Source organism: Trifolium pratense, linkage group LG5, assembly GCF_020283565.1.
Source record: "Trifolium pratense cultivar HEN17-A07 linkage group LG5, ARS_RC_1.1, whole genome shotgun sequence".
NCBI classification, from domain to species: domain Eukaryota; kingdom Viridiplantae; phylum Streptophyta; class Magnoliopsida; order Fabales; family Fabaceae; genus Trifolium; species Trifolium pratense.
In genome coordinates, this window is record NC_060063.1 from 11,019,537 (window position 1) to 11,091,625 (window position 72,089).

Consider the following 72,089-nt stretch of genomic DNA (forward strand, 5'->3'; position numbering starts at 1 on the left):
ACTGTTCCATTATAGCTCAATTTTATCAGTGTGATTTTATTTGCTCATAACTTAATAGTGCGGTTTTGGAAATTCTTAAAATGTTTCTCTCATGTTCCATTGTAACTTATGTGTGGGTTTTTTAATTTAGGTATACAACCCAAAAGGATATTTCTCGTGCTCGTCTTTGGTTCTTTGAAGGGAAAAGAAAAATTATGCTTTACACAGAGAGATCTCATTTTTACCACAGATATAAGGTTGTGTATGCTGTACAGTGAATTTTTTTTTCCTCCCTCTCTTTGCAATAGTTAATTTCTTTAGTATTAGTGGTTTGTTTAGGTAATTTTGAAATTATTCTTATACACTCTTACTTTCCTCTCTTACCCAACAATTATATTTTGAAGCAGAATTGACAACCTTAGTTTATTTATTCATGGCAGATTCGCGGGGTTAAGAATTTAATCATGTATTCTCTCCCAGAGAGGAAGGAGCTTTACCCAGAGGTAACCAAGCTTGTAAATAAAGAAAATTTAGTTCATGGCTTGCAAGTTTTGAAATTGTTTATGTAGCCTATGAATGAAGAAAATTTAGTTCATGGCTTCTTTTATTTGTTATGAATTTGCATTAAATTTTATTATCATGGCTTCTATTCCATTTGCAGATTGTTAATGCGCTTGATGCTTCTGAGTCTGAAAACACGCCATGCACTGTCCTTTTTTCGCGCCTCGACAAATTTCGGGTAATGCCTCACCCTCTTTGATGTCTGTTCAATATTATGCTACTTGATGGAATCTTTATATTAATAGTTGAATAGAAAGGTGATTGATGCTAGAGAGGGATTTAAAAATGGACAGTTCGAGATTTAGTTATTTGGTATCTTGTCCTTGTTTATTTACTTACACCTACATTGTTGACAAGAATGCCTTACATTGTTGGATAGTACTTTTAATTTTTGGATATTATCTTGAAATTTTATTAATCTTGTTCTTTTAATTTTCTTCCCTCAATATTTTTTTACCGTATTAATATTATACCTTTTTCATTTTGGGACTACATTTTAGCTGGAAAGAATAGTTGGAACAACTCCGGCGAAAACAATGGTGACTTCGGAGAAACCGGTTTTTGTTTTTTGCGAATAGAATTCTGCTATATGTTGTAGCATATATTTATATTCTTCTGAAACCAAGATGCTTAAGAAGAGGAAGTCAATATGATTTTTTTTCTGAGGATATGCTTGAAGAATGATATGATACCGACTCTTGCTGATGGAGTTGTTCCTTATCCCATTTGGTTTATTCACTTATGTAATGATAGAATCTTGAATATGTATAACAATTGCCAGGGTCAACTCTCAATACATTATTTTTGTGACGAGATACATTCGGAGTTTAGTATACAAGCCGGGTGTTGGATCTCACATTAATAGAATACATGCATTAGCTTGGTATTAACTATTTATTTCCAGAAATTTGTTATTGAAATGAATGAAATATGAAATCAATTGATTTGGTCTTTGCTTCTAATTGATCTGTAATGTATGAAGCAAACACACTTGTATTAGTATTTACTTTTTGCACTGGTGGCTTTAGAACACAAATCCTCGAATTGGTAGCTTTAGTATTTACTTGACTAGGGGACGGTAAAAGGTAGTAGGGAAATACTCTCTTGAAGGAGCGGAGATGACGCTTCTTGACAGAGCGGAAGCACTAGCGGCAGCTAGGGTTTGGTGCGACTGCTAGGGTTTGGAGCAGACCACAAACATTTCCTTTGAAGAAAGCCAATTTTAATTTTTGTTAAACAAAAAATTACCTAGTTTTGCACTAAATGTGATGATACCATTTTTTGGTCCTAATTCTCATAATGTAGTTTAAAAATTTCACAAATGAAAAAACAAACAGTTTAAAACGTACATTACTTATTCTTTGATGTCAAATTGAAATAGAAACTCTATAATAGTGAACCTATGTTGATTTCACACCTTCAAAATGTAAAAAATGGAACCTTTTTTGTTACTTTAGTGGTGGAGTGTGGGAGAAGAAGTGAAAGTACAATTTTTGCAAGCTGACTTGAAAGTGTGATAAGTCAAAAGTTAGGTTACGAATGCACCGTGTTTACAAGTTAACTTCCGAGACCCAAAACAATTAAAAAAAACAATTATGGAGCATTTCAAAAGATGACTTACAAAACAAAGGTATTTCGAAACGTAACTTTGAAACTGCTCTGAGGGGTAATTTCAAAATATTAAGAGGGTCGAGAGCAAGCCATTGGGTTTGATTTGGCGGTGAGGGATTTAGATAGCATGCATGAGGTCATAGCTTTGATCTTCATTGGCTCCATTGTAAACCAAATAAATAAGAGGGTCTAGAGCAATATAGGAAGCCTAAAGAGCTAAGCCTCATTAATATGACTTGTCGGAATCTAACATCTAATACTCCCTTCTTTCGTTTTATAAGTAACAATATACTTTTTAGATTATTGAAATAATTGATGTATCAAGTCTATATTATAAATCAAATACCTCAATTATTCAATAAATCTAAAAAATAATCGGAGGGAGTAATTCTTTTCGAATTGCATATCTTTTTAGTCACAAAAAATAAAATAAAATCTATCACTATTTTAAGCCTATAACTTGTACTTTTCCTTATCAAATCACGTTACAACGACTGACATCCATCATAATTGAAATTTGGATAAACCTTAACAATTGAACACTTGTTTTTAGTTTTCTTGTTGAAACCAAAATTGAAATTCATCACCCAACATGTCTTTCAAGTTTTGGCTCTGTAAAAATAAAAAAACAATTGAGGAAGGTCTAAGAATTAGGCTTCAGCATCGGTCGGTTTCGGTCGGGTTCGGGCTGAAAATCACTAAATCAATAAAAACCGCAACCATTTAATTTGGACCCAATTCCGACCGTCTATATCTTCGGTTTGTTCGGGTTCGGGTCATACGGGTGGCGGGTTGAATGGGTCGATTATTACGGGTTATATCGAAACTTTGTTAACATCTAAAACTCATTCATTCTCCAAAAATTTCTAATTTTCGAATAGTTTAATACCTCGTACACAATGTAACAAAAGATAGACGAAGTAAATTAAAAATAAAGAGGGTTAGATGCAGTTACTTTCTTTCAATATGTAGATCTAAAGACAATAAAATATCAAGTAGAAGAGACGTAGAAATTAAAATAGATCTAGAATATATATATATTAGAATATTTTTCCCACCTTCTTCATCACCATATTATTAATTATAAGCTTTGTAAAATATAACATTTTTATCTTATATCAAAGATGGATAAAAATAACAAAGAGAAGAGTATATGAGATTGAGAGGGAGAGAAGGAAAAAAATTAATTTGCATCTAATGGTTGTTCGGTCGGTTTCGGTTATGGAGACTAAGAATTTTAGAGACCCGCACCCGTCCGTATGCAACCGTTCATGCCCGGTTTTTCGCAATTTGTTGACCCGAGACCTGACCCGCACCCGACCGAATGCTTCAATATGTTGTCGGTTATATCTGTTGGTGTTTTGATTGGCTACATTTTGCAAAAGCCAACCAGCCAGATGCTGAACTGAGATGCTGTAGCATTATAGTACAGCATACTGAAGCTCTGTTTTCGTGCAGAATTTTTATTTCAAATCTGAGTCAAGATTTGCTTCAATTATATATTCAGGCACGTGCGTCTAGGCAAGACGAGACTTACTCAGCAAGTTTTATTGAAGTCGGTCAAAGGAAAGTGATTTAAAACAAAAATATAATTATATTATATTTTTGGCGTTTTTTTTTTGTTTGGTACAACATGAAACAAACAAATTATATTTTTGAAATTAATTTAGGGTTGGGCCGCAATTCTCACAGCTGTACAAGTCTGAAGACCTAACTTGGACATCAAGACAATTGAAGACTATAAATATGTGAAGCCTCAAGCCTTTACAACTCATGTATTCTAAACCGTGTTCTTTACAAAGTGTGAGTTTTTAGGGTTTAGAGTTTGTGTCTTTTGTCAGCCTTTCTTGTGTCAATCTGATGCAAGTTTAGGACTGTGTTTGTGTTGTTTATTGTAAGCTACTCCTAAGCTTTGAAGCACGGAGTTAGTGTGTGTGATTCACTCATAAGCTTTTAAGCAAGAGTGTGGTCTAGTTTCTAGGAGAGTGTCTCCATCCTGATTATTATTATTGACAGCAACATGGTATGTGTTGTTAGAGGGAATTTGGGACGGGGTCTCATTATCTAAGAGGTTCTTAGGTAGGATTGCACGGGTAGTGTCTAGGTGATAAGTCAAGTACCGGGTGTTGGTCGAGGGCTTTGAACTAGAGCTATTATAGTGGATTCATTCCTGGATTGGTATCCCCCAGAGTAGGTGACGTTGCACTGAACTGGGTTAACAATTTCCTGTCTTATTTATTGTTCTGCAATTTATTTATTTATTTACTGTGTTCTGCGACTGTCTTGCTGCAACGTGTGCTATAGCATCTTGTGCAGCATTGTGTTCACTGCGTGCCAGATTACAATTGGCATCAGAGCAGGCACCCTTTCTGGTTATAGGGTGAGCTCCAGGCCTTTCTGGTTATAGGGTGAGCTCCAGGGAAAATGTCTGGCAACATTGAAAAGGAAGGAGGGCTTGTAAGCAGACCACCGCTTCTAGTTGGTGTCTCCAACTATGATTATTGGAAATCACGCATGATTGCTTTCCTAAAATCTATGGATAGCAAAACTTGGAAGGCTGTTCTGAAAGGATGGGACCCCCCTGTGGTCATTGACAAGGATGGAAAGCCAACACTTGAACTAAAAGCTGAGGAGGACTGGTCTAAAGAAGAGGATGAGCTTGCTTTGGGAAACTCAAAAGCATTATATGCATTATACAATGGGGTAGATAAACACATCTTCAAACTAATCAAAAAATGTGTCTCAGCAAAGGAAGCTTGGAAGATTCTTGAAACTGTTCATGAAGGTACTCCTCAGGTAAAAATGTCTAAATTACAGATTCTTACTACTCAGTTTGAAAATTTACGTATGAAGGAGGAGGAAACAATTCAAGATTTTCATATGACTATTCTAGACTATGATAATCAATTTGATGCTTTGGGGGAGAAAATTCCCGAAGAAAAGTTAGTAAGAAAAATGCTTAGATCACTTCCAAAGAAATTTGATATGAAAGTCACAGCTATGGAAGAAGCCAAAAACATATCTCAGATGAAGCTGGATGAACTGGTTGGATCACTCCAAACTTATGAAAGTGTTGCAAATGGAAGAAGTGAAAAGAAAAATAAGAGCATTGCCTTCTCATCTAAAAATAATGAAGAAGAACTGGAGGATGAAGAAGAATCTAATGAGAGTATCTCTGAGGCCATGGTGTTATTGGGAAAACAATTCAACAAAGTTCTGAAACGAATGGATAAGAGACCCAGATCAAATTTCAAAAACAATGCTCCAGGTACTATGCGCAGCAATGAAAGTCAAGGAAAACCAAAAGGTGATGAAAAATCAAACTTAAACAGAAACATTCGATGTCACGAATGTGAAGGATATGGTCACATCAGACCTGAGTGCCCAACATATCAGAAGAGAGCAAAGAAAGGGCTAACTGTCAGTTGGTCTGAGGATGATGACTCAGAAGATGATACAGCATCTGTAACTGCTAAACATATCTCAGTCTTAACAGGTATTGTTACATCTGATACAGAATCTGATGATGGAGAGGTAACCTATGAAGAGCTTGCTGCATCTTACAAGGAACTGTGTCTTAAAAGTGAAGAAATCTGCAGGGTTATTGAGAAACAAAAGGTAACCATCAATGAGTTAAAAGCAGAAAAATCTGAGAATATCTCAAAAATGGAGGAACTTCAAAAGAAGGTAAACTTTCTGTCCTCTGATCTTGAGATCTGCAGGGTTATTGAGAAACAAAAGGTAACCATCAATGAGTTAAAAACAGAAAAATTTGAGAATATCTCAAAGATGGAGGAACTTCAAAAGAAGGTAAATTATCTATCCTCTGATCTTGAAGAAGCCAAGGAAGTCATTGAAAAATTAAATACTGACATTTGGCGGCTGAGAAAATTCTCTGACATGTTGTATAAAGATGATGAGCATCTTGACAAACTTCATAAGGCTGATGGACAACTGGAGGAAATCTTAGAGAAAAATGTTCGAAAGCCTAGAAATATTGGGCTTAGCTATGAGAATGTCAACAAATTCAAAAATTACAGTCCTGACCTCATGTACATGGAGCCTAAAGAAACTCAAAAGCAAAGGATGCCTTATCAGAAGCCGCAGCATCATCAGCAGCATCCCATGTCAAGAAATAGAAGAAAGCACCATGCTTGGAGATGTCATTACTGTGGTAGAAAAGGGCACATAAGGCCTTACTGCTACAAACTATATGGGTACCCTAACAGACATCCTCAGCACAAACCTGTTTCCACAACTGCTCCTACTCAACAAGAATGGAAACCTAAAGGTGAAAATGAGAAGAAAAGTGATACAACTCAACCTGAAGAAGAGATTACTGCTTTGATTGCTCACACATCACTTAGAGCTTCATCAAGGGAAGACTGGTACTTCGATAGTGGCTGTTCAAGACACATGACCGGAATAAGTAAATTTCTTGTCGGTATAAAGTCTTATTCAACCAGCTTTGTTACCTTTGGTGATGGTGCAAAAGGAGAAATTGTTGGGATAGGGGAGCTCAGAAGTAATAGCTTGCCTAAACTAAACAATGTGCTGTTAGTAAGAGGATTGACTGCAAATTTGATAAGTATTAGTCAACTATGCGACCAAGGAATGAAAGTAAACTTCACCAAATCTGAATGTCTGGTTACAAATAACGAAGGTGAGATTTTGATGAAAGGTGTCAGATCAAAAGACAACTGCTATCTATGGGTTCCCCAAGAAGAAGCAAATATGTCAACATGCTTAATCACTAAAGAAGATGAAGTAAAACTATGGCACCAAAAGCTTGGTCATCTTAATCTAAGAAGCATGAAGAAAGCAATATCTAAAGAAGCCATCAGAGGACTGCCAAATCTCAAAATTGAAGAAGGTAGCATATGTGGAGATTGTCAGATTGGAAAGCAAACCAAGATGCCACATCCAAAGCTGCAGCATCCTACCACTACCAGAGTTCTTGAACTTCTACACATGGACTTGATGGGTCCTATGCAAACTGAAAGCTTGGGAGGTAAAAGGGAGAAAAACAATGTGGTATTAAGGATCAGAAGTGATCATGGTAAGGAGTTTGAGAACTCCAGTTTCTCTGACTTATGTGCCTCTGAAGGCATCATACATGAATTCTCATCTCCCATTACACCACAACAAAATGGTGTAGTAGAAAGGAAAAATAGAACTATACAAGAGTCTGCAAGGGTAATGTTACATGCAAAGAAGCTTTCACATGGTTTTTGGGCAGAAGCTATGAATACTGCCTGCTATATTCATAATCGTGTCACCCTGAGATCTGGAACAACAACTACTCTATACGAATTATGGAAGGAGAGGAAACCTACTGTTAAGCACTTCCATGTGTTTGGAAGTAAATGTTATATCTTGTCTGATAGAGAACCAAGAACTAAAATGGATCCTAAAAGTGATGAAGGCATATTCTTGGGATACTCAACAAATAGCAGAGCCTACAGAGTATATAACTACATAACCAAAACCATGATGGAATCTATAAATGTAGTAATAGATGGTATTTCAAGTGAAGTTGTGAAAGATGATACAGAAGATGCTACAGCATCTATCCAAGGTAGTATAGATTCTGAAACTATTGAGGAATTCAAGAATGATACAGAGGTTACTACACCTGAACCAATCTTTGCTACTTCAAAGAAAGGGTCATCCATTCGTACTCAAAAGAATCATCCTACAGATCTGATTATTGGTAATCCTAATCATGGAATTACTACTAGAAGGACACTTGACTTAGTTCCTAATGCTTGTTTTGTTTCTAAGTTTGAACCCAGAAATGTGATGGAAGCCCTCACTGATGAGTTTTGGATAAATGCTATGCAAGAAGAGCTAAATCAGTTCAAGAAGAATGAAGTTTGGGACTTAGTTCCTAGACCAGAAAATACTAATGTGATTGGTACCAAGTGGATCTACAAGAACAAGTCTATGCTAGAGGGGTATTGTAATGCTGATTGGGCAGGTTGTGCAGATGATAGAAAAGGCACCTCAGGAGCTTGTTTCTTTTTAGGCAACAATCTTATATCCTGGTTCAGCAAGAAACAAAAGTGTGTATCTTTATCTACAACTGAAGCTGAGTACATAGCTGCAGGAAGTAGCTGCTCCCAGTTATTATGGACGAAACAAATGTTATTGGAGTACAATGTGGTACAGGATGCTATGGCATTGTACTGTGACAATCTTAGTGCCATCAATATTTCAAAGAATCTTATCCAACATAGCAGGACGAAACATATTGATATTAGGCACCACTTTATTAGAGACCTAGTTGAAGAAGGTATTGTGACTCTTGAGCATATTTCAACTGAAGAACAATTGGCTAATATTTTTACTAAGGCTCTAGATGCGGTCCAATTTGAAAAATTGCGAGGCAAACTTGGGATTTGCCTATCTGAAGAGTTATAGCAATTATTGCAAGTGTGGCGTGCAGTTTTCCCTTCAACTTATTTAGTAATGCACGCTGTTATGGGTAATGTTGAAACATCTGAAGATTTGGTAAGAATTATGTGTTTGTTGATGATAAGGATGTTTCTTGTGGTGAGAAAGTATTTGTCAGAGAAAGTTATGTGGTGTTCTCCCCTGCTGTGTTTAACATTTGTTGGTAATGATATTAGCGCTCCAACTGAGGTCAAAGATGACTCTGTGTTGGAACATGTCAAGAAGAGTGTTCCTGAGAAAGATGTTGCACATGATGCTACAACATCTGCAGCACGGGAAAATTTGGATAACATTGTTATACCCGAGTCTCCAGATGATGTTATTGTTCCTGACAAAGAAAAGGGTTCTGAAGCAACTACTACTGATAATGTTTTTGTTCATGATATCTATGTGATCCCTTATGTTGATGATAGTGGTAAAACTATGTTTGTTCCTTTGAATGTTGATGAATCTGCTGAGAAAGATTCAAATGTTATTTATGTGGACAATCTCAACCTTACTGAGAGGACTCCTGCTTCTAGTACTAGGAGGTTAAGGAGCAATGCTGGTAAAGGTGTAGCTGTTTCTAATGTTCCTGTCAAGATTGCCAAGGAAAAGAAAATCTATGTTCTTAAAAGACAGTGGAGTAAGATTACTAGGCCCTCTGAGCCAAAGAAGAAGCTTTTGAGGAGGAAGACTATTTCCTCTAGTGATTCAGAGTTTGAGGAAGACCAACATGCTACTGCATCGCCTACAGCATCCTCAAAGAAGTCTGTGAAGAAAAAGAGGATCCCTCAAGATGTATCCCCTGTACCCATTGACAACATTTCCTTTCATCGTTTTGAAAATGTTGACAGGTGGAAATTTGTGATAAAAAGAAGGCTTGCTGTGGAAAGGAATTTAAGTGAAGTTTTTTTTACAATGCCAAAAGCTTGTTGATTTGAAACTGTTCTGCATGACTGTTTGAAGGTACACATGCTGCAGACTGTGCTGCATCATCTGCCAATCAGTCATCTGATGTTTTGCCTAGGAAGCAAATAATTGTTGACCTCAAGGTGTTTTCCAATGTCCATCCTGGTGTTCTTAATGATATTGCAGGTGGTGATACTGAGGTAGAGGAGGAGGACTCTGACGCAAGTCCTTCTATGTGACCTGCTTATGCTTTATTTGCATGTCCTTTTGGATTTTAATTTTGTGGGCTACGCCCTGATGCTCTCTGGATTGTACCATGCATAAATCCATGTCTTTGGGTTCGATACTCCAGGTTTTCTATGCCCTGATGGTTTGTATATGCACTTTATGAGTTCCTATGCTCTGATTCTCTCTGCACTCTTTGTTCTCTATGATCTAATAACTCTGTGGAAATATGTATTTTGCTCCTACTGTGTGATACTGACTTTATTTGTCAGAATTTATGGCTAAAAAGGGGGAGTAATATGTTGTGCATGATGTGATGCATAATGCTATAGCATCTAGTATAGCATGTCTGTTTTATGTGATATGCATGTTTTGAGGGGGAGTGAATGTTTATGCATAAATTGAGGGGGAGTAGGTAGAATTTATTTTTCTACTACTTTTAATATGCATGCTTATATAGGAATTTATTTTTCCTATTCTCTGTGGCGTTGCTTAAATTTTAAGGAGTTTATTTCTCCGATCTTGAATCCACTATGTGAGAGTTTATTTCTTTCTGTCTGTACTTTGAGGCTAAGATGTGTTATGTTCCGCTGTTGCATGCCTCTGATGCTTACGTGCTAGCTATCTATTCATCTGATGAATTCTTTTACTTTCTTTCCTAGTTGTGTGCGTATGTTGACTCGAAGGAAAGTTCAAATAGCTTAGCATCGTTCTACTTTCTTTCCTAGTTGTGTGCTTATGTTGACTCGAAGGAAAGTTTAGACTGTATCTCTCTATGCACTGGCCTAAGGTTGTTTTAGCCAAAATTTGCCAAAGGGGGAGATTGTTGGTGTTTTGATTGGCTACATTTTGCAAAAGCCAACCAGCCAGATGCTGAACTGAGATGCTGTAGCATTATAGTACAGCATACTGAAGCTCTGTTTTCGTGCAGAATTTTTATTTCAAATCTGAGTCAAGATTTGCTTCAATTATATATTCAGGCACGTGCGTCTAGGCAAGACGAGACTTACTCAGCAAGTTTTATTGAAGTCGGTCAAAGGAAAGTGATTTAAAACAAAAATATAATTATATTATATTTTTGGCGTTTTTTTTTGTTTGGTACAACATGAAACAAACAAATTATATTTTTGAAATTAATTTAGGGTTGGGCCGCAATTCTCACAGCTGTACAAGTCTGAAGACCTAACTTGGACATCAAGACAATTGAAGACTATAAATATGTGAAGCCTCAAGCCTTTACAACTCATGTATTCTAAACCGTGTTCTTTACAAAGTGTGAGTTTTTAGGGTTTAGAGTTTGTGTCTTTTGTCAGCCTTTCTTGTGTCAATCTGATGCAAGTTTAGGACTGTGTTTGTGTTGTTTATTGTAAGCTACTCCTAAGCTTTGAAGCACGGAGTTAGTGTGTGTGATTCACTCATAAGCTTTTAAGCAAGAGTGTGGTCTAGTTTCTAGGAGAGTGTCTCCATCCTGATTATTATTATTGACAGCAACATGGTATGTGTTGTTAGAGGGAATTTGGGACGGGGTCTCATTATCTAAGAGGTTCTTAGGTAGGATTGCACGGGTAGTGTCTAGGTGATAAGTCAAGTACCGGGTGTTGGTCGAGGGCTTTGAACTAGAGCTATTATAGTGGATTCATTCCTGGATTGGTATCCCCCAGAGTAGGTGACGTTGCACTGAACTGGGTTAACAATTTCCTGTCTTATTTATTGTTCTGCAATTTATTTATTTATTTACTGTGTTCTGCGACTGTCTTGCTGCAACGTGTGCTATAGCATCTTGTGCAGCATTGTGTTCACTGCGTGCCAGATTACAATATCGGTTTCGAGTCGGGTCTCGGGTTCATGCTCACCCTTTCATAAGAATTACAAATAAAATATATAGTAAAACATAAAAAGACTACTTGACAAAAAAAAAAATAAATAAAAAGACAAGACTAGACTACCCTTAATCTATCTAGTTATAATAAAACTCGAAACAAAAAATAGAGTATTATCTAAGTGGTCGGACGACAACGTGACTACAAGTATACAGTCGTGTCGTGTAGTTTTAAAAAGATATCGAACTCAAATGACCAATAATTGACCTACCGTTATCTAATGCCACTGTGTAAATCTAAGGCTTAATGATTAAATTAAAGGGGATTTAAATTATAAAATATATTTTTTTTTATGATTTTTAAATTAATTTGGAATAAGTATTACTAGGATGTGCTTTTAGTTGCTTCAGAGGGTTCAATATTTAAATCGTGCTAGATAAAATATTTAGTTTTCGAAACTATATAGTTTTAAAAACACTAATCTCAGCTCTCGCAAATCTTGACTAGTATCATAAATTATAAAGGTGGTGCTTAACTCTCGTCCTCACACCCGCTAATAAAATATTTTTTGGAAAACAATATAATTTGATTAACTCTAATCCCAACTCTCGTTGCTAATTAGAGTTAATGTTCAGTTTTTACTATCTAGTAAAAGTCTCACGCTCTCGCTCTATTGATTTTTACTTTAATTAATTTTCACTCTCGTGACAAATTATAATCGTTAAAAAATAAAAACTGCTTTGAGAAAACTCGTTTAAAAACAGTCGCACGACTATAACTACCGAACCCCTATTAACTCCTAATTACACATCCTAGCAATATTAATTTAGCTAGACATAACTAAAACTAAAGACATAAAAATAAAATAAGCAAATAAATAAAAAGACATAATAAAAATAAAAATGAAAATTAAAAGCATAAAATAAAAGCAATAAAATAAAGACAAGAAATAAATAAGACAATAAAATAAGAATCTGAATTAAAAAGGCAAAAAGTACGGACACCGAAAAATAAAATAAAACTCTCAACTTAGAAAAGAAAACCTTGTGGTACTAAGCCTAGTTCTCAATTCTCCAAGTCAAGTGTTGTGTTTACAAGTGAAGAAAACTAGTCTATTTATACTAAAATATTGTTGGAACCAAAACATAGTTGGCCTATGTGGGACTTGATGCAAAATAGCGCCCGGCCGTGTGATCAAAAAATGAATGGATGGCCATGATTGGAAGGTGGCGGCCGCCACATAGGGCAGGCTGGCGTGCGCCACATAGGGCTGGCAGGCGAGCGGCATTTGGCCCAAGCTGGCTAGCTGCACGTGTTTGTTTTGTGGGCTGCACATGTGTGGCCCAATTGGCGGCACATGCGTGGCCTTTTGTCTATTTTTGCTGCTTTTTAGTCCGTTTTCGCTCCTTTCTTCAACTCGAATGATTTTTATCTGTTTATTTAAAATACGAGAAATAAGTAACAATTTATATAGTAAAACTTCGAAATCGAAATAAAAACATATAAAATATAATAGTAAATTAACTAAATAAATAGCATCTTTTTAGGTGTATCACTAAGCTTCATTTTAAAGATCACCCTTAATCTAGTTATGTGGCACTATTTTCACTATTTTCCTTTAGTGAAAGTAGGTTTCCATAGAGCTAATTAAACCCATCTCAATCATATTTAGCATCAAGCTGAAACTTATTATAAAGGCCAATCTCAGCTATCAAGTGTTCTACAAACAGAATCATTAAATAAACCCAACCATTCAATATAAGCATTCACAATAAGATGCATCACTAGACCAGAAAGCATGTAATCATGTATCAATGATTAATTGAGTTCCAAGAAACCAAGCCCTAAAACACTAAGGAAACAAACCACACATTAAGTAGGTAAGATCCAGTAAATTTTACACCCTGAAGAGTTTCCTTCTAAATAAATTATAAATTATTCTAAACATTTCCAACCAGTTATTTGAATGACATAATTACATTAGGTTTCATAGTGCATATGTATATATACTAATGTCTCCTGAAGCTATCAAGGCAGACATGAAATCAAAAGAACAAAAACAACAGTATATTCATTAGCAGGACCGAAGATCGGTGTCTCAGGTATTTCATGTGATCAGCAACAGAAGATATGTCCAAGCAATGGGGTTAGAATGCCACTGCAGCACTGCTAGTGATTCATGTGCTTCCTCCATAATCTCATCAAGAACTAGGTGTTTGATTATCTGCATGCAAAAATCAAGTATAGAATATGAAGCCATAAAACAAGTGCAGGATAGCAAATCATCATAATACAGGTACCAGGGGTTTGCTTCTCTTGCTCCATGCGGCATCCTGTTACGTAATTTTATTTTTTCTCTAGAAGACGCGGCTGATGTGTTTAGAGACATCTTTAGTCTTTACTAAGCAGTGCCTTATTTTACTAAATTTTTCTGATTGAGAAATGCTAACAAATGAGTGAAATTGATGCAGGTCTTAGTGCTACTACGTTAAAAACGGGACCCACGTGATTTATTTAGACCCACGTGAATTTAACTCACTTAAAGTGTCGGAACAAGTATGTTACTAGTGCTTTACTAGTCTGATTATATTAGTTTCTATTTTAAAACTCCTAACTGTAAGATTAATCGAATGGCTAGTATGAGAGGAAACCTAATTGTTGCATATGGACGTCTAAGGTTTTCCTTGTTGAGTATGTGGAAAGTGAGCAAGTTAGAAAACAGAGAACAGGTTTAAAATTAGTAAAAATTAACGTTTTATTTTCCTCCTCATTTTTGTTGCACCAGACGAGTGTGTGCAGTAGCCTTCATTGGAATTTCCTCCATATTTTCCACATATTCAACACAACAAATCCACACTCATTAAATCTTAGGGCATCCAGGTAGCAACAATTTGTATTAACCGTGTCATTGTAATGAAGTTTTAAAACAGAGTAGAAGAACACACCTCCAACTTGATTTTCCAAACGAGCCACAATGTGTTTTCCGTAAGTATATTTCTTCAAAGCATGAGCATGGACTCTTATGTGAGAGAGTAACATTGCTCGCTGATTATCAGAACAGATATCAATAACCTTCTGAATCACATAATTCGCATATTGGTCTTTCATCATTGTCTACAATGAAAATCAAAATACGATCAAGTAAGATAGAGTACAAATCCAAAATGACATGAACTATCCTGTTTTTTAAGCATTATTCAAACTACATTTAATGCTAAAGAAATTTCAACCCTAGTAAAGGTTTAAGATAAACTCAAACATTAAATATCAAAGAATCTAAGAGACCAACATATAATAATGTAAAAAATGGATGCTAGAGCATGTTTGGTTGCTTTCTAACAAGTATATCGATGTAAAATTAATGATATGATGTCAATGTAAAATTGATTTATAATGACATTCTTCTAAGTCTTGCTAAATCATTATTAAAACATATTTCAAAGATACAATCAATACCAAAGAAGACAGTGAATGAAAATAAGTTCTGTTTTTGTAAGAAAATAGAAACTCTGAAGAATAATTAGCCTGTAACTAAGCATTTCTAAGTTTGAACTTACCAATAAATTATCATTTTGCCCATCAGGCCCAATAATCTCTACAATTAACACTTCCCGTTCAGAGGCATCACCGTATTCGAGACATTTCTCCACAACATTCGAAGCAAACTTATGCTGGCTAAATTGACAAACATGTCCTGACAGCTTGCTGATTATTTGGCTCCTTTCTTGAGGCTTTCCTCTCTCCAACACATGCTGTGATGACATAAGAAAACACTGTAGCTTAGAAAATTTGTTGAAAAAATATTGGCATATGAAAGTACAGCAAACCATAACAAGGATCCAGAGTAAAAAGTAGTTGGTTATATTAGTAAAACCATAATTAATCTACATCAAATCAAGCATCGTGAAAATTCATGAATGAATTAGAAACAAAAGACAATAATCTCACATGAAAATGGCAAGAAGAAAGGACCTCAAATTCCCCTTCAAGCCATGCAACGACAGACAAACTTTGATTATATTGTGTTTCATTCCCTCATTTAGCTCTTCAAAAACAAAAATATCGTGTTTTATTGCCCATGGTTTTTTAAATATAAGAAGTTGATTACAAATGAGAAGATCACATAAGATTTCCAAAGGCAAAGTTATGGTTTTATTCCCAATGCCGCTCCACAACACCCCAATTGTGGGTCTATTGGCTGCAATTCACTACCTAGCATAAAATTTCGTTCAATCTTCATTACATGGTTAAATACTACTTGTAAACACCTGACATCACTGTCAAACATCTTTATTACAACCGAAGCAGTGCCTTCTCCTATTAGTAAAGTTGACTACATGGATCAAATGATGTCACAAGTCTATTGCAAATTATGCCTAATTCTAATAACAAACCATGTGTACCCTTGCATTATGACCTGTCATTTTTATTTGTTTCCTCTATTTTTACTATTTTGGTTGCTTGGATTTGAAATACAACCCTTCACCTCTCTAAGCACATCATTGTATGCCACTATGCCCTTTATAGCTCAACGAAAATCATGTGCCATTGAAATTGGAACCATGTGTTCGAATGAATGGGTCTAAGTTTATTGGAACCCTTTAAACTGTTGTGCAAAACTCCTCGGGATGGTTAAATATAGGAACAAAGGTCTTGACAAGTGACTCAGCTAACAAAAGATTTGATGCATAAAACAAACGCTAACAAAATATTCAAGAGGGCTTAGGAAGAAGTTAACAAAAACAAGAATTGGAAGAAATAAAATAAATAAAATATTAAAAATAAAATATAAGTGGCAGCTGAGAAAGTCACAAATCATGCTAGTTTACGGTTACTATATACTATATCACAGGGTGTCGTGACTTGTTTCTAATATGCACCAGAAACACCGTATGCTAAAAACAAATTATGGTATAGAAGATCCAGCAACTAACCTGGGTAACATAATTACCATACTGGTCCTGAGCTAGAGAACAAACTGACTCCAAGATTTCATCCACAATGAACTGACACTGAACCTCATCTGTACAATGCTCCAGAATTCTCTGCAGGAAACATTATCCTACTTAATGCATGACACAAAAAGAAACTGCTTTACAGGAAAGGGAATGCAATAGCGATACCTGGACGACTCGACAACCATAAGGATGCATTGATAAATTAGCAACTTGACCACGAAATGCAGATAGTATAAAGCCAATTTTTTTGGTAGGAATAGATTCAATGCACTTCTGTATTACATGATTCCCATTTTGATCACGAACACATCTCATGATATTTCCATCTAGCTCACGAACAAGCTGAGCTTTCTGTTCATGCTCAATAACCTCGAGTGCCTGTATGGACATAAAACAAATTTAAAAACATCATCTCTACTTTCCATAGAATCTTTGTGTTATAACCAAGACGTTGCTCTATTTTCAAATTTATTCGGTACCAAACAATCACGATTTAATAGAAAACAAAAATCAGGAAAGTAGTTACCAACTCTGAATTATGCAACTATGCTTTCTTCAATAGAATAGAATTACAAAATTTCAAAGGTATTTATCATTCAGCATAAATTGAGTAGAAAGTGTGATCTATCTACATCTCGTGGGATCAGAAAATAAATGTTTCTCTCTACCATAAAGTGCATGCAACAAAACTGTAGTCTGTATATATGGGGCGGGGAAAAAATTATCTGTAACTCAACCTACAAAGACAGGAGTTGGGTTAGTGATTTTTGTCAAGATGTTGAGGTGGAAAACAATGTATTCTCCAATGCCAATATGTTGTTTTCCATAATTTAAACAATACCATTCCAAGTTGGCCTTATTTTTGCTTTTCATAAGTGGGAATGTGGCATGACATCATTCAACTTATTATTATATGATAGAAAGCATGTAACTGGAACATAGTTTCACTTATATTATCATTTGTTAATAAGAGTTAAGTGGGATAACCGTAAGAAACAAAAAGGGGGGGGGAAAGTAATCTGCCAGGTCAGTTAGTGTGGATTGAGTGATTTCAGACCCAGCCCATCCTGCAGAATCAAATCAGCCCACCATCTGCAGTGGCTGCAGGTAAATCCAACGAACCCATTAAACATATACAGGTTTATCGGAGTCAAGATTCTTCGCATTTGTGATTTTATTTTTATTTAACTAAATTGCCGCCATGATTAGCATTTTTAACTTGATTGATTAAAATCTGCATTTCATCTATTCTTTGTTTCTTTCCACAACAAAAACCCCAGTAAAACCATAATTTCATTTCAAAAAACGCTTCCTCAATTTCATGAATAATACAATGGCAGTGTCTATGAATCTATCTGAACAGATTGGTCTTGTTAATTCCTACAATTTAGCTATAAAAGTAAATTTACAACTTTACAAGATAAGCAACTATTACTAGATTCAAATCAGATTTTATAAACTCTTCCCCAGAGGTGCTGGTGGTTGTTATAAAAGGAAAATTGATGTATACTAATATCACAAAGCTACATGAGTATAATAATATATTTGCCGTTCAAAAAAAAAAAAAAAGCTACATGAGTCATTATGATTATGAATTATATACCTTTTGGATTACGCGACAGCCATACATCTGCAGACTTAAAGGAAGTATCTGACCAGCCAGTTTATCTGCAAGTTCCCTCCTCTGCTCAGGGTTTCCATACTCAAAAAACTAAACACGAGGAAAGGAAAAATTAGACCAAACCAGTTTTGGAGTCAACAATTTGGTACTTAAATGTTAATGACGGTATAAAAACTCACCTTCTGTATTACGTAGTTACCGAATACATCAGTCATTAATTTAGAAGCATGTGGAAGAACCTCTTTGAACACCAATGCCTTCTCTTCAGCACCACAACTTTCCAACTTCTGTTGTATAAATCGACTTCCATGCTGATCAGCACTGGAGGTAAAAGACAGAGTGAACTTAATTTCCAAAACCAAGAATTTGGTAAACTAGATAGGTGAAGAGAGAGTTGAGAAAACTACTTGCCTAAATTCAACAATATGTCCAATAATATCGGATAATTCAAATCTGCGACCTTTGCCAGATTTCAACTCTTCAAGGAAGTTAACAATCTTGGGGTCTTGAGCACTTTCAAAGGACCTTGGACCATGCCATCCAGATAACATGCCTCCATTTCTACCAGAAGCTGGGAAAGGTTTCATTTCATTTCTACCTCCTGAAAGGCCAGGACTTCCTTCTGGATATCCAGACAAAACTGGACTGGGAAGTGGTGAACTTGGATACTGCATTACAAATCCTGTGTTTGGCATATGTCCATAATAACCAGGAACCGATAATCCACCTCTTCTTGAGTTCATATTAGCACCAGTTCTTTGTTCATGTAATTTTTTATCATCCAAATAAGCCCCAGTACCAGGCCTTTTTTGTGAATCATAAGGATTTATTTGGTTAACACCACTTGCTCTAGGTGCCAGTGGATCAAAATGACCAGGAATACCAAATCCATCCACAAAAGGTTGCTGATTATACTGCATGTAAATAGGATCACCAAAAGAAGGCTGTACAGGATATCCAAATTGCCCAAGGTACTTGTTTGCATGTATTATTTCACCTCCATGTGAAATACTACCCCCGGTCGAAACCCCGGGTGTTAGCGGGGTATAATTAGAACTAGTAGCTCCATCAACAACAAATGGTACAGCACCATGAGGAGGGTATGCAGAAATATATGGGGGAATAGCTGTAGGATTTAAAGTGTATCCACCAACATATTGAGGAGCATATGTGCCTGAGGCCTGCATATTAGCATAAAATGGATTTACAGATGCCATATAAGCTGCTGCTGTGGCATATAAGGGAGGTGTAAACCCCGATGACTGAAGTAGTGGCTGGACATCAGACAACTTGCTCAAATTATGAGGAAACTGTTCCCTGCCAACATAGGCATTGTTTACACTTTGAGAATTGGCACTAGGAACTTCATACGGATTGTTTTGTTGCGGGAATACCTGCCGTTGCATCATATTGTTCTGGTAGCTGGTCTTCAATTTTTCTTCATAACTCAGGCTTTCTGAATTGGGTAGATTAGATACACTAAGTGTCTTCAATTGAGACGCAACAGTTGCAACATCTAAGTTACTAAAACCCATTCTAGCTGTGGATTCAAATGTTGAAGAGCTTGCAACAGGGGTATGGACATCGACACTTGATGACACCCTAATATCATCCGCACTTGCAGTAGGTTTAGCAGACTCTACTGCAGTAACATGAGGGTCATGAGAAGAACTGGAACCAGCTTCTAATTCAGTTGGTTTATCCACGAGTCCATGACTTACAGAAAGAGACATATTATATACAGGTGACATGGTGCGAGGAAAATCCTCCTGAAAATATTAATTTTGAACAGAAATATTTGTATTCACAATCACATCTTTAATCTGGAGGAGCAACTAAGAACTATGTATGTGACAAAGCATGAGAAAGAGAGAATACCATAATTGCAGGATATACTACCAAATGCAGCAACGAAATGGAAAAAATATCATAAACATACTATTCAACCGTGATAATATGAACGGGAAATGAATGGGTATGTTATCGCAGAGAAGTCAAAGAAATTTACAAAATTCAGAAGTTGATATAAAAATAATTACCTGAATTAAATCAACCACATTTTTTTGCTGTGATGCCGATGAAGCTGCATCCTGTCTACGCCGTACTCCACTTGTCTTAACTAACTCATTTTCATATGCCTGTTGTTGGGGTGAATCGTCCTCAGACTCCTCCTTGTGTGTTGAAAGAGTTGCTTGCGGTAAATGTAAGGAACTGTTACTTCTATGTTCTGCAGAAGACAATCCCCAATTATTCCTAGAACTACCAGTACGATGCCCTATATGGCGGTTTTCCCGGGAAGTTAGTGGGGGAGGAAGTCTAGGGTTTAGGTTCACATTGGAACTGTAATATGCCAAATAAGCTGGATCAGCTCGTAACTGTTCTTCAGATTGGCAATTTTTTACAGCTCTGCTAAGAGTTGTCAAGCTTGCATCCTGGGTGTTCTGAAGTGGTAATAGGTTTTCTATGGCCAGAAATGAGCCTTCCATGCTGGGAGGTGCACTGCCACTACGATTGGGTGCCACATCCTTTGCACTACCACGGAACCTATGGCCCTTCAAAAGAATACCCAAATCCTCTGTCCCCATGTTATGAGGTGATGCGCCAAAAGCTGAAGTTTCAATATGTGACGGCCATTTCCCCCCGGCTTCTGAGATTCTAATTGGACTCTCTGTTGCCATACTACTGGAAGATTAGTTTGCCCTTTCTTTTGTGATGGAAATCAGAAACACGACATTGCCTCCTAAAGTGCCTGCGTCAAAAATTGTAGGATTAGCATAAACGTCTAATTTGAAATATATTATATTATGTAAGTGCTGTGCAGCTCAAGAAACTATAACTCAAATCAGTTAACGCAGTGAGTAGTGACAAAAGGTATTTATTTGAACACTTGTAGGTAAAAATTCAATTTTTCTGAATCCATATACCAATTAACACAAAGTTAAATAATGATGATAACGTACTTGTTCATAAGATTAATAGTGACTATTCAAAGGAAATATGAAAGCACTGATATCATACTGAAATTGGGGATTTGAATGCGATGCTACATGAAACATTTCTTGTAGACGATGATCACAGCAACAATTTCAAGTAACCATAAGTTATACAAAGAGGAATACTAACAACACACTCTTCTACTACTACACACTCTTTATAATTGGTCCATTTTTTTATAAAAATTGTGATCAACTTACGAGCCAACTGCATTGGCTTTTTTAACGCCGGACTGATCATAGAGAGTGTCTCGTAAAGTTTTTCAAAAGAGTGAGTTGGTAGCATTCCTCGTTGTAGTAAGGTATTAAACTAAGCAGACACTCAAACATACCATAAGAGCAACCCTATCCACTGATATTCCAATTCCAATTGAACAGAGACAACATAAGACGAAAACAGAAAAAATCATAAAAACATACCGCGAACAACCCTAACCACCGATATTCCAAATTCCAATTGAACATAGAGACAACATAAGACGAAAACAGAAAAAATCTTAAAAACATACCGCTAACAACCCTAACCACCGATGTTCCAATTGAACACAGACAACATAAGACGAAAACATAAAACAATCACAATATCCAGCCGACATAAGACGAAAATGGGATAAATCATAATTCCAAAAGAGTGAATCATATCATATTGTACCCCCAAAAAAAGATTGAAAAATGAAATACCAAAAATTACCAAAACCATATTAATTATCCATCACCAAAAGAAGAAAAATAAACAAAACTAAGCTAATCATTGCTTTTGAAACAAAATTAATACTACCCTAGTAGCCTAATAGTTTAATACTCTCACTCTCACCACAGAACCAACATATAGTACAAAATTCAAACAAAAAAAACAAATCTTTCATTGCTTACAAAAAAAATAATTGAAATGAAATCCCTAACCAAAAATTAGTTTTTTTTTTTGAAAAACAAGATTCTTTAACTGGAGAGAGGATTCTCTCATGTGACTGGTCAAAGTAATAATTGTTCTTTTCTCTCTCATCTTCCACGTTGACCAAAAACAGTGTAAGAAAAAAAAAAACTCAAATTTTTCATCAACTAATCAACCATGAACATGATGGTGATGAAGAAAGTAAGTATTACACGAAAATTCACCATAGATATGTAAGAAAGAATGATTGAAAGGTGAAATTATAGTACTACAGCTGAAGAAAATTCCATGCATGCACATGTATAATTACAGAGAGAGAAAGAGAGAGAGAGAGAGAGAGAGAGAGAGAGAAGAATTGAACCTGGAGTTGAAGAAGAAGAAGGTTAGTATAGTGAAAAATCACTGTTACAAAACCCTAGATTGTTAGAGAGAGAGAGAGTGGTGGTGATGACGTTGGTTTGAGAGAAATGAAATGAAATGAAAATGATGCGTTGAGGTTTGGGGGCGTTAATGTAAAGTGTTTTTGTGTGTGCTGCTCAGGACGAGGATCAGATATTTTATTTTTATATTTATTTTTTTGTCTTTTTAAAATCCATATAATCTAAGATGTCTGGGTATTCCATTTGAGGAAAGTACCAGTACCGGATACGTATCTGTATCAGTATTGGGTATGTATCCGTATCTTAATTTATTTTCATACATGTACTTTAAATTTTCTAAAAATGTCGTATCCCATATCGACACTATAATAATATTTTGAGTTTAAGAAGATGCGCAGACCGTAAAATAGTTTTACATAATTATTCAATAAAAAACTATCAATTTGTATGTCATATTAAGAAAGTGAGGTGACATAGTGACAAGGGAAAAAAACATAATTAGTATTGATTGACGGTGTAAAATTACTTTACATTCGATACATGTCTTTTTTTTTCATATTTTTTCCACATTTCCTTAAGCTTGATTGCTTAAAAAAAACATTAAGTTTGATTAATGAGTTCTTACTGAGACAAATTATTCGGAAGAATTTTAGTTCAAAATTTTTGTCGAAATAATTCTTGATCATAGTTTACTTATATTGCAATCGAACTTTAAATTATCGGACTTTCATTCCCCTAAAAACCAAAAAGTTAATAACAAAAATATAGATGAAGTAAAAGATTAATTACAAATTCCGGTCACTATTATAAACAAATTTGATTTTTTTTATACATTGAAAAAGTTGTGTATCTTATCTATATTATAAACCAAATACATCACTTTTCAATATAAAAAAAAAGAAAAATTTGTTTATAATAATTATTGGACGCAGTATTACTCATTCTTATGTGTTATTATTAGTTATTATTATATGCGATCCTTAATATAAGAGAAAAAAATATTTTTTAGATTTATTGAGAATCTAACGTATCCATGAATCTAAAAAATTAAATTTTTTCTTACATGCATAAGTATTACTATGTGTTAATAGAGGGTATCATTTATATTTTTTTTAAGCAACATTTATTATATGTTTCATTAATACTTCGTACATATGCGGAGTATATTTTCATTTTTTTTAACATAACTTAGTTTGTAGGACATTGCAAGTAATATATAAAGATTGAATGTTCGTATCTCGATATGAGAAATTATTCACCTTATAAGTTATAACGTGTAAAATTTTAGTCACAAAACTATATAACCAAAAAAATTTAGTCAAAAAAAATATAACCAAAAATATATATTTATTAGATTTCATTTCACTTAACTATTTTAACAATTATTATAATTAATAAAAGTGTTTTGATAATAAATTTCAAGATAGTAACTAATTATAAAGTTTAGGAAATCATACGTAGTAAAGTCATTTTAAAAAAAATTGTATAGTTAATAGTTTTAAAATATAAAAAATTATATTTTCATTGTAAATCTTACTCTTTTCATTTCTTTATAGTGTTTTTAGACACTAGTTAGTATTTAATCACTAATAACCATGTTTTAAAAACTGTGTGCAATCCAAAAAGAACTTTTTTTTTTATATTTTTCTATTTAAAAAACATTTTTTTATGAGAAAGGTGGTATTATTATAATAAATGAAAAAGAAAAGTGGAAATTCCACGCAAAAATTTGGGTGTTTGTTTTTTTGGTTTGGTCCAATGTCATGTGACATTGTGATGTGAGGCAGAATGGCACAAACGTGGAAAATTGGACAAAATTCATAATTGTTTATAAGCCTTTTTTTTTTATAACTAGTAATAGACGGTTCGTAACGTTACAACGATATTTTTTTAAGTTATAACTTGGTATTCAAAATTAGTTGCAGTTATAAATATTTAAATTGAAAGAAACAGTTACATAGAACATATTTATATACCAGTTATAATTTATTCCGTGTAAAATATTTTTTTTTAAAATTTTTATTAATAAAAACTTGTCTCACATATGATAATTATTTTGTATTTTTTATCGGGTGATAATTTATCCAGTATATGATAGTTAAAATTTATATATCAATTAGAATTTACCTTGTGTAAAATAGTTTTTTTTATTAGTAAGAACTTGTGTCACATATGATAATTATTTTGAATTTTTTATCGGTGATAATTTATCAAGTATATGATAGTTAAAATTTATAAATCAGTTGGAATTTAACTCGTGTAAAATAGTTTTTTTTTTTTAAAAAAATTATTAGTAAGAACTTGTGTCACATATGATAATTATTTTGAAGTTTTTATCGGTTATAATTTATCTAGTATATGATAGTTAAAATTTATATATCAGTTAGAATTTACCCCATGTAAAATAGTTTTTTTTTTTTTTGAAATTTTTATTAGTTAGAACTTGTCTCATGTATGATAATTATTTTGAAATTTTTATCGGTGATAATTTGTCTAGTAGTTAAAATTTATATATCAATTAAAATTTACCCCGTGTAAAATAGTTTTTTTGAAATTTTTATTAGTAAGAACTTGTCTCACGTAATGATAATTATTTTAAAATTTTTATCGATGATAATTTGTCCCATATATGATAGTTAAAATTTATATTAGTAAAATTTACATTAGTAAGAATGACCAATTTTTAAAAAATATTTTACATACCGGTTTTTTTACTGACTATATTTGTAAATAAAAAAATATTTTACATGTAATTTGAAAAAAAATTATGAAAGTTTTTTTGCTAACCGCGTGATCTTGATGTAATTTGTCTGTGATGAAGTTCTTCATGTTGTTGTTGTTTGTTAGATAAAAAAATTAAATTAAATTTTTCTGCAAAATACAGAGTAAACAGTCACTTTGGTCCCTGAAAGTGTCACTCGCTGTCAATTTAGTCCCTGAATTAAGGAAAAACTAAAAAAACTCCTTGAATGTTAATTTCGTTAGTCAGTTAGGTCCAAAAAATTAAATATCTGTTAAATGTGGTGATGTGGCATTACAACTAAAATATTTTATTAATTTATTGATTTTTTAATGTCCATTTGACTTTTATTTTATTTAACATTAATTTAAAAACATAAACATAATTTTCACCAAAAAAGAAAAACATTTTTTTTTACTTTACCAAAAAAGAAAAACAATAACATAATAAAAACATAATAAATTAAAAGAAATTCATATCCAACAATAATCAGAATTTATCACTAAAATTACTGTTAAAAAAAAAAATTATCACTAAAATTCATCATAAAAGATATCCTTACCCAACAACACAAAAGTATATAACAAAACCAAACCCATAACAATATTTCACCACCTCTTCCATAAGAACAAAACCAAATACAAAATCATATTTCTCAAAATCAACATCATAAAAAAATTCAGGAGAAAACGAGAGATTTTTTTTTAAAAAAAAAAACCCCAGATCTAGTGTTTTCACCTTGTTCTTTTTATTTTGAATTTTTGGGTTTATCAACAATATGTAAAAAGAAAAAAAAAAAAAAAAAAAAAACGATTTTGGCTTTAGCATCAATAATGTAGGACTCATGAATGTCTATGTTTACTGTACAAAAATTCTGGGTTTGTAGGAAAGGAATGAAAATGATTCGATTCTTTCTAGATCTGGTTTCTACTTTCTTGTTCTGGAATCTGATTTCTTTTCTAATAAGGATCTTGACAATTTATTGTTTCTTTGTTCATGCTTGCTGTTAGATGTTGGTGAGGTGTATATTTTTCCAGATATGTTGAAGAGGAAAGAGGTTAGAGATAGAATCAACTGAATCCAGCATACAGTTTCATTACTTCAAAACTTCAAAATAATGCAAAAAAGAGCTCATTACTCCCAATTATTTACTTCACTATGTGTGAAAATGTAATTGGGTCAAGATAAAGATTTTGCACCATCATCACATATAATGGATCGAAAATCATATCTAACAAGCATATAATGGTGATGAGTTCTAATGTGGGTATGAATTTATTTTAGTTTTTTTTTTTGAAGAATTTAATTTATTTTAGTTTGTTGTGTTTTATTATGTTTTTTGTTAATTAAAATAAAAGCCAAATGGACATTAAAAAATCAACAAATTATTAAAATATTGTACTCATGAAGCCACATCATCACATTTAACAGATGTTTAACATTTTGGACCTAACTGACTAACGGATTTAGCATTCAAGGAGTTTTTTTTAGTTTTCCTTAATTCAAGGACTAAATTGACAGCGAGTGACACTTTCAGGGACCAAAGTGACTGTTTACTCGCAAAACACAACATAATTAACCTATTAGAAAAAAAATGTAGTTAAACATGAGTAGAGAAAGAAAGAATGGAAACAAAGTAAGAAGATGTGAGGAAAGAGGAAATGAAATGAAATGAAAATTTGTGTAGAATATATAATAGAATTTTGAATAAGTAAAGAGAGTGAAAAAAAATTGAATTTGAAATTTGGTGTCATACATTGGGAATCAAAATTGGAAGAAGGAAAAAGAGTCAAAACCAATGATGTCACTGTCATATGGTTCATTTGTAACTTGAAGGGTTTTTTCATGTGGTTGGCTTAGATGACTTGGTTCAATCTCAATGATACATTTTCTTTTCACTCACAAAATACCATATGGCTTAGATGACTTTGTTAGTTGTATACTTTTAGTTTAGTTATCAAATTTTTGGACACCAATTGCTCTTACTTTGGACACATGGCAACATCTTAAGTAAGGACAATCAAAAGTTTTTCAGAACAATCAACTTTCTTATATAGATTAGATTAGATATTTTATAGGCCTTTTTTTAATTATAGTATAATTATACTTATAGTTTGCATAAAAAAAAAAGATACTACAAATATGTACTCTTAAAATAAATGTTAAATAATTCATAAGTAAAAATTTTGTATTGCAGTAAATAATTAAAAAATTGTATGTACAATTTTTAAGAAAAATGTTTTTATATTAAGTTCCTTAATATGTATATTAACGACACATATTAACATTTTAAAAAAATTATATTTGTTTTATCTCAAAATAAGTGCCGTTTTAATAAAATAAATTGTCTCAAAATAGGTGTCATATTTCTTTTAGTGAAACATTAGTTAAATTATTTAAACTTCATCCTCTATAAAAAAATATTAACAAGTTTGTGTATTTTATTTCGGTGTAGGGGATTGTGAACACAATCACTCCTCAAGACTTTCATGCGAAGACATATAGGCCATGTACTCCACCAAAATGGGAGTCGATTACAATTTAAAATGACAAAACAAAACTATTTCACAATTATTGTGAATTTGGTAAACAAATTTTCCCCCGAGCTCATACGTTTGATTGGGAGGATGCTCGCCAACAAAAGCACAAGTAAAACTATCATCCCACAGTGGATATGGTTTACACCTCATCAGGGAAGATAACTTATTATGACCAGTTCCACCATTGAGTATAACTAAAAATAGGTAAAAACCTTCATCCCACAACATATATGGTTTACGCTTCCTAAAAAACTGAAAACAAAGTATACCACCTCGAGACTCTCTAATTGGGGAAACAATACGCCACACTTGGAACGCATAAAAAGCTTAGTTACATTATATATATACACACACACACGTTGATTAAATATTCATCATATTGTCATCTATATAACTTAACGCAGGTTGTGTCGAACTCATGTCGACGAGGAGAAACGTCCTTACAACGGATGAGTGCTTAGGTACGGAGACGAATCTTAAAGTTTATAAAGGCAAGACTCAAACTCTCTTCGAGTTGAATATACGCTGACATGGAACACTCTATCGAGCTCCATCGTCATAGTACAATTAGACAGAACGCCCAGCTCGCGATGGGAGGTTCACGCTATGTGGCAGAGATCCTTAATTGTGATCCTTCCACCGTTCCCCGTTCAGAGTCCAACTATGGTCACTCGATAAAGTTCCCCACACTTTACGAGTAAAGCGTCAAAAGGGTGAACAACACCTGTCGACGACATATTGTTTTAGCGAGCACTAATGCAGAGTGTAGTCACAAACAAAATGCGCATATATTTGCGAACATACAAACAAAAACTACATTCACGAGGCTAATCGTCGAACATGAAAATTGCTTAAAGCATCGAGCATGCAAGACATTCAATTCGACACTACAAGATGAAAAATCATTTGTCAAGTATACAAAATAATTGATAAACATACGAGCTCAAAAGCCTAATTGAAATAAGCAACGCTTAAACGAACATAAGTGCCAAGTAAACTACACTTGACCATCGTTAGGAAAACAACTATAACCATCTGTTAGGTAAACTACAACTAACGAACTTAAATGTCGAGTAAAACTACATTTGATGAACATATAGTCAAGCTAACGCCTACGAGGATATAATTCTTAACTAGTTTGTTGGACATGAAAGGTATCATTTATACAATGATATAATTCTATAAAATTGTGTGTTCACCTTGCAACATGACAACACTTGTTAAATCAAGTTCCTCACCTCAATCTCAGTCGAGAACAACCTCAACAAAATCAATAAAGCACCTCGACCATGCTAGTCAAGTCAAGTTGGTAAATTTCCTTTTACTATATAGCGGTTTTAAAATTATCAAGCATTTTTTGCAGGCAAGGTTGTCAAACTTGCAAATCTACTCCGACTCATAAAGGGTCCGTACACTCGACTTGTAGACTTAATTGGTAAACTTGTACGAGTCTATGAAAAATAAAAACGACTAAAAAAAATGTAAGTGACACATATATGACACTTTTTTTTTTTTTACGAAACATATATGACACATTATATATATAAACTTGTAAATGACTTCAAACATTCAAAGCTCTAATAATACCATCACCAACATCACCAAAAAACGTCAATGAAGGATGGCAAATGTTAGAGAACACAATAAGAGACAAATGCCATCATGTCGTCAATGAAGGAGAAGATTCTTTGAACATTATCATCGTTGAAGAAGGAGACTATGAGAGTGAGAGTTCTTTAACGTTTTAAATTCTAAATGTGTATCTTCATATGCAATATAAAAAGGGTTTAAGGATCTTTTAAAAAAAATCAAGTTAAAAAAAAATCAAAAATAAAATAAAATTATAGACTTATGAAATTCTGGTATCACTGGAATGATGTTTGATTAGATGTTCCAACAATTACTTCAAGGATAATGTTGTTCTTAATGTTGGAACATCTCACGAAACATAAATAAAATCAACAAGTAAATAAACAACACAGAAAATTGTTAACCCAGTTCAACAAAACAGCCTACTCTGGGGGATACCAATTCAGGAAGGAAATCCACTAATAGTTATAGTTACCAAGACATCAACAAACCCTCAGTTTACGTCTTATAACCTAGGCACCACTCATGCAACTTCTATCTAGGAACTCCTAGACATGAGATCCCATCTCACTTCCACTCAACCAACACAGACAGTGTGGTTTATACAATGTTGAATATAATGTGGGGACAATCACCTAGACAATACTTTACTCTTGCTTAAAAGCTTATGAGTAAATCACACACAGTTAACTCCGTACTTCAAAGCTTAGGAGTAACCTTACAAACACACACAGAAACTCAGTTCTTAACTTGTGTTATAGAATTCACAAGAAAGAATCACAATTAACAAATACAGTCACTTAGACTAAATATGTAAAAACTCAAATGTATTTCCATTCGTTGCATTGATTTTGGTCTTGGTCCTCATATATATAGTGAGCTAGCACGCTCCACTTTCTTCAAGATAGATAGCACGCTCCTCCATTCATAAAGATAATCTGATCCATTTTCAATGATCATCAAAAGGTAGATCAAAACATTCCAAAAGTGTTTGAAGGACTTAGAAGATAAAACAAGTCATACAGTTGTTCCATTGAGTCTGACTTATTTTAAGGACATCTGATCAGATCAAATCTTTATCAAACGCGCTCCTATGTGGATTTCCATATATAGCATATGCTAATATTAAATGCGCGAGATTTCTTAGCAAACATCTTGTCGTACCTTCATGTTGAAACATTTGGTCCAACATCTTGCTTGTATCTTCATGTTGAAACATTTGATCCAACATCTTGCTTGTATATTTGTTTTAGCAAAATGAGACCAACTCACAAATATCCAACAACTTATAAATTCGTCATAGACTCAGGAGTCTATACGAGTATGTACGAGTCTATCTGAGTCTATATAAGTCTATCTAAAAATGATTTTATGTTGATTTCACTCGTTTTTGCTTCCTAAACTCGTAAACTCGTGAGTCTACAAGTCTACCCGCGAGTTTGACAACTATGTTTGCAGATACTCCCTTTATTTTGCATCATCAGCCATTTCCACGCTCAGATCCTAACCTCCATCTCAGATCATTTTTTCCATCAATCCACCAAAGTGAGTTTTATACCATGAGCTCGTTTAGATTAGCTTAATTTTGAGCTTATCAAACAACTTATGCAAATTTTTATGTATTATTATAAGTTTGTCAAGGTAGTTTATGATAAAATAATAACTTATAAAAATACAATTTTCACTAGTGTGAACTTATAAAATAGCATAAAACCTAATTTATATTGCATAAGTTGTTTATATAAGCTCAAAAATAAGTTAATCCAAGTAATCTAATCCTAATTTATCACACATTTAAATATAATCTGGACTCCTTAAATAGTGTTCGTAGCTACCAACTTATGTACACTTTTTTTTACACAACTTAGTTAGATTTTTTTTAAAGGCCCCCCAATTTTTCTTACAACAATACCCCTCATTAATTTTTTTTCTTTTCCGTAATACCCCTCTTTTGGGACAAAAACTGACGCACGTAGGTCCACATCAATGGAGGAACCCACACCATCGCCATCCAACAGACATGGCGGAATTGAGACTTCTGCCATTGACCAGAATGCTTTTTCGTTTTCCATGTCTCTGCATGCATGGTTGTTTGGAGACAACTTTATTTTTTTTACGTTTTCTGGTCAGAAATGACTTTTAAAAAAAAAAAATTAATAGGATCAATAACAAAATAATTATGATAAAAATTAAAATAATATACACTGTAAAATATATTTTATTACAATAGTACTGATAATAACACTAAAACTATATGTGTCCACCAGTGCCCCAACCGGGACGATGATGAGGACGAAGTACTCGTCCAAATAATTCCACATGCTCGTTGTCCTGTTTTAGATTAATTTCTTATGTCTCATCCACTCCAAGAAAATTTATAACTTGTGTAATTGGAAAGGCGTCTTGACCCAGAGCTGATGTCGAAGCTTGACCATAAGCACACATTGAATTTAAAAAGTCGTCCGATACACTGCTCCATGACCATCACGGTCAAGGCTAAGTTGCTCACATAAGAGAAAGATTCAACTACACAATCATATATCGAAAGGCTTGGAATGCAAAAAACAAGGCGATAGAATTGCGGAGTTAAGCCCAACGACTTTAAGGTGAGTTGATAATCTCCCGAAATAAAAATGGATGCAAGCATATGATGGAGGTATCTGATGGGGTCACAAGACAAGTAATCTAGCTGAGGCAATGAACTCAGTGTTTAAGGATATCAGCGGCCAACCCATCACAACTTTGGTCAAATCAATCTACTATAGGTGTGCGGGACTTTTTGCAAAATGAGGAAAGTAGTCAACAAATGTGTTAGCTTATGGTCAAGAGTATACAAAAGCATGTCAGGAAAGGATTTTAGATGCAGTGCGTAAGACTAACATACATATAGTCTGTTGGGTTTTTGTATGTTGGCTACATTTTGCAAAAACATATTTTAGCCAAGTGTTGAGACATATGTGCTAACCCCAAGTGTTGTGACAAATGCGGGTACACTTTGGAACAACACCTGTCTGTGTATCTGTGCGCGCCAGCTAGCGGGTTTTTAATTTCTACTCAATCTTTTGAAGATTTGATTGAAGAATTGTTTCAAGGTTTCTTACAGAGGAAGGCGCACGTGTTTAATGTGTTTCAGGAGGCAGCCAAACCCTAGTTATATTTTCTAAAGGAATTATATTTTTGGAAAATATATCTTCGTGTTTCAAAAATAGAACTATTATTTTCAAAAATATATCAGCTGCTGCCGCAATTCTAGAAGCCCTAATTTTGTCTTGAAGCTCAAGTCGTTCTACTACTATAAATACGAAGGCAAGCATATGGTTTCAAGCATCTAAAATCGTGTCTTACAAAGCGTGTGTTTTTAGGGATTTTAGAGTGTTAATTGTGAGCCTTTCTTGTGTCTCATTGATGCAAGCTTAGGACCTGAGTTTATTGAGTTGTAAGTGTGAACTTCTCCTAAGCTTTGAAGTACGAAGATTGTTCTATTGTGTTGTGTGATTTGCTCGCAAGCTTTTAAGCAAGAGTGAATCCTAGTTTCATAGGAGTGTGTCTCCACCTCTTGTAATCGTTGAAGTTTATAACAACGCTGTCTGTGTTGTTAAGGTGGGAATTGGGACGGGGTCTCATATCTAGGAGTTCCTAGGTAGAAGTGTCATTGAGTAGTGATTAAGTGAGAGGTTGTAAACGGGTGAGTTTAGCTTCGAAGTAATACTGCTGATAGTGGACTTCATTCCTGGATTGGTATCCCCCAGAGTAGGCTTTAGGCTGAACTGGGTTAACAACTCTTGTGTGTTATTTACTTTACTGTTTTTATTGTTTTATGTTAAGTGCTCTGTTTATAGACAAGTGTTGGCGCACCGGTACCAACATCTGTCTACAACAGACAAGTGTTGATACACCTTGATCAACACCTGTCCACTGTGTGCCAGGAATTTCAATTGGCATCAGAGCAGGCACCCTGTTCTGAATTTTAGGGTGAGCTCCAGGGAAACTTTTTCTGGCAAGGATGGACAAAGAAGGAGGGTTTGTTACCAGACCACCTCTTCTGGTTGGTGCTTCAAACTATGACTATTGGAAGTCCCGCATGATGGCCTTCCTAAAACAAATTGATAGCAAGACATGGAATGCAGTTCTGAGAGGGTGGACTCCACCTGTGAAGATGGACAAAGATGGTAAACCTACTCTTGAGTTGAAATCTGCTGAAGAATGGTCCAAAGAAGAGGATGAGCTTGCTCTTGCAAACTCAAAAGCATTATATGCACTATATAATGGTGTTGACAAGCACATATTCAGACTCATCAAAAAGTGTGTCTCTGCTAAGGAAGCTTGGACAATTCTTGAGACTGTTCATGAAGGTACCTCTAAAGTGAAGCTGTCAAAGCTACAACTCCTAACCACTAAGTTCGAGAATCTAAGAATGAATGATGATGAAACTATTCAGGATTTTCACATGACCATACTTGATTATGATAATCAATTTGATGCCTTGGGTGAAAAGATACCTGAAGAAAAGCTGGTAAGGAAAATGCTTAGGTCTTTACCTAAGAAGTTTGACATGAAAGTCACAGCTATAGAAGAAGCAAATGATATCACAGATATGAAGCTGGATGAACTGGTTGGTTCATTACAAACCTATGAGGTAGCTACAAATGAAAAGACGGATAAGAAAAACAAAAGCATTGCTTTTGTCTCAAATGCTGAGGAAGAAGATCAACAGAGTGACACAGAGTCTGAAAATAGCATCTCTGATGCAATGGTTCTTTTGGGAAAACAATTTAATAAGGTGCTAAAGAGAATGGACAAACGCTCAAAGACAGGTGCAGCTGACACTGGTCGCAACACTTACAGGAATCTCATAAAACCTGTAACAGATGAGAAATCAGCTCAAAATAAAGGTGTTCAATGTCATGAATGTGAGGGGTATGGTCACATTAGAAGTGAATGTGGAACCTTCCTGAAGAAACAGAAGAAGGGGTTAACTGTAACTTGGTCAGATGAAGATTCTGAAGGAGAAGCTGATACTGCAAAGGCTATACATGCGTTGACAAGTGTATGTACATCTGACACTGAATCATGTGAGGAAGAACTGACCTTTGATGAACTTGCTGAATCATATAAAAAACTGTGTCTGAAGAGTGAAGAAGTCTGCAGAGTCTCTGAAGAGCAAAAAGAAACAATTACTAAGTTGCAAACTGAGAAAACTGCCAATCTGTCAAGAATCTCTGAGTTTAGTACTAAATGTGAAGAAAGTTTAAAGATCATTGAGGAACAGAAGGCGATTATCATCAACTTAGAAGCAGACAAGGTCAAACAACTGACTGAGATAGCCCATCTGAATGAAGAGGTAACTGAATTAAACTCTCATCTTGAGAATTTAAAGAAGCATGTTCTTAGGCTATTCAAAGGAAGTGATCTAGATGAAATCCTAGAAACATTGCCTACTCCTAGTAGAGCCAAAACAGGCATTGGGTATGAATATAAAAATGTTAATAGGATTATGGATTACAACAAAGAAGGGAAATACATGCCTGAGATAAGTAAACAACCTTCTCCAAAAATGCATGACAGGATGTCGCCACACCTGACTCCTAGACAGCAGAGACAAGTGTTACCACATGTGGCACCATATCAGCAAAGATGGCAGAGACCTAGATTTATACCTAGACACAGAAGCAGGTACCACTCATGGAGATGTCATCACTGTGGAAGAAAGGGGCACATAAGGCCCTACTGCTACAAATTGTATGGGTATCCAAGTGAAATTCCTCAAGAGTCTGATCCATCCATTGCTAAAACAAGGATGGAATGGAAGCAAAAGGATGATACAACCAATATCAAGGAGTATACAGCTGAAAGCAGTGGGAAAAGTTTGATTGCCCATACGTCTCTCAGAGCCTCATCAAAAGAAGATTGGTACTTTGATAGTGGTTGTTCCAGACACATGACTGGTGTTGAAAAGTATTTAAAGGAGGTAAAATCCTATGCCACAAGTTTTGTGACATTTGGAGATGGAGCAAAGGGGGAAATTAAAGGTATTGGAAGACTGATTGACCATGGTCTGCCAAAACTTGAAAATGTTCTCCTTGTAAAAGGGCTGACTGCCAATGTAATCAGTATAAGCCAACTATGTGATCAAGGCATGAAAGTCAACTTTACAAAAAATGAATGTCTTGTCAGCAATAATGGAGGAGACATCCTTATGAGGGGTGTTAGATCAAAGGACAACTGCTACTTGTGGATCCCTCTTGAAGAAGCTAATGTATCTACATGTCTCTTAACTAAAAATGAAGAGGTTAAGCTGTGGCATCAAAAATTAGGACACCTTAACCTGAAGAGCATGAAGAGAGTCATATCTGAAGAAGCTATCAGAGGACTACCAAGTTTACAGATACAGGAAGACAACATCTGTGGTGAATGTCAGATTGGGAAGCAAACCAAAGTGTCGCACCAGAAGTTGCAACACTTGTCCACTTCTAGAGTTCTTGAGTTACACATATGGATCTGATGGGGCCCATACAAGTTGAGAGTCTTGGAGGTAAGAAATATGTTTTTGTTGTTGTTGATGACTTTTCTAGATATACTTGGGTCAATTTCATTAGGGAAAAATCTGAGACTTTTGAAGAATTCAAAAATCTTTGCCTACAACTTCAAAAAGAGAAAGATTGTGGTATTGTAAGAATCAGAAGTGACCATGGTAAGGAGTTTGAAAACTCTAAATTTGCTGAATTTTGTGCTGCTGAAGGGATAGCTCATGAATTCTCTTCACCAATTACACCTCAACAAAATGGTGTGGTTGAAAGGAAGAACAGAACTTTACAAGAATCTGCTAGAGTGATGTTGCATGCCAAAAATCTTCCTTACAAGTTCTGGGCTGAAGCCATGAATACAGCATGTTACATTCACAATAGAGTAACATTAAGAAAAGATAGAGAACCTAGGAGAAAATTGGATCCCAAAAGTGATGAGGGGATATTTTTAGGTTACTCAACCAACAGCAGAGCCTACAGAGTTTTTAACTCCAGAACAAGAACTATGATGGAATCAATCAATGTTGTTGTTGATGATAGTGATACAACAAGTGCAGATTCAGCTGAAGAGACAGATGTCATCACACCTGTCCCTACACTAGATGATGATCAAACTGAACCTGAACCTGATCAACATTCTGAATCTACTACAGAGGTTCCTAGACCAAACAAGGGACCATCTACTAAAACACAGAAGAATCATCCTTTGGAACTTGTCATTGGAAATCCAAATCAAGGAATTGCAACAAGAAGATCAAAAGAAGCAATCTCCAACTCATGCTTCATATCCAAGATTGAACCAAAGAATGTTAAAGAAGCTTTGACTGATGAATACTGGATCAATGCTATGCAGGAGGAACTAACTCAGTTCAAAAGAAGTGAGGTATGTGATCTAGTACCTAGACCAGATGGTATAAATGTTATTGGTACAAAGTGGGTCTACAAGAACAAAACTGATGAAAATGGTGATATTACTAGAAATAAAGCCAGACTTGTAGCACAAGGATACACCCAGATAGAAGGAGTAGATTTTGATGAGACTTTTGCTCAAGTTGCTCGCTTGGAGTCCATAAGATTGCTCTTGGCTGTGGCATGCATCTTAAAATTCAAGTTATATCAAATGGATGTAAAGAGTGCATTCCTAAATGGATATCTAAATGAAGAGGTATATGTTGAACAACCAAAAGGGTTTGTAGATCCAAGCTTTCCTAACCATGTCTACAAACTAAAGAAAGCTCTCTATGGATTAAAACAAGCCCCTAGAGCATGGTATGAAAGATTGACTGAGTTTCTTGTCAGCCTTGGATACAAGAAATGTGGCAATGATAAAACCTTGTTTGTAAGAGAAGAAAAAGGGAAGCTGATGATAGCTCAGATATATGTGGATGATATTGTATTTGGTGGAATGTCACGACAAATGGTGGAACATTTTGTGCATCAAATGCAATCTGAATTTGAAATGAGCCTTGTAGGAGAACTAACTTATTTTTTAGGTCTTCAAGTCAAACAAATGGAAGACACCATATTTATCTCTTAGGAAAAATATGCAAGAAACATTGTGAAGAAGTTTGGAATGGAAGGTGGTAGTCACAAAAGGACACCTGCACCTACACATTTGAAGCTTACCAAAGATGAGAAAGGGATTGATGTGGATCAAAGTCTCTACAGAAGTATGATTGGAAGCTTGCTATATCTCACAGCTAGCAGACCTGATATCATGTTTGCAGTAGGTGTTTGTGCTAGATATCAATCTGAACCCAAGATAAGTCATCTGACTCAAGTAAAGAGAATCTTCAAATATGTCAATGGAACATGTGGCTATGGAATTTTATACTCTCATGGTAATGACTCTACCTTAGTTGGCTATTGTGATGCAGATTGGGCAGGAAGTGCTGATGATAGAAAAAGCACCTCTGGTGCATGTTTCTTTTTGGGAAGCAATCTAGTATCTTGGTTTAGTAAGAAACAGAATAGTGTGTCTCTATCCACAGCTGAGGCAGAATATATAGCAGCTGGAAGTAGTTGCTCTCAATTATTATGGATGAGACAAATGTTGAAGGAGTATAGTATTGAGCAAGATGTCATGACACTTTACTGTGATAATCTGAGTGCTATAAATATTTCTAAAAATCCTATTCAGCACAGTAGGACTAAGCACATTGATATACGACATCATTTTATAAGAGAGCTTGTGGAAGAAAAAATTGTTACACTTGAACACATTTCATCTGAAGAACAATTAGCAGACATTTTTACGAAAGCATTAGATGCGAATCAATTTGAAAAATTAAGAGGCAAACTTGGAATTTGCCTTTTTGAAGACAAATAGCAGTTACAGCATGTAATGCGTGTAACCACCTCTCATCCGCCTCTTCACTTAAAGTTACACGCTAATCAAGGAAGTTTTTATTCAACTTCCCACAACCTCTATCAACCACAATCATTTCTACTCATCCACTATCTCTCTCACATTCAAGTTCTTTCCAACTTCCTCATCAACACTGCTCTAACCTCTACTGTCTTCAGAAAACTTTATTCAAAAATCATGTCTGATTCTACAAAATCCTCACCAACGAAGAATGATGGTGTTCCATCGCTACAACAAATGGTAATCAACACCATTCCACTCTCAAGTATACCACCTTTAAGTCCTGCGAAAAAGGTAAAGAAGGCTTCGAAGAAGGAGAAGACACCGCGTGTAAACGTCAACTCTTCATCTCCCTCGGCTTCAATTAAGAAAGCGAAGAAGAAGAGCAAGAAATCAAAATTTGAATCGAGGAGTACTTTTACAATGTCTGAGCTTCACGTTGATCCACTTCCATCGAGTGGTGCTGCAACGCCTGTCGCTGATCCTACAGTTGAGAATGCTGACGCATCTGGTAAGAATTCTCTTAATCAAAACCTTGATGTTCCAAATCCTGCTGAAACCCTAGGTTTAAAGGACCCTGCTATATCTGGAAATTTGGGGAAAAGTGTTCCTAACTCCCCTATTGCTGTTGATGCTAATATTGGTGCTTCTACTGAGACGAATAATGATGTTGCTGATGGGTCTCTCAAGAAAACTGGTCCTGAGACTCATGTTGCGCCAAGTGTTGCAACACATGGCGCTGCGCCAAATGTTGTGCCAGATGTTACCACATCTTTGGCACAGGAAAATATTGTGGACTATTCTGAGTCTGATGAGAGTCCCCAACCTAAGTCTGCTGATAAAGAGACTGCTGCTGATAAGGTTGTTAATGAAAATCCTGAAGTTATAATTGTCAATGAAACAACTGTTAGTGATAAGTCTATTCCTACATATTCTGAGGCTAGTGTGGCTAGGAGGACTAGAAGTAGGGCTGGTAAAGGTGTAAAAACTGCTAACACACCTGTCCAAACACCCAAACCATCTAGGGCTGGAAAAGATACTGGTAAAAAGCCCCTATATGGACCTCCAAAACCTGTGAGTAAGGCAGTTCCTAGAACTGAGACTAAGAAAAGGAAAGCCCCACCAACCAGTGACTCTGACTTTGAGCCAGAGACAGATGTTGCTGCATCTGGTAGCACATCTAGGAAGAGTATAGGAAGAAAGAAAGTTCCTCAATCTGTTCCCTATGCTCCCTTGGATAATGTTTCATTCCATCTGGAAAATGGGTCTGCTAGATGGAAATTTGTATATCATAGAAGGTTGGCTCTGGAAAGGAATCTAAAAGATGATATCCTTGAATGCCAAAGTGTTGTTGAAGCTCTTGAGTATGCAGGTTTGATGAAAACTGTTTGTGGATTGGACAAGTGCTATGACAGGCTTGTCAAAGAATTTTTGATTAATGTGGCAGACAACTGTAATGATCCAGCAAGTCCTGAATATAGGCAAGTCTTTGTTCGTGGGAAATGTGTAAAATTCTCACCAACTGTGATCAACCAACATTTGCAAAGAAGTTCTGATGAGGTGGCTGCTCTAAAAGTCACAGACAATGAGGTCTGCAAGGTCCTCACAGGTGGCAGGATAAAGGTATGGCCAAGCAAGGCTAAATTGGCTGCAACCTCTCTCTCTCTCTCTCTCTCCATTTTATGCTGTTTTGAATAGGATTGCTGCACACAATTGGGTGCCTACAACCCATTCAGGTGATGTGGCCAGAGGATTGGGAAAATTCATCTATGCTGTGGGTACTAAGGCAAAGTTTGATTATGGCTCCTATTTCTTTCATGAGACTTTAAGTCATGCTATGACCTATGCTGTTGAGAAGCCAGTAGCCCTTCCCACTCTGTTATGTAATATCATCCTTGAGCAACACCCAGATATTCTGAGAAGCACTGATGTTCCCTGTAAAAGGAAAGGGGTGTTGGCCATTGAGCAAAGGCTGCTTGAAGGGACAAATGTTGCAGCAGGTGTTGGCACATCTGTCCAGGCTGGTGTACTTTCAAGGAAGCAGATGATTGCAGATTTGACTGAGGCCAGCAGAGCACTTAAGGCCAGAAAATTGAAAATAGATCGTGTAATTGAGGCTCTCAAGGCTGAGGAAGCTGCTGAGATTGCTGAGGGTGAGCCTGCTGAACAAGAAGGAGTGGAAACTAGTGGCTCTGATGATGACACTGAGGATTTGAAGGAGGACTCTGATGAAAGTTCTTCTATATGATCTATGATGTTTTTCTTATGTTTTTCCTGATGTACTTTTGGTGTTTCTTTGTTGTTACTTTTATGGGCAAGGCCCTGGATTTCTAGCACCTGTGTGTGCATTATGGTCTGTAATATGTGCACTCTGATATTCTCTTGTCTGCTACTCTATGTTTTCCTATGCATGGTGTTTGTCTAAATTTTGGCTAAAAAGGGGGAGTAGTGTGTGTGTGACAAGTGTGTGGACAAATGTTCTCACATCTGGTGACTGTTTCTGTGCTGATGATCTATGCTCGTATTGAGGGGGAGTGTGAGTAATATGCATGTGTTGAGGGGAAGTAGTGAATAGTCTTTCTCTATCTGATGTTTGTATGCATGAATTCAGGGGGAGTGTGAGTGATAGTATCTCTTGATCGCCTGAATATGTTTGATGACAAGTGTTGTGCCAAGTGTTATGGCACCTGGCTAATGAGTCCACTATCCACTATGACTGAGAATTTATTTTTCTCAGATGATTATGGGAATTTATCTTTCCCCGTTGTTTCTATGATGAATGGATGAGCTTAAACTATTAGGAGTTTATTTCTCCTACTTCTTAGCATCTACTATGAGAGTTTATTTCTCCCTTGTGTTGTTCCATGAGGCTAGTTGTGTTTTTATTCCGTTGTTGCATTGCCTCTAATGCTACTTATCTCTCTTGGAAGTAGTTTTATTATGTGTTACTTTCTTTCCTAGTTGTGTGATCATGTTGACTCGAAGGAAAGGTAATACTGTATCTCTCTTAATACTGGTCTAATATTGTTTTAGCCAAAATTTGCCAAAGGGGGAGATTGTTGGGTTTTTGTATGTTGGCTACATTTTGCAAAAACATATTTTAGCCAAGTGTTGAGACATATGTGCTAACCCCAAGTGTTGTGACAAATGCGGGTACACTTTGGAACAACACCTGTCTGTGTATCTGTGCGCGCCAGCTAGCGGGTTTTTAATTTCTACTCAATCTTTTGAAGATTTGATTGAAGAATTGTTTCAAGGTTTCTTACAGAGGAAGGCGCACGTGTTTAATGTGTTTCAGGAGGCAGCCAAACCCTAGTTATATTTTCTAAAGGAATTATATTTTTGGAAAATATATCTTTGTGTTTCAAAAATAGAACTATTATTTTCAAAAATATATCAGCTGCTGCCGCAATTCTAGAAGCCCTAATTTTGTCTTGAAGCCCAAGTCGTTCTACTACTATAAATACGAAGGCAAGCATATGGTTTCAAGCATCTAAAATCGTGTCTTACAAAGCGTGTGTTTTTAGGGATTTTAGAGTGTTAATTGTGAGCCTTTCTTGTGTCTCATTGATGCAAGCTTAGGACCTGAGTTTATTGAGTTGTAAGTGTGAACTTCTCTTAAGCTTTGAAGTACGGAGATCGTTCTATTGTGTTGTGTGATTTGCTCGCAAGCTTTTAAGCAAGAGTGAATCCTAGTTTCATAGGAGTGTGTCTCCACCTCTTGTAATCGTTGAAGTTTATAACAACGCTGTCTGTGTTGTTAAGGTGGGAATTGGGACGGGGTCTCATATCTAGGAGTTCCTAGGTAGAAGTGTCATTGGGTAGTGATTAAGTGAGAGGTTGTAAACGGGTGAGTTTAGCTTCGAAGTAATACTGCTGATAGTGGACTTCATTCCTGGATTGGTATCCCCCAGAGTAGGCTTTAGGCTGAACTGGGTTAACAACTCTTGTGTGTTATTTACTTTACTGTTTTTATTGTTTTATGTTAAGTGCTCTGTTTCTAGACAAGTGTTGGCGCACCGGTACCAACATCTGTCTACAACAGACAAGTGTTGATACACCTTGATCAACACCTGTCCACTGTGTGCCAGGAATTTCATAGTCGGCCATTTTGATAAGCAAAATTATACTTTCTTAGTGCAGGAAACTGAGGATCCCCATGAAGGCCGACCAATGGATCATTTTAAAGTAGACTTGCAAGAAAAGTCGTGCGACTGTGGAAAGTTTCAGACTTTACATTTGCCTTGTTCGCATGTTATTGCTGCATGTTCTCATGCTCACATTTCCTATCAAGCACACATTGATGACTTGTACAAAGCTGCCACTGTATATGCTTTGTACGATGAATCCTTGCTAGTAGTTCAAAGCAGGAAGATGTGGCTCGAATATGTAGGTGACGTTGTTTGCCCCCATGCCGATATGAAAGGAATCAAGAAAGGACATCCAAAAAAGACTCGCATTAGAACTCAAATGGACGATTTTGAAAAAAAAGAAAACCGCTGTGGCTTATGTCGGATATCGGGTCATAACCATAATGTTTGTCCTAAAGCTACCGGGCCCTCTGCGTAACTCTAGTTTATTTTATTTTTTATGTAACTTTTTTGTACGTGTTTCTATTATATTATCAATACATTAATATTAAATTTTAAATTTCACTTCAAAACACATAATTGTTCACATACATACGAAATCAGAAAATAAAATTAAATTAGTAAATTCATGATTACATCATTAATAAAATTACACAAACATATAACTTAAAAAAATTACATAATATAAAAAATAAACCACATACAACAACTTAACTACTTTTTTTATGCTTTGTACGATGAATCCTTCCTAGTAGTTCAAAGCAGGAAGATGTGGCCCGAATATGTAGGTGACGTTGTTTGCCCCCGTGCCGATATGAAAGGAATCAAGAAAGGACATCCAAAAAAGACTCGCATTAGAACTCAAATGGACGATTTTGAAAAAAAAGAAAACCGTTGTGGCTTATGTCGGATATCGGGTCATAACCATAATGTTTGTCCTAATGCTACCGGGCCCTCTGCGTAACTCTAATTTATTTTATTTTTTATGTAATTTTTTTGTACGTGTTTCTATTATATTATCAATACATTAATATTAAATTTTAAATTTCAATTCAAAACACATAATTGTTCACATTCGTACGAAATCAGAAAATAAAATTAAATTAGTAAATTCATGATTACATCATTAATAAAATTACACAAACATATAACTTAAAAAAAAATTACATAATATAAAAAATAAACCACATACAACAACTTAACTACTTTTTTTATGCTTTGTACGATGAATCCTTCCTAGTAGTTCAAAGCAGGAAGATGTGGCCCGAATATGTAGGTGACGTTGTTTGCCCCTGTGCCGATATGAAAAGAATCAAGAAAGGACATCCAAAAAAGACTCGCATTAGAACTCAAATGGACGATTTCGAAAAAAAAGAAAACCGCTGTGGCTTATGTCGGATATCGGGTCATAACCATAATGTTTGTCCTAATGCTACCGGGCCCTCTGCGTAACTCTAGTTTATTTTATTTTTTATGTAATTTTTTTGTACGTGTTTCTATTATATTATCAATACATTAATATTAAATTTTAAATTTCACTTCAAAACACATAATTGTTCACATTCATACGAAATCAAAAAATAAAATTAAATTAGTAAATTCATGATTACATCATTAATAAAATTACACAAACATATAACTTAAAAAAATTACATAATATAAAAAATAAACCACATACAACAACTTAACTACTTTTTTTATGCTTTGTACGATGAATCCTTCCTAGTAGTTCAAAGCAGGAAGATGTGGCCCGAATATGTAGGTGACGTTGTTTGCCCCTGTGCCGATATGAAAAGAATCAAGAAAGGACATCCAAAAAAGACTCGCATTAGAACTCAAATGGACGATTTCGAAAAAAAGAAAACCGCTGTGGCTTATGTCGGATATCGGGTCATAACCATAATGTTTGTCCTAATGCTACCGGGCCCTCTGCGTAACTCTAGTTTATTTTATTTTTTATGTAATTTTTTTGTACGTGTTTCTATTATATTATCAATACATTAATATTAAATTTTAAATTTCACTTCAAAACACATAATTGTTCACATTCATACGAAATCAGAAAATAAAATTAAATTAGTAAATTCATGATTACATCATTAATAAAATTACACAAACATATAACTTAAAAAAATTACATAATATAAAAAATAAACCACATACAACAACTTAAATACTTTTTTTTAAGGTCGCGTACAAACGATGTGGTTCTTTTTCATTTTCAACACTCCTAAACATGGATTGAACATTCATATCATTCTCCAATTTGACCCAATATGTTTTATACGTTGCTACGGGGGAGTCATCCGTGATGTTCGTGCATGAATCTAAATTGGCCATATGCTCGATTTGTATATGTTCACCATTTTTGAAGAAGAATATTTCATCTTGTTCTTTAAAGCAACAAGAGAACTCAATTTGCCAGTTACTAATTTAAAATGTTCTTTGAGATATTGAAATTTCACCAAAAAATAAGGCGTTGATGATAAATATTTTTCAAGAACATTGGAAGAAGATGTAATTTCTTATAAAATAAAGAGCTTCAAGAAAGTGAAAGAACAAAAATACAAGGCTTAACTATACACATTTGGTCTCTTACGTTTATTTTAGGTTTCAATTTGACCCCTTATGTTTAAAACGTATCAATTTGGTCCCTTACGTTTATTTTAGGTTTCAAGTTAGTCCTTTCCGTTAGTTTTGTCTCTAACACTAACACCGTTTGAACATTACATGTGGTAGTGTGTCCAAGTGTCACGTGTCTGTCCACATATGCAAATTGGCTGCCACATGTGACAAAATTGACGGAAATGACTAACTTGAAACCTAAAATAAACATAAGAGACTAAATTGATACTTTTTAAACGTAAGAGACCAATTTGAAACCTAAAATAAACGTAAGGGACCAAATGTGTAGTTAAGTCAAAATAAAATGAAAGTATAGAGTGTGATATTTATAGAATGAGATGAGAGTTAAATAAAAATAATAATTTTAGTATATGCTTATAAAAAAAATTAATATATTTATTATTATCATTTTAAAAAATAAATAAAACCAAAACAGCTTATGCGACGTGAAAGCAATAAACAGTTCTTGCAACGCGTCACTTTTTGTCCTAAAAAAGGGGATATTACGGATTTTTTTTTTCAAATGAGGAGTATTCGTAAAAAAAATAATTTTGGGGGCCTTTAAAAAAACCACATATACTATGTTTGGATGCCAAATAGATAGTGAAGAGGGAAATAGTGAAGAGAGAAATAAAAGAGAAGGGAGATAGAAGAGAAATCGGATAAAAATTTTATATGGTTTGGATGAATAGAAAAGTGAGAAGAGAGAAATTAATAAAAATGAGAAAATAACAAATTTACCCTTTTTACAAGAAAATAAACTAGTTAAATGAGGATATTGTTGTAAAATTATTTATTTCACTTCTTGACACACAAATCTCTCCTAGTATGGAGAGATTTATTTTTGGCAGTTACTAACTATTAGATTTCTCTCTTTCCTGATTTATCTCCTAATCCAAACTATAGAAATGACCAATTTCTTTGCTATCTCTCTCTTTCTTATGTCTCTCTTTTGTAAATCAATCTAAACAAACACAGTGTTAGTTAGTGTTAGTTACGCTTATAAAACCAATAAATATATCATTGTCAAAAAAAAAAAAACCAATAAATATATGTTTTACTTGTCAAACAAGAAATAAATAGATATTAAATTTTGCAATTTTTAATTAATATACTTGAGACAAAAATATTTCCCAAATACATTTTTGGATACAAGGGTCCAATATACCAAAAATCCGGATTGGATCCGATTGACATGTAACTTTTCGGACTCAACAAGGGTCAGCCATTACCGAACCTAACCATCGAACTTTCGTTTTCCTCGTACTTCTTCTGTCTTCAATTCACACCTTGTTAACTGTTTAGTGTTTTTCCAATTAACTTCTTTTCTTCTTCTTCTTCTTCTTCTTCATAACAACAACAATGGAGGCGAATGAGACCACACAGAGGAACACCCTTGTTGTAAGGAAACCATGTTTTGGTCTTCCAACAGGTTGTCCTCAATGTTTGTCTGCTTATATCTATCTCAAACTGTCTCAATGTTCATTCCACTTGGATTATCATCTTAACTACCCTGATTCTGGTACTACCCTAATCTTCATAATTGATTCTATATTTTATATTTCTCATTTATAACAATGGCCCTTTTAATTGTTTTGTTTTTAAATTTCAAAGTTTTGTTCTTTTAATTATTTGATTGTATTTTAGCTTTCTGGGTCATTTGACATTCATGCCCATTTGATGAAATTCTTTTCTTTTTGATGTTTTGGTTCTTTTTTTGCAAGTGGGTATTTATTTGAGTTGATTTTAGGTTTAGTTTAGGTTTATTATGATGTTTGTAGCTGCAAATTTACCACTTCCCCCCCTTTTTTTTGGGTTGTGGACAAAGTGGCAAATACCCTGTGAAGCACGGACACTCCTCGGTGTTGGACACACACTGACACGACACCGGCACTTATTATGATTATTATTGAATTATGTAATTTTCTCGAATTATTATCGGTATCGATGTGTCGTGTCCGGTGTCCGTGCTGTACTTCATAGCAAATACCACTTAAACTCACATCCATTGCAAGATCCCGAGTTCGAACTCAGGTGAAGGCGTCCAACCTAGCAATATCGGCATTGTCAGCTGAGCTAGGGTTTATGGATTACCACGTTTTCCTTTTAGTCTATGCAAAAAAGAATTTGTTTTCATCCCTTGTTCAAAAATTTGTTTTCATCCTTGTAAATATACAACTCTTTTGTCTTTTGATCCCTGCTGCTTATTTGACTATAAAATTTGCTCATGTTGGAATTGTCACTGAAATATGTATGTAATATTCATTTTAGTCTTTATGTAGTCAATTTAAGAGATGACTAAAATCAAATGTTCTTGATATTACGGGGATTAATTCTTACATAAAAAATATTCCACGGACTAAAAGAAACAAAAGCATAAGAAATGTATATTTGCAAGGATTAAAAACAGGGTTTTGATAGGGACTTGAAGCGAAAAGTGGTAAATTTACAGGGATAAAACATATTTAAACTTTGATTTTATACTTTTAATGATTTTCATTTTGTTTATTTGATTGGTTATGGTTTATGGTGTGTAGATCAAATTCCTTACTTTGAGGCTGGTGATTCTGTGACATATAATAATGAGAAGGAAGGGATCATTGATTGCTTGAAAAAGGATGCTGGTGATTTAGATGTTGGGTTATCTTCACTCCCGGAGTGGATACCGAACAAGGTTATGCTCACAACTTGGCTTGCTGATGCACTCGAGTATGAACTTTGGGTTGGAAGTGACCCTTCATCTGCTTCTAGCATCTATTATTCAGATCTTTCATGGCCTTTAGGAAAGGTCTTGTTTTGGAAGAAAGCAAACTGGGTGAAGCTGAAACACGAGATAAGTAAAGACAATGCAGAAGTCAAGGAAGAAGACGTTTGTTTCTCTTGATACTTGCTTTGATATCTTTTAATTTCTTACTTTTTGGTCGCTAATTTCGTCGTTTTTTTTCTTTCGTTTCTTGATAGTAGTTTCAATGCTGTATATGTTTTCTCTTTGGTTTTTGAGGTATTCATACATATTTGCTGTAGTGTTGTCAATTTTCTGATACGAGATAATAGCGGTTTGCTTAAATTCCACTACACAACAGTGCATAGTGCTGCTATTCGAAAACATTTTGTATGAAATAGCGTATCTTACTATCATAGAACAATATGAATTTTTTCAAATTCCGCTATGCTATAGTGTTATAGCGCCTCAGCCTCTATAGCCGCTATTTAATAACACTGATTTTCTGTTGATGAACAGATTTATGGAAGAGCAAACTCTGCATATGATGCTTTGTCAACTTTGTTAGGGGAAGATAACTACTTATTTGAAAACAGGTGAACCCAATAGCTTATAGCTTATTATAAATCACTTTATCTTATTATTATAAATTAGAATTTTTTTGGTTTATTTTTCATTATTAGAGCAAACTTTGACTTTGGCCACCTCGTCATTGCGTGCTTTTGTTCTGTTTATGCAGGCCATCAAGCTTGGATGCTATTTTTCTTGCACATGCATTAGTTGTTCTTCAAGCTTTTCCTGTGAGTTATGTTACACTTACGTCGTAATTATGATAAACTATGGATGGATGCTCTAGTGACTTCTAGTCGATAAAAATTAGACAAAGAATCTTTGTTGTGGAAACATGTTTTCTCTTTTCTGAAAAAATGGACAAAGAATCTTTGTTGCTGAAACATGCTTTGCATAATACGGTTGTCTTGTCAGTGATCAATAGAATGGTAATAGGGAAAGTGGTGTTACGTAGTTTATGTGTCAAGCACATGATAAGAACATAGACAATTCTATTCTACACAAATTTAATCTTTCCAAGCATTGTGAAATAAGATAATTTATATACAAAGATAGAAAACCAATATGAAAAAAGTTACCTTGGATTACCATGAATTCCACAATTCATACACCAAATAAAGAGTAGAAGCACTTGCATTACATACTCGCTTGTGCAGATTTCCTAATATCATATTCTTTATAAGCATTCCATTGATTACTAATGACAACATTTTGCAAGCATATTTCAGCAACTTGTGTCTTTTAAACATCATTATCATTGATGCAAAACGAGTTTCGGTAATAGAAAGCATGTTAAGGCTTAGCTCATTTAAAATTGCCAATCTCATATAGTGAGTCATTATGAAATTCTTAATAACAAATACATCATCAGTGGAAATTTATTAGTCGGCAGTGACACCTTTGTAGGTTTCAATCTATTTTTAGCCTCTTCATATATTCTTTCTTGATGACTTTAGGCCAAACTGCAATTCCAACGCTTCGTAAGATAAATTCTAGATACTTTAAATCATGAAACTTATTGTATAATGTGCTTTCCAAGTTTTACATACAAAATACTGCTATATTCATTCATTACTCATCAACAAAAAACTCTTAAATTCAAAGTTTCTCTCCTTAATTATAGTTTAAACTTTGGTCTTTCTAATGACTCTTGTCTTGGCAAACTTGTTCTGAATGTGCCCAATAGGTATTACCATATTTGTCAAACTCTCGTTAATTCGAAGAATTGTATGAATTTGCGACCTACGGTAACAAAATTGAGTTAACTCATACAAAGTTGTTTGTTGTAAACCTGGTTACACTTGCATAGATTCATATAGACTCAAATAGAGTCCTGACTTTAACGATGATTCAACGAATCCACAATACAATGATTATCTTCCCCTATATCCACACCTAAATTGATAGCAGTGCGATGTTTTTAAAATACAAACTCAAAATGTATAAAGTTATAGATGATTATAAGGTTTGTAGAGTTGTAGTGCACATAACATAAACCTCACAATTATAGCACTGAATTCCTCAAATTCATCTTACATCTCAATATGATGCCTTCTGAAAAGGAGGTAAGAATGTTGTATTGAGTCTCAACACCGTTGCTTACCGCATAAAAGAAGCCACAATCTCATGATCCTTCCCTCATTTGTAACTTTGTGCTTTGTGATTTGTCAATCATTGATTTTGAACATGTTATGAACTTTGTGCTTTCTGATTAGCCAATTTTTTCCCTCAAGCTAAATTTATACGCTTTCTACAAACACAAAATGTTTACTTTGAGGAAAAGTTTTAACTTTTGTTCCTGCATTTATGTACCACCAGGAATCATCAATTTTGCGGACCAATTTTTCAAAACATGCTAATTTAGTGAGATATGTGCAACAACGTAAGGAAGAACTTATAGAAGCTGCTGGTACGTCTCCATCTAATGATCCATATTTTGGTGCCGGTGCATCATCATCGACTTCTGGAGGTCCTTCAACTTCAAGTAAGATATTTTCAGAACTTTGTGAATATTTACTTTGCTAATCTATCCGTTTTATTTGATTTGATCGCCTTAACAGCAGTAACGATAGTTGATATAGTACTGCCATATAAGCACTATGCAATTTGAAAACAGTGATCTGCGTGCTTGATATGGTATCAATACTGTAGTTGATATAGTACTGCCATATACCACTACGCAATTTTTCATATACGGACCGGAATACTGTTTTTTTTTTTGACAGAATGGACCGGAATATTGTTAAATGCCTAGTTTACCTGTACCTGAATGTTATGCCGTGTTTGGTTCAAATGAGGCGAGATGAGTGATTTAATTAGATATTGCCTATATGTACTGACAAAATTGTGATAGAAAATTGTAATGCTAAAGTATCTGTCTATGTCATTGACTTTGGAAACATTCAGGTGGTAAACTGTTTCATCGAGAGTTTATTCAGTAAGCTACTCTAGGAAATTTAACTAAGTACTTATATTTTGAGATACGTCCAAATAAACGCTTTAAACACACTGTTTATTGATTAATGCCTTTCTCAAATCACTTCATGGTGTATTTCACCTTGGACAACTTTCTTTCAATGTTGTTGAATAGTTTCTATAGCGCTACAACATAGCAGAATTTGAACAAATTGCTATATTTTTGTGATACACTATTTAGATTAAAATGTTGTCAAACAATGGCTATACTATAGTGGTGCTATAGCACTATTGCAAAGCGAAATTTGAACAAACCGATAGTTTCTGCTATTGTATACTGTTAGGGATATACTAATCATATGATAAATGTTTTGTTTCCTATTTTTTGTTTACAGTTTAATTTACTATTTCAAGATGTTACATTCCGATATTCATAATTTGTCATTTTTTTCCTTCTATTAGGTTCAAAATTCAAGAGAAAACCTAAAAAGGAGCAGCAAACAAAGGAGGAGAAGAAATACAAAAGAAGGGCCAAATATTTTGTGGTAGCACAAGTAGTTGCAGTTGTTCTTTTTCTCAGTATCATGTCTGGAATCAGTGATGATGGTGAAATCGAGTTAGACGACGGTGATTTAGAATATGGTTATGATGACTGAAAATAAAAGCCTAGGCTGTTTTTGATGATCTGCATTTTTTTTAATAATTGAGTTGATTTAAGGAGATTGAGCATTGACTTGTTGTTTCAAGTAGTTGACTTACTTTTTTCTTGGAGTATCATGCAATTTCTCATCTGAGAGAACCTATGTATCTGTTAGCTTTGTACATCTTAATTCTTGGAATGATTTTTTATTATCTTGTATGAGAAGTTTTATCTAGGAATGATTTTTGTAATATGCTAGCTACATGTTCTGCAGATACAATTTTATCTATATTAGGGGGTGTATTGGATTGAGATTTCAAAGGATTTTAAAAGATTTTTTTTTGATAAAAAACTCTTGTGGTATTCAATTATGATTTTTACAAAAGTTAAATAAATCTTCTGGTATTCAATCAAGACAATCAAGATTTTTTTTCAAGGCAATGAAATCCGTTGGTATTCAATTGAGATTTCTTACCACTTTTAAAATGTCTATTGGTATTCAAAAGTCTATAGATTTTGATGGATTCTTCTTTGAAATGGATTTTGATGGACTTTTTAGTTGAAAATATAAATATTTTTGTCATCTAACAATCTCACTCAAACTTTCAAGACTTTTTTTTTCTTCTAAAGACTTTTTCCCCTGGGGTTCACTTTCTTTCTATTACAACCTCATGTACTTTTCAATCAATTAACATATTTTCTTCTTGAATGACAAATCGTTCATCACAAACACATATCATGTACTTTTCAATTGATTAACATATTTTCTTATTGAATAACAAATCGTTGATCACACACACATATTATGTACTTTTCAATCGATTAACATTTTCTTCTTGAATGACTAATTATTCATCACACATATATACGCAAAAAATAAAATGCAAACAGTGTGCTTCTTTTCAATCATTTATATATGCCACTTTAAAAAAAATTAAACATAATTTTGCAACTTTTTGCAACCAAAAAATAAAAAACTAATTTTGCAACTTTTTTGATGATTCATTGTTTTTCTTTTCATAGTTGTTTTTCCTCTTGCAACGTTCTTTTTATTTGTTGTTGATTCTCTTAAGGAATTATTTGTTGATTTTATTTGTTGGTTTTTTTAAGGAAAGAAATCATTTTTATTGATCATTGATTGATTCATTATTTTTTAAGAAGAAATTTATATCGAATTTATTGAGTCATAAAAATCTATAAAGTAATTTGAAATCTCAAAAGCCAGGGTTATAAAATCTCACCGGTTTTTGTGTTAAAATCTTGATTGTAAAAACTCTTTCAAAAAAGTCTTTTAAAATCTCACAAAATCAATATAATCTCATAAAGTCTTTTAAAATCTTCAAGTAGGAAGACAGAAAGACAGAAAGCTATTTGGAAATGAATGTGTTAGAATCATTTTCTTCATGTAGTTTCTTTGACAAAGAAGGTGCGAATGAGTGTGGTATGAGTCATTTCTTTGTTAATGAAAGATATCATGCAACTTTAAAAAAAAGGTGGAGGTGGAAGAAGTCAACTCTTTAAATGAATCTCATACATGGTCACTGATCAATCTAAACTATGGATAGAATGTAACTCATTATTCAAAAAGAATTCATTATTCAAAAACTCTTTAGATTGTAAGCATAATATGGATAGAATGTAACTCTCATAAAAAATTTGAAATTTATTCATCATACAACACACACACACAGAATGTGAAAAGAATCATATTCATTATACCTGGTAGTGGAATGTGGCTACTGGCTAGTGAATGTGGAAAGAACGGCTTCAAAAATCTCAATGTAGATTCTTTCCAAAACCAAGAATGTCTTCCCAAGAAGAAGAAATCACAAAGACAAAAGAAGATTCTTTCCAAAACCAAGAATGTCTTCCCAAGAAGAAGAAATCCCAAAGACAGAAAAGAAGAAAGGTCTAACTTAACTATATATCAAGAGAAGAAGAAAGGTACTCTAAGAAGAATGTAACAATATTTTCTCTTACCAAAGCAAAACCAATACAATACTTGAATCAGGCAGTGGAATGTGGCTACTGGCTAGTGAATGTGAAAAGAATGGCTTCAAAAAACTCAAAATGTCTTCCTAACTGACTTGTAACAGAAATTTGGATATAGTCATAAGAAAGGTCTAACTAACTGTAACAGAAATTTGGATATAATCATACTTGTTTATATTTTATATTTTTCTTTCATTACTTTTATAATCATATTCATACTTGTTTATAATCATTTCTTTATAATCATATTCATACTTTTTTATTTATTTCTTTATAATTTTGCTACTTTTTAATTTTTCATTGCTTTTATAATTTTTCTTTATAATTTTGCTACGACCTTAGCGCTGTGTATACGGGCTAGCTCGCCCATTTAACCCGTCCCACATAAATCCGTATTTTAATCAAGTTGGGCTAGTCCGTGTACTATTAAAAAATAAAATTTAAAAAATCAGTTTTTAAAAAAAACTAAAATATTGATATTATAATTTTTTTTTCCGAGTAAAATATTGATATTAAAAAACTTCTTTCTTAAAAGCTTAAAAAAATTATTATTGTTAATCATTTATGTCATAATATAGTTTGTGATATTTTTATAAATTTATTTATCTTCTCTTTGCAAGTAATTCAACCAAAATTAAATCATAATGGTAAGTAACAACACATTTTTATGTGTTGTTGTTATTTTTATATTTAGGGTTTAGACTTTTTTTTAGAGAAAGACTTAGTATTGGATTTGGACATGAGTCAAATTATAATTTAATAAAAGTGATAAAAATGTAATTAATTATATGTATAAAAAAAGGATGGGTTAAACGGGCAACCTTCGGATTTAATCCGTCTAACCCACAGTTTTAACGGTTCAAACCCACACAGACAAACATATAATAAACGGACAATTTTTTTTGGTCCTAAGTCCGTGTAGACTACGGTTATTGATCCACATACCCAGCTCTATACGGCCCACCCGCACCCTATAAAAATATTTCGAAATCCTAAACTTATAAAAGAAAATTATAAGCTAGTCTAAATAAGATATAAGCTCATGATTATTATTTTTTTTACTAAATAGGTTTTTTTTCTTCTTTCAATATGAGCATATAAACTATAATAACCCATAAGTTTAGAATTTGGTATTGTGAAATAGTATCTTTGTGCTTTTTACAATTTATATTTTATATGCAATATAATTTTCGTATTTATTTCATGTATTATAATTTTTTTAGTGGTCTACTCAAACTATTTTTTCTAGTTCGTCAATGACAACAACACCTATTTATTTTTTTTTTATTTTTATCAAGAAGCCTATTGATTAGAATTTCATTTTTTTTAAGGTGAATAAGTGGGAGTATTAGGGTTTGAACCCCGGTCTAGCATATTACATGCAATGTCTCTACCGAGTTATGCTCACTGGATTGGTGTCTTGACTCTTGTTATCATATCTGAAGCTCTGAGAACTATTCTTTTGTGGATATTATGGTCTATCTTGACACTAGTTATCACCTAAGCTAACTCTTTACATCAAAATGACGCGAAGTCCAAATTACATAATTCAAAAATAGATTAAAATGACTCAAAACGTTTAATGATCAATATATAATGAACCAACTACGATCCCCGCAACTGCGATCGGGAGGGGGCTGAAACCACTTGATGTCAGAACTGACCCCCGAACCAGTTCAACTGGTGGTGAAAAACTCAAAAAAAATATATAATGAACCAACTAACAATTGTAATATGTTTTAAAACACATGAAAAAGAGAGAAAGCTATTTGGAAATGAATGTGTTAGAATCATTTTCTTCATGTAGTTTCTTTGACAAAGAAGGTGCGAATGAGTGTGGTATGAGTCATTTCTTTGTTAATGAAAGATATCATGCAACTTTAAAAAAAGGTGGAGGTGGAAGAAGTCAACTCTTTAAATGAATCTCATACATGGTCACTGATCAATCTAAACTATGATTAGATACATTGAAATATATCAAAAGAATTCATTATTCAAAAACTCTTTAGATTGTAAGCATAATATGGATAGAATGTAACTCTCATAAAAAATTTGAAATTTATTCATCATACAACACACACACACAGAATGTGAAAAGAATCATATTCATTATACCTGGTAGTGGAATGTGGCTACTGGCTAGTGAATGTGGAAAGAACGGCTTCAAAAATCTCAATGTAGATTCTTTCCAAAACCAAGAATGTCTTCCCAAGAAGAAGAAATCACAAAGACAAAAGAAGATTCTTTCCAAAACCAAGAATGTCTTCCCAAGAAGAAGAAATCCCAAAGACAGAAAAGAAGAAAGGTCTAACTTAACTATATATCAAGAGAAGAAGAAAGGTACTCTAAGAAGAATGTAACAATATTTTCTCTTACCAAAGCAAAACCAATACAAGACTTGAATCAGGCAGTGGAATGTGGCTACTGGCTAGTGAATGTGAAAAGAATGGCTTCAAAAAACTCAAAATGTCTTCCTAACTGACTTGTAACAGAAATTTGGATATAGTCATAAGAAAGGTCTAACTAACTGTAACAGAAATTTGGATATAATCATACTTGTTTATATTTTATATTTTTCTTTCATTACTTTTATAATCATATTCATACTTGTTTATAATCATTTCTTTATAATCATATTCATACTTTTTATTTATTTCTTTATAATTTTGCTACTTTTTAATTTTTCATTGCTTTTATAATTTTTCTTTATAATTTTGCTACGACCTTAGCGCTGGGTATACGGGCTAGCTCGCCCATTTAACCCGTCCCACATAAATCCGTATTTTAATCAAGTTGGGCTAGTCCGTGTACTATTAAAAAATAAAATTTAAAAAATCAGTTTTTAAAAAAAACTAAAATATTGATATTATAATTTTTTTTTCCGAGGAAAATATTGATATTAAAAAACTTCTTTCTTAAAAGCTTAAAAAAATTATTATTGTTAATCATTTATGTCATAATATAGTTTGTGATATTTTTATAGTTTGTGATATTTTTATAAATTTATTTATCTTCTCTTTGCAAGTAATTCAACCAAAATTAAATCATAATGGTAAGTAACAACACATTTTTATGTGTTGTTGTTATTTTTATATTTAGGGTTTAGACTTTTTTTTAGAGAAAGACTTAGTATTGGATTTGGACATGAGTCAAATTATAATTTAATAAAAGTGATAAAAATGTAATTAATTATATGTATAAAAAAAGGATGGGTTAAACGGGCAACCTTCGGATTTAATCCGTCTAACCCACAGTTTTAACGGTTCAAACCCACACAAACAAACATATAATAAACGGACAATTTTTTTTGGTCTTAAGTCCGTGTAGACTACGGTTATTGATCCACATACCCAGCTCTATACGGCCCACTCGCACCCTATAAAAATATTTCGAAATCCTAAACTTATAAAAGAAAATTATAAGCTAGTCTAAATAAGATATAAGCTCATGATTATTATTTTTTTTACTAAATAGGTTTTTTTTCTTCTTTCAATATGAGCATATAAACTATAATAACCCATAAGTTTAGAATTTGGTATTGTGAAATAGTATCTTTGTGCTTTTTACAATTTATATTTTTGTATGCAATATAATTTTCGTATTTATTTCATGTATTATAATTTTTTTAGTGGTCTACTCAAACTATTTTTTCTAGTTCGTCAATGACAACAACACCTATTTTTTTTTTTTATCAAGAAGCCTATTGATTAGAATTTCATTTTTTTTAAGGTGAATAAGTGGGAGTATTAGGGTTTGAACCCCGGTCTAGCATATTACATGCAATGTCTCTACCGAGTTATGCTCACTGGATTGGTGTCTTGACTCTTGTTATCATATCTGAAGCTCTGAGAACTATTCTTTTGTGGATATTATGGTCTATCTTGACACTAGTTATCACCTAAGCTAACTCTTTACATCAAAATGACGCGAAGTCCAAATTACATAATTCAAAAATAGATTAAAATGACTCAAAACGTTTAATGATCAATATATAATGAACCAACTACGATCCCCGCAACTGCGATCGGGAGGGGGCTGAAACCACTTGATGTCAGAACTGACCCCCGAACCAGTTCAACTGGTGGTGAAAAACTCAAAAAAAATATATAATGAACCAACTAACAATTGTAATATGTTTTAAAACACATGAAAAAGAGAGAAAGCTATTTGGAAATGAATGTGTTAGAATCATTTTCTTCATGTAGTTTCTTTGACAAAGAAGGTGCGAATGAGTGTGGTATGAGTCATTTCTTTGTTAATGAAAGATATCATGCAACTTTAAAAAAAGGTGGAGGTGGAAGAAGTCAACTCTTTAAATGAATCTCATACATGGTCACTGATCAATCTAAACTATGATTAGATACATTGAAATATATCAAAAGAATTCATTATTCAAAAACTCTTTAGATTGTAAGCATAATATGGATAGAATGTAACTCTCATAAAAAATTTGAAATTTATTCATCATACAACACACACACACAGAATGTGAAAAGAATCATATTCATTATACCTGGTAGTGGAATGTGGCTACTGGCTAGTGAATGTGGAAAGAACGGCTTCAAAAATCTCAATGTAGATTCTTTCCAAAACCAAGAATGTCTTCCCAAGAAGAAGAAATCACAAAGACAAAAGAAGATTCTTTCCAAAACCAAGAATGTCTTCCCAAGAAGAAGAAATCCCAAAGACAGAAAAGAAGAAAGGTCTAACTTAACTATATATCAAGAGAAGAAGAAAGGTACTCTAAGAAGAATGTAACAATATTTTCTCTTACCAAAGCAAAACCAATACAAGACTTGAATCAGGCAGTGGAATGTGGCTACTGGCTAGTGAATGTGAAAAGAATGGCTTCAAAAAACTCAAAATGTCTTCCTAACTGACTTGTAACAGAAATTTGGATATAGTCATAAGAAAGGTCTAACTAACTGTAACAGAAATTTGGATATAATCATACTTGTTTATATTTTATATTTTTCTTTCATTACTTTTATAATCATATTCATACTTGTTTATAATCATTTCTTTATAATCATATTCATACTTTTTATTTATTTCTTTATAATTTTGCTACTTTTTAATTTTTCATTGCTTTTATAATTTTTCTTTATAATTTTGCTACGACCTTAGCGCTGGGTATAAGCTAGCTCGCCCATTTAACCCGTCCCACATAAATCCGTATTTTAATCAAGTTGGGCTAGTCCGTGTACTATTAAAAAATAAAATTTAAAAAATCAGTTTTTAAAAAAAACTAAAATATTGATATTATAATTTTTTTTTCCGAGTAAAATATTGATATTAAAAAACTTCTTTCTTAAAAGCTTAAAAAAATTATTATTGTTAATCATTTATGTCATAATATAGTTTGTGATATTTTTATAGTTTGTGATATTTTTTTAAATTTATTTATCTTCTCTTTGCAAGTAATTCAACCAAAATTAAATCATAATGGTAAGTAACAACACATTTTTATGTGTTGTTGTTATTTTTATATTTAGGGTTTAGACTTTTTTTTAGAGAAAGACTTAGTATTGGATTTGGACATGAGTCAAATTATAATTTAATAAAAGTGATAAAAATGTAATTAATTATATGTATAAAAAAAGGATGGGTTAAACGGGCAACCTTCGGATTTAATCCGTCTAACCCACAGTTTTAACGGTTCAAACCCACACAGACAAACATATAATAAACGGACAATTTTTTTTGGTCTTAAGTCCGTGTAGACTACGGTTATTGATCCACATACCCAGCTCTATACGGCCCACTCGCACCCTATAAAAATATTTCGAAATCCTAAACTTATAAAAGAAAATTATAAGCTAGTCTAAATAAGATATAAGCTCATGATTATTATTTTTTTTACTAAATAGGTTTTTTTTCTTCTTTCAATATGAGCATATAAACTATAATAACCCATAAGTTTAGAATTTGGTATTGTGAAATAGTATCTTTGTGCTTTTTACAATTTATATTTTTATATGCAATATAATTTTCGTATTTATTTCATGTATTATAATTTTTTTAGTGGTCTACTCAAACTATTTTTTCTAGTTCGTCAATGACAACAACACCTATTTTTTTTTTTTTTTTTATCAAGAAGCCTATTGATTAGAATTTAATTTTTTTTAAGGTGAATAAGTGGGAGTATTAGGGTTTGAACCCCGGTCTAGCATATTACATGCAATGTCTCTACCGAGTTATGCTCACTGGATTGGTGTCTTGACTCTTGTTATCATATCTGAAGCTCTGAGAACTATTCTTTTGTGGATATTGTGGTCTATCTTGACATTAGTTATCACCTAAGCTAACTCTTTACATCAAAATGACGCGAAGTCCAAATTACATAATTCAAAAATAGATTAAAATGACTCAAAACGTTTAATGATCAATATATAATGAACCAACTACGATCCCCGCAACTGCGATCGGGAGGGGGCTGAAACCACTTGATGTCAGAACTGACCCCCGAACCAGTTCAACTGGTGGTGAAAAACTCAAAAAAAATATATAATGAACCAACTAACAATTGTAATATGTTTTAAAACACATGAAAAAGAGAGAAAGCTATTTGGAAATGAATGTGTTAGAATCATTTTCTTCATGTAGTTTCTTTGACAAAGAAGGTGCGAATGAGTGTGGTATGAGTCATTTCTTTGTTAATGAAAGATATCATGCAACTTTAAAAAAAGGTGGAGGTGGAAGAAGTCAACTCTTTAAATGAATCTCATACATGGTCACTGATCAATCTAAACTATGATTAGATACATTGAAATATATCAAAAGAATTCATTATTCAAAAACTCTTTAGATTGTAAGCATAATATGGATAGAATGTAACTCTCATAAAAAATTTGAAATTTATTCATCATACAACACACACACACAGAATGTGAAAAGAATCATATTCATTATACCTGGTAGTGGAATGTGGCTACTGGCTAGTGAATGTGGAAAGAACGGCTTCAAAAATCTCAATGTAGATTCTTTCCAAAACCAAGAATGTCTTCCCAAGAAGAAGAAATCACAAAGACAAAAGAAGATTCTTTCCAAAACCAAGAATGTCTTCCCAAGAAGAAGAAATCCCAAAGACAGAAAAGAAGAAAGGTCTAACTTAACTATATATCAAGAGAAGAAGAAAGGTACTCTAAGAAGAATGTAACAATATTTTCTCTTACCAAAGCAAAACCAATACAAGACTTGAATCAGGCAGTGGAATGTGGCTACTGGCTAGTGAATGTGAAAAGAATGGCTTCAAAAAACTCAAAATGTCTTCCTAACTGACTTGTAACAGAAATTTGGATATAGTCATAAGAAAGGTCTAACTAACTGTAACAGAAATTTGGATATAATCATACTTGTTTATATTTTATATTTTTCTTTCATTACTTTTATAATCATATTCATACTTGTTTATAATCATTTCTTTATAATCATATTCATACTTTTTATTTATTTCTTTATAATTTTGCTACTTTTTAATTTTTCATTGCTTTTATAATTTCTCTTTATAATTTTGCTACGACCTTAGCGCTGTGTATACGGGCTAGCTCGCCCATTTAACCCGTCCCACATAAATCCGTATTTTAATCAAGTTGGGCTAGTCCGTGTACTATTAAAAAATAAAATTTAAGAAAATCAGTTTTTAAAAAAAACTAAAATATTGATATTATAATTTTTTTTTCCGAGTAAAATATTGATATTAAAAAACTTCTTTCTTAAAAGCTTAAAAAAATTATTATTGTTAATCATTTATGTCATAATAAAGTTTGTGATATTTTTATAAATTTATTTATCTTCTCTTTGCAAGTAATTCAACCAAAATTAAATCATAATGGTAAGTAACAACACATTTTTATGTGTTGTTGTTATTTTTATATTTAGGGTTTAGACTTTTTTTTAGAGAAAGACTTAGTATTGGATTTGGACATGAGTCAAATTATAATTTAATAAAAGTGATAAAAATGTAATTAATTATATGTATAAAAAAAGGATGGGTTAAACGGGCAACCTTCGGATTTAATCCGTCTAACCCACAGTTTTAACGGTTCAAACCCACACAGACAAACATATAATAAACGGACAATTTTTTTTGGTCTTAAGTCCGTGTAGACTACGGTTATTGATCCACATACCCAGCTCTATACGGCCCACTCGCACCCTATAAAAATATTTCGAAATCCTAAACTTATAAAAGAAAATTATAAGCTAGTCTAAATAAGATATAAGCTCATGATTATTATTTTTTTTACTAAATAGGTTTTTTTTCTTCTTTCAATATGAGCATATAAACTATAATAACCCATAAGTTTAGAATTTGGTATTGTGAAATAGTATCTTTGTGCTTTTTACAATTTATATTTTTATATGCAATATAATTTTCGTATTTATTTCATGTATTATAATTTTTTTAGTGGTCTACTCAAACTATTTTTTCTAGTTCGTCAATGACAACAACACCTATTTTTTTTTTTATCAAGAAGCCTATTGATTAGAATTTCATTTTTTTTAAGGTGAATAAGCGGGAGTATTAGGGTTTGAACCCCGGTCTAGTATATTACATGCAATGTCTCTACCGAGTTATGCTCACTGGATTGGTGTCTTGACTCTTGTTATCATATCTGAAGCTCTGAGAACTATTCTTTTGTGGATATTATGGTCTATCTTGACACTAGTTATCACCTAAGCTAACTCTTTACATCAAAATGACGCGAAGTCCAAATTACATAATTCAAAAATAGATTAAAATGACTCAAAACGTTTAATGATCAATATATAATGAACCAACTACAATCCCCGCAACTGCGATCGGGAGGGGGCTGAAACCACTTGATGTCAGAACTGACCCCCGAACCAGTTCAACTGGTGGTGAAAAACTCAAAAAAAATATATAATGAACCAACTAACAATTGTAATATGTTTTAAAACACATGAAAAAGAGAGAAAGCTATTTGGAAATGAATGTGTTAGAATCATTTTCTTCATGTAGTTTCTTTGACAAAGAAGGTGCGAATGAGTGTGGTATGAGTCATTTCTTTGTTAATGAAAGATATCATGCAACTTTAAAAAAAGGTGGAGGTGGAAGAAGTCAACTCTTTAAATGAATCTCATACATGGTCACTGATCAATCTAAACTATGATTAGATACATTGAAATATATCAAAAGAATTCATTATTCAAAAACTCTTTAGATTGTAAGCATAATATGGATAGAATGTAACTCTCATAAAAAATTTGAAATTTATTCATCATACAACACACACACAGAATGTGAAAAGAATCATATTCATTATACCTGGTAGTGGAATGTGGCTACTGGCTAGTGAATGTGGAAAGAACGGCTTCAAAAATCTCAATGTAGATTCTTTCCAAAACCAAGAATGTCTTCCCAAGAAGAAGAAATCACAAAGACAAAAGAAGATTCTTTCCAAAACCAAGAATGTCTTCCCAAGAAGAAGAAATCCCAAAGACAGAAAAGAAGAAAGGTCTAACTTAACTATATATGAAGAAGAAAGGTACTCTAAGAAGAATGTAACAATATTTTCTCTTACCAAAGCAAAACCAATACAAGACTTGAATCAGGCAGTGGAATGTGGCTACTGGCTAGTGAATGTGAAAAGAATGGCTTCAAAAAACTCAAAATGTCTTCCTAACTGACTTGTAACAGAAATTTGGATATAGTCATAAGAAAGGTCTAACTAACTGTAACAGAAATTTGGATATAATCATACTTGTTTATATTTTATATTTTTCTTTCATTACTTTTATAATCATATTCATACTTGTTTATAATCATTTCTTTATAATCATATTCATACTTTTTATTTATTTCTTTATAATTTTGCTACTTTTTAATTTTTCATTGCTTTTATAATTTTTCTTTATAATTTTGCTACGACCTTAGCGCTGGGTATACGGGCTAGCTCGCCCATTTAACCCGTCCCACATAAATCCGTATTTTAATCAAGTTGGGCTAGTCCGTGTACTATTAAAAAATAAAATTTAAAAAATCAGTTTTTAAAAAAAACTAAAATATTGATATTATAATTTTTTTTTCCGAGTAAAATATTGATATTAAAAAACTTCTTTCTTAAAAGCTTAAAAAAATTATTATTGTTAATCATTTATGTCATAATATAGTTTGTGATATTTTTATAGTTTGTGATATTTTTATAAATTTATTTATCTTCTCTTTGCAAGTAATTCAACCAAAATTAAATCATAATGGTAAGTAACAACACATTTTTATGTGTTGTTGTTATTTTTATATTTAGGGTTTAGACTTTTTTTTAGAGAAAGACTTAGTATTGGATTTGGACATGAGTCAAATTATAATTTAATAAAAGTGATAAAAATGTAATTAATTATATGTATAAAAAAAGGATGGGTTAAACGGGCAACCTTCGGATTTAATCCGTCTAACCCACAGTTTTAACGGTTCAAACCCACACAGACAAACATATAATAAACGGACAATTTTTTTTGGTCTTAAGTCCGTGTAGACTACGGTTATTGATCCACATACCCAGCTCTATACGGCCCACTCGCACCCTATAAAAATATTTCGAAATCCTAAACTTATAAAAGAAAATTATAAGCTAGTCTAAATAAGATATAAGCTCATGATTATTATTTTTTTTACTAAATAGGTTTTTTTTCTTCTTTCAATATGAGCATATAAACTATAATAACCCATAAGTTTAGAATTTGGTATTGTGAAATAGTATCTTTGTGCTTTTTACAATTTATATTTTTATATGCAGTATAATTTTCGTATTTATTTCATGTATTATAATTTTTTTAGTGGTCTACTCAAACTATTTTTTCTAGTTCGTCAATGACAACAACACCTATTTTTTTTTTTATCAAGAAGCCTATTTGAAATTCTGGTATAGCAGAACCAGATGTTGTATAGAATGTCGAGACATCTGGTCTGACAAAAATAACACGGCAAGGCATATAACATTAAAACGAATACTGAGAAATAATGTTTTATCAGATGTTCCAACATTCATTTTAAAGAGAATGTCATACTTAATGTTGGAACATCTTACGAAACATAATAAAATCAACAAGTAAATAAACTGCACATGAAATTGTTAACCCAGTTCAGCCAACCTGCCTACTCTGGGGGATACCAATCCAGGAAGGAAATCCACTAATAGCTCTAGTCACTAAGACCTCCAGCAAACCCTCGGTTTACGTCTTACACTAAGACCTCCAGCAAATCCTAGGTTTACGCCTTATGACCTCGACACTACTCATGTAACTTCTGCCTAGGAACTCCTAGACATGAGATCCCATCTCACTTCCACTCACTCAACACAACCTGTGTTGTTTATAAAATGTTGGGAATGATGTGGCAACAACTTACCAAGACACTACTTCACTCTTGCTTAAAAGCTTCAAGTGAATCACACACGGTAAACTCCGTACTTCAAAGCTTAGGAGTAACCTTACAATAACAAACTCAGTTCTTAACTCGTGTTATAGAATCCACAAGTAAGAATCACAATTAAAAATACAAACATTATCTCCTTGCTTAAAAGCTTCAGAGATATTACAATACTCAACTCATTACCTAAAGGTTTCTGAGTGAGGACATAGTGACCATCTCACAACCCGAGTGGTTCACTTACACCAACTCTCCTAGAGAGTGGCTTAAAGACACGAAACCCTAAAGACTACATCTTTGATGAAACAATGGTTTCGGTTGATTAAAATCTTGGTCTTGAGTCTTCTTTATATAGACAGAGCTAGCACGCTCCTGATCTTCCAAGATAAGCTTCAGAACACAGCTGGTCTTTGAGTCACGTCCAGCTAAGCAAATCAGACCTTAATAAAATCTTTCCTAAAATAGTTGATCCTCTTTAGGAAATAAACAATGTGTTGAATCATTCCATTAAGTCTTGATAAGAACATATCTGCACTAATAACGTCTTGATCAGATCAAATATTGATATACACGTTTGTAGAGTGGATTTCCATATATAGCAGATACGTGTAATAAATGCGCGAGATTTGGGCAATCTGATTGTCGTACCCAAACATGTTACAACATTTGGTCCAACATCTTTTGTACCCAACATGTTGAAACATTTGGTCCAACATCTTGCTTGTATATTTGTTTTAGCAAAATGAGGCCAACACACAAATATCCAACAATCTCCCCCTTTGGCAATTTTTGGCTAAAACAACTTCAGCCCATTAATTAGCATAGAGAGATTTAAAAACCATACAATCCTTCAAGTCAACGTGAGCACACAAATATGAAGGAAGGTAGAACATCTTCTATGTTACTTCCAAAAGAATTCCTCAAATGAAAATAACGCACAGGGTAAAGAAATAAACTTTACCATAAACCATCAGAGGCATACACAGCAGCGGAATCATAACATACTTAGCTTCATCCTTCAGTAGAGAGAAATAAACTCTCACAAGCACACTTGGGAAAAATAAATTCCCACATCAGCATCAAGATGTTTCAACATTTTGTAGCGCATCATAACATCCATACATTAAGCACACATAGGCAAAGAACTTGATATTGCATTACTCTCCCTTAATATCAGATCAGAGAAAAACATATTTTTGCTCCCCCTGAATACATCAGCTCATGCATCTCATCAGGCCATCAGAAAAACTGGTTCTTACTCCCCCTGAATTCATGCATGTCACTGCACACACTACTACTTCTTCATAGACAGGCTAGACTAGCATGTCACAACATCAGATAGAACATTATAAAGTAGCAGACAAACACAAACATACTACTCCCCCTTTTTAGCCACAAAATATGCCAAACAAAAACTTCATGCATTAAGAGTAATAGTAATGAACATCACAGAAATCCATAGTGCAGAATATCAGAGCATAACAAATCCATAGTCTTGAAATAGCAGAAGCATTACATCACGTACCAACAAAAAAACAAATGTCCTCCACATCATATAATCATCAGATACCATACATCACATACTGCTACCGCACACAAAACACATCACAGATCACAACTCCTTAAGCAAACCACAAAATAGTAGTTGGGAAGAGTAGATTCCCACAAAGCTGAGAAAAATAAGTTCTCATGCATCCAGGATGTTCCAACACATGGCAGGACATCATCCAGAGCAAACAAATAGAGCTTTGCACAACAGAATAGTAACTTCTTACTGCATTATGCTACTTCCTCTCAAAATCAGAATCAGAGCAAAAATTAATTTTACTCCCTCCAAATACATTGACACATACTTATCAGAATGATCATCAGAAAATAATTCTTACTCCCCCTCAATTTTATCATCCATATCAGCACATAAGCATACAGCAGCACAAATTCAATACTACACCACTCAGATTAGCAGATGTCTAAGCATCAGACACCACATCATATAGTAGAACACATCCAACCACTAAAAGAGCATGCATATGTTTTAACATCAGGTAGCACAACAGACATTAGCAGCAAAACATATCATGCCTACCAACTACTAAACTACTTCCCTTTTTAGTCAGAAGTTTAGACAAAATAGGGTCTTCATGCATTAATCAAAGAGTACAATAGTATAGATATCCAGGAACATAGTGCACAGAGCTACTACAAACGAAGACAACACCATGGGATACATACCTCATCAGATATAAATCAGCAGTGGAGTCATCATCAAATAGCCTAAAACAGATCACACTTCATCAGCACAAAATTTTCAACATGATGGCCAAGATGTTTCACCATCTAGTACCACATCAGATAGCACAGGTTCCTCCGGTATGATATCAGAGCATTGATAACAAAGATGTTTCAACACATGTTAGCACAACACATAGCATATGTTAGAAAAGATGTTTCAACATATTTATCTAGCGTGGTATCAGAGTGAATAGGAGCCATCACAATATACGTCACATGTTAGCAAAGATGTTGCAACATATGGTAGCACAGCTTCTAGCACAAGTTCTTCCAGCATGGTATCAAAGGACGTGGTCTTCCAATCAGGGCATCCAGCATGGTATCAAAGGATGTGGTCTTCCAATCAGGGCATGAAGCATCCATCTAGCAAAAACTCCTCCTGTACACATGATCCCATATTTGTGCAAAGGAATTACGATGAAAGGAAACACAGGCACATTCCGAGGGATCTTTTTCCCACCATAATTTTTCTTTGAGGCAGAGGGTGTGATGTCTGGTACATCCTCCTCAACATTATACTCAGAGTTACTTGAAGGTGCTTCCTTTATGTTCAGACTCTATCTCTTCTTACTAGCAGGCACAGTAACCTCATACATGTTCTTCAACCACTTCTTCATTAAGTGGCACAGTTTGATGCCTTTCTTTAGACTGAGAGACCCTTCTTCAACCTTAGTAGAATTCTCTTCATCAGACCCTGTTTCTTCATCAGATGAGTCAGATGGGTCAACAGATGTCCCAACATCTTTCACCACAGCAGTTTCTTGAACAGGTTTCTGGAAAATAGTAACATCAGCCTTAGGTTGGTCCACAGATGTGTCAACGTCTGTCACAACATCCTTTTCAGGAACAGTTTGTTTTGGTTTATCAACAATAGAACCAATAGCATCTTTTGTCTGAGATACATCAGCAACAAGAACATCTATAATTGTGTTTGTGGAATCAACAACATTCACACCAGCAGAGATAATAATGTCAGGAGCTAGTAATACTTCTCATAGCTTCTTTCTCCTTTAAAGCACAAAGGGAGAAATAAACTCCCATATACTGAGGAAAATGAATTCTCACACATCAGAGAAAAATAAATTCTCAAAAATCAGATCAGGATGTGTAGACATCATGGATGACATCATAGCATAACATATTTGATGAGAACATAAAGCTAGAGGTTTCAGAAGCAGATCTGAAACTGTCACACATAGTAGTAGTAATCACATCTAAGTATCACATATCTGAGCATTATCACATCTGATCACAACACATCTGAACACATACAGTACTTCTCCGCATAATGCACATCCACACAAACAGTCATAGCATGACCAGTTCTCTTTCAGTCATACTTTGAGCAATAGCTTGGTCACGTGGAATCAAGATCAGTTTCTTCCACCACAGTCTAAACTTCAATACTCCAAACCACCATCAGGTTTAAGACTCTCAGAACCATATTAGCATCAGTTTGGGGAATTGTAGAACAGGTTTCAACAACACGAACAGGTTGGTCCAAGATGTTTCGACATCTGATGTGATATCAGACTCAGGTGAGGTTTCTTTGGGGGACACAACCACAACTTTAGTGGGGGATAACAAAGTGACAGAATCAACAACTTTGAAAGATGACACATAAAAAAAATTCAAAAAAAATGTCATCAACAACCACAACATTCATACTAGACTGACCTATGGTTTTAAGAGATCTTGGTTTATCTAGTCTTACAATTTCAGAGGCAGATCTCACAGATGTTTCAACACTACCCACAACATTTGAACTGACAAAAACCTTTAATAGAGGTAACAAAATTTGATTCAACATTTAGAGGTGACAACTGAATTAATGAGGTTATCAAAACGAGTTTGGTAGGTTTATTAACATCATCAACAAACATAGATAGACTTTTCTAGGATCTTTTGAAAGATAAGATTAACCTGGATAATGGATTTAGAAATAGGTTTCCTAGATGATGCACATTTTTTTTTTTTGACCAAGCAAAATAGAAGTAGATTCAGATGGATTCAAAGTATTCACAGACCTTTTATGCATTCCCTTCTGACACGTGGTTGATCACACTGTCCATTTCACTTCCTTGTTGATCTTACAGGAAACATGTCTCGAATAATGTTCTAACATTCAGTCAGACATTGTCTTCTTTTACTTGCATTGATCAACACATCTTCAAACATACTGTCTTCCACTTGATTCAAAGTGTTCTCCTTTCACTTAGTGACACATACCAAGACATCTGAATATCCTATTTGTGACATCTCTCAATAATGAAGACTCTTGGAAAGTCCTCCCACAAAAATATCTGTCATAGATAATCAGGGCTCCAACTGAAGATGAAGACTCGAGCACTAAATGAAAATATGTGAAAGACTTCATGCTTTCATGTTGAAGGACAACACTAACTCCCTCAGTAGAGTTGATTCTGAGTCAGATATTCTTACTTATTGAGAATACATCCAAGCATTCTGACCTCTTCACTTAACAAGGACACATCTGGTCAATGTCCTAGCAGAACCACACTATGTATCATGACCTTTTGAATAGGCAGGATGTCATGCATACAAGGTGTAAAGTCACTCACGAAATCCAAAACATCTTAGTTTGCTTAAAAGCTTGACTAAGATCCTGATTATCAACCATTTTCTAGAGTGACTTGCAACAGAAGAAAACCAAAGACAATTATCAAACCTCAGTATTTGACAATATTCTTCTGCCCTTACATTCACTAGTAGTTGTTGATACTAGTGGAATAAATAGTCATGCATTGCTAGAGCATACTATTAAAACAAGATCAGAACCTCCACATTCTGATTCACATAGTCAGAAACACGTCTTCTGACCACACAACTTGAGCACTCCCATGCAAAGTCTCAAGCACCTTCCACAGAACAGCCATCAGTAAATATGCTGTTACAACATCATTTGAAACACCAGCTTCTGATTTTGGAACCCAATTACATTGGTTCATAAATCATCATTCAAAAGGACTCATTGTGCATAGACATCCTTCAATAAGCTCCCAATAGAGTACCATCAATGCAGATCATCCAGGTTTTTCAAAACACCTTCTCACACAAGGTAGAACATTAGATCTGACATCATTCTTCTGCACATATATGGCACCAACAGATGACATCCACTCATGACAGTTATTCTACAAAAAATCATTCCAGATTAGGTCAGTTGCTTGGCCCTGTACTCCACCCTGAGTAGAACCAGCTTCCTTGGCTGAAGAAGCAGATGTTGGAGAAGATGTTTCAACATTAATTCTGACATCAATCTCAATCCCATCAGTTTCATCTTGAACTATGGTCTGGAGATACCATAGTATTCCATAACTCTTGCAAGGGGACACAGGAGAATCAACCATCAGTAGTTGATCAACCTTCAATATCAAATCATCCACACATGCAGGGACGTGCATATTATACATCTCAAAAACTTCTTCTAATGTTCAAACCTCTTATCTTACTTTGAGATGTTTGATGCCATTCTTCTGAACCTATAGAGGAGATTCCCTCTAACAGGTATCTGGAACGTTTTGATCCAACACAATATCAGGTACCACAGATGTGACAATACTTAGCACAACATCAGTCTTATGTGCCAAAGATGTGCCAACATACGACACAACATCATATTCAGAGACAGATCCTTTGAGAGACTCATCAACAAACTCACTTGTGACCTTAGTGGAAGCATTAACTACATCAGATGGATTTCCCTTTATTAGCGCGCACCAGACAATGGAGAGAGGGATGCAACATATACTTCCTTTCACTTTAACGCAAACACACATCTTGAAGGGAAGTAAAAACTTCGTCAATCTTAATTCAAAAGATATTTTTAACGCACAAGGTCAAGAATTAACTTCACCAAAAATACAAGAGAACCATAATTCTTTGGTCCCAAAAATAATAAATCCTCCTTGTTTAATCATGCATTCATACAACTAGATATCATCATAAGAATATAACATGCATGGTTAAAACATCAGATAACACATCAACACTGCACACAACTTCAACTATCACTTACTTGGATCAGACATGAACTAACCCAAGAGGTCAACCATATGTTGATCGTGTCCCAACAAACTTATCTAAGATATGTTTCTAGCGTAGAAACCATCTCAGACACAGATGCCTCCTCTTCCAGGTCAGGAGAAGGTTCCAAACATATGTAACCAACACACACTTTGTTTAGCACCCAAGCATCTGCCATGCCCTACTGTCATCCAACAAGATTCTGCAGAATCTGCTCGTCAGATGTTCCGTCAGATGTTCCAACATCTGGTAAGACATCAATTCCCTTCTAACGAAACACACCAAGAAATCCTTTATCAAAGACACTGGAAGTTGACTTTTCTGAGTTGAAAGCAAAAATAAATTGCTCATAACTTCCTTCAGACCCCTTTTCAACAAACTCATACATGAGTGCCTTTATGAGTGGACTTGAGATCACCCCTAAGTATCTTTGGCATCTCTAACAAGTTAATTAAAAAAACTCTCCTCGAGCATCACCACACCAGGGCTTACATCATAGAACAGAGTGGTGCATCCTCAACAAACAAAACCACCAGGAGTTTTCCATCAGATATATATGCAGCGGAATTCAAACCACAAAACTCCTCAACAAACTTCAGGCACACTACAATAACATGTGTTTGAAAATAAATCAAACCATACAACAACTCATCACAAGATCTACACACCTGAACAACAAAAGATAGGTCTAATACACACCCTATCATGAATAGTCCATCCTCCACTTCTAGGGACCATTCAATCAATGTGAACTTCTCCAAGTTCAAACAAATTTTCAGTATTCCTTTCTTGCCCATAACCAGAAAGTATCTTCCCTAGGATCTCATCCAGAAAACAGAACAGGATGCCTGCTCTGATACCAATTGAAATTCTGGTATAGCAGAACCAGATGTTGTATAGAATGTCGAGACATCTGGTCTGACAAAAATATCACGGCAAGGCATATAACATTAAAACGGATACTGAGAAATAATGTTTTATCAGATGTTCCAACATTCATTTTAAAGAGAATGTCATACTTAATGTTGGAACATCTTACGAAACATAATAAAATCAACAAGTAAATAAACTGCACATGAAATTGTTAACCCAGTTCAGCCAACCTGCCTACTCTGGGGGATACCAATCCAGGAAGGAAATCCACTAATAGCTCT

General features: G+C 34.0%; 4 protein-coding genes across 4 annotated transcripts in view; 3 read left to right on the forward strand and 1 right to left on the reverse strand.

Moving 5' to 3' along the window:
* LOC123883780 (U3 small nucleolar RNA-associated protein 25) overlaps positions 1-1,502 on the forward strand; it is a 13,053-nt gene extending 11,551 nt beyond the window's left edge. The window contains exons 21-24 of the mRNA XM_045932676.1: positions 131-236; positions 420-482; positions 641-718; positions 1,041-1,502. Coding sequence (XP_045788632.1) covers positions 131-236; positions 420-482; positions 641-718; positions 1,041-1,118 — 325 coding nt within the window. The 3' untranslated portion in view covers positions 1,119-1,502. The remainder of the gene's footprint in view (positions 1-130; positions 237-419; positions 483-640; positions 719-1,040) is intronic.
* Positions 1,503-13,328: 11,826 nt separating this feature from the next.
* Positions 13,329-22,561, reverse strand: LOC123885020 (pumilio homolog 6, chloroplastic). Its single transcript, XM_045934249.1, has 10 exons — positions 22,369-22,561; positions 20,162-20,871; positions 18,534-19,891; positions 18,302-18,443; positions 18,105-18,212; positions 16,667-16,879; positions 16,478-16,588; positions 15,101-15,295; positions 14,489-14,657; positions 13,329-13,767 (listed from the first exon to the last, which is right to left on the reverse strand). The coding sequence occupies exons 2-10, from the start codon at positions 20,798-20,800 to the stop codon at positions 13,745-13,747; spliced, it is 2,958 nt and encodes a 985-aa protein (XP_045790205.1). The 5' UTR covers positions 20,801-20,871; positions 22,369-22,561; the 3' UTR covers positions 13,329-13,744.
* Positions 22,562-38,326: 15,765 nt separating this feature from the next.
* LOC123886038 lies at positions 38,327-40,397 on the forward strand. The gene is made up of 6 exons (XM_045935374.1): positions 38,327-38,755; positions 38,981-39,066; positions 39,424-39,521; positions 39,615-39,758; positions 39,886-40,086; positions 40,204-40,397. Exons 1-6 carry the CDS (start codon positions 38,327-38,329, stop codon positions 40,395-40,397), a joined length of 1,152 nt encoding a protein of 383 aa, XP_045791330.1.
* A 5,618-nt stretch (positions 40,398-46,015) lies between these two features.
* On the forward strand, positions 46,016-51,470 carry LOC123885802 (mitochondrial outer membrane import complex protein METAXIN-like). Its single transcript, XM_045935134.1, has 6 exons — positions 46,016-46,387; positions 47,403-47,734; positions 48,107-48,183; positions 48,327-48,387; positions 49,976-50,141; positions 51,035-51,470. Exons 1-6 carry the CDS (start codon positions 46,228-46,230, stop codon positions 51,226-51,228), a joined length of 990 nt encoding a protein of 329 aa, XP_045791090.1. The 5' UTR covers positions 46,016-46,227; the 3' UTR covers positions 51,229-51,470.
* Positions 51,471-72,089: the final 20,619 nt, after the last annotated feature.

What these genes read in the sequence shown, in the direction of transcription:
- LOC123885020 (XM_045934249.1), bottom strand. Translation starts at nt 20,800, where the DNA reads ATGGCAACAGAGAGTCCAATTAGAATCTCAGAAGCCGGGGGGAAATGG. An exon ending in GTAACTACGTAATACAGAAG is followed by an intron (nt 18,213 to 18,301) that starts GTGAGTTTTTAT and finishes CCTCGTGTTTAG; the next exon opens with TTTTTTGAGTATGGAAACCC. An exon ending in ATGGTAATTATGTTACCCAG is followed by an intron (nt 15,296 to 16,477) that starts GTTAGTTGCTGG and finishes ATGTCATCACAG; the next exon opens with CATGTGTTGGAGAGAGGAAA.
- LOC123886038 (XM_045935374.1), top strand. Translation starts at nt 38,327, where the DNA reads ATGTCTGATTCTACAAAATCCTCACCAACGAAGAATGATGGTGTTCCA. An exon ending in GAAACAACTGTTAGTGATAA is followed by an intron (nt 39,067 to 39,423) that starts GTCTATTCCTAC and finishes TGGGTCTGCTAG; the next exon opens with ATGGAAATTTGTATATCATA. An exon ending in GGTCTGCAAGGTCCTCACAG is followed by an intron (nt 39,759 to 39,885) that starts GTGGCAGGATAA and finishes CAACCCATTCAG; the next exon opens with GTGATGTGGCCAGAGGATTG.
- LOC123885802 (XM_045935134.1), top strand. Translation starts at nt 46,228, where the DNA reads ATGGAGGCGAATGAGACCACACAGAGGAACACCCTTGTTGTAAGGAAA. An exon ending in TTGTTCTTCAAGCTTTTCCT is followed by an intron (nt 48,388 to 49,975) that starts GTGAGTTATGTT and finishes ATGTACCACCAG; the next exon opens with GAATCATCAATTTTGCGGAC. An exon ending in TGGAGGTCCTTCAACTTCAA is followed by an intron (nt 50,142 to 51,034) that starts GTAAGATATTTT and finishes TCCTTCTATTAG; the next exon opens with GTTCAAAATTCAAGAGAAAA.